Source organism: Miscanthus floridulus, chromosome 9 (genome assembly GCF_019320115.1).
Source record: "Miscanthus floridulus cultivar M001 chromosome 9, ASM1932011v1, whole genome shotgun sequence".
Lineage (NCBI taxonomy): Eukaryota > Viridiplantae > Streptophyta > Magnoliopsida > Poales > Poaceae > Miscanthus > Miscanthus floridulus.
Genome location: NC_089588.1, coordinates 68,465,574 through 68,537,662, shown reverse-complemented (window position 1 = coordinate 68,537,662; position 72,089 = coordinate 68,465,574). Strand labels below are relative to the sequence as shown.

Genomic DNA, 72,089 nt, shown 5'->3' with positions numbered 1-72,089 from the left:
GGCGTGGGAATGGGGGGAGGACACCGACAATGATGATGATGATGACAATGGTAATGATGATGAGGTAGCCGACGATGTCGAGTGGGACATCCTAGAGAATGAGGATGCGCTGATAGATATTGGTTCATCCTTGTAGGAGTCGGGACCCTTCCCATTCCACAGAAGGGAGGGTATGTCTGGGGATCTGGTGGAGGCAGGACATACTGTCGGCCTCCCTTAGGAATCAACGGTGGCTGGTGGCTCTACTGCCATGCCTGAGATGTCAGTGGAGGCGGGCAGCTCTGTTGTCGTGACCCAAGAGTCAAGGGGAGGGAGCCCCTCTGCCTAGGAGCAGGGGGTGGGTTTGAAACAACCTCGCCCCAACGAGGCGGAGTAGAGGTCAGGGGGTTTGCCCCCCAAACGCATCTGTCGCCTGACATCGCTGAGGTGAGGTATCAGTTCCTTTGTTTTTTCCTATTTTAGTCAGATTTCATCATGACTTATGCTTTTCATCCCTTGCAGTATTGGTAGGTAGGACAATCCTTTGGCATTGGCACCGAAGAAGAGCGTCGCCCTCCAATTTAGGCGGTAACTATCAGCTAGTGTTGTGCCCATTTTGGGTGGGAGCGGCACCAGTGTGATCATGTCATCGGTCTGTTGGACGCTGCCCATGGTGGCACCCATGTCCTAGGTAGGATGGGTAGACGTTGGGGCTCAAAGGGCACCTTCGGAGGTCATAGAGCACCCGGCAATGGCCATGATACCACTGTCGACGATAGGGCAAATGGGGCTACTGACCACGCTCGTGGCATCAACCGTGGTGGGCGCGACACAACCAGTCATGACTCCCCCAACATAGGTGGAGGTGGTGGTGGTCATGACAAATAGGTCATGATAGGGCGCAACCATAGTAGCGCCTGAGGCACCGGCATGACCCACGGCATCGGTGACCCAAGCGATGGCGCCTGGCGTGGGCTGAACGGAGGGGGACGCGGCCGAGTTTTCCTCGAGAGTCATGGTGGTGGCAAAGAGATAGGTAGCACTTGGGATTAGTGGGGAGTAATCCCTAGCGCTGACATCAGTAGGTAGCGACTCACCCACGCAGGGAGAGCCCCTGCTTTGGTGGACAAATCCATAGGATTAGACATCGACGCTCTTCACCCTTGATGACACCGCTGAGAGCATGGAGTGGGAGAGCCTCGACATAGGGATCACGTCCATGCTAGAAGCCTTGGACCACGCCAGGGGTGCCTTGCATGATGTTGGCATTCCCTCTGGATGGGTATTCACCTGATCCTCCTTCTTGCCCATTTCTTTCTCTATATACTTTTTGTATTGTTACCATCATTTCCCTACAGTCCCACATAGCTCATAGCCGGGGGAAGTCTTAGTTCCTTCATCAACAGAAGGAGACCTAGGACCACCTCATCGAGGAGGCGCAGCTATGCGAGAGGTGATCACGCTGGTGAGCAAAGGCGCCATAGCTGCCGAGGCATATGTATCTTGTAGTCTGACTAGTTTTACTCAATGTTCATTTCTGCAAACCTCACTTCTGGGCCTTAACATGAGAGAGGATCGAGCATAGAGAATGTCTATCGGATAGGTACACTCTTATTAGCCCCCGAGTGAGACCCAACCCTCGCCGATGCTGGGGTTGGGTGTCACTAAAGGTTGGGGAGTTAGATAGCAAAACTGATAAGAGAAAATGTGTGTTTTTTAAGGGTAAAAGCGACGTAGTTGCTCGATGTTCCAAGCATTGATGAAAACTCTACCGTCAATGGTCTTGAGCTTGTAGGCATTCGATCGGAGCACCTCTATGACGACATATGGTCCCTCCCATAGTGGAGAGAGCTTGTGGCAGTCCTTGCTACTCTGGATGAGGCAGAGGACTAGGTCTCTAACATTGAAGGCCTGACCCCACACTCGACGGCTATGGTACCGGCGCAATGCTTGCTTGTACTTGGCTGACCGGAGGAAGCCAACATCCCACACTTCATCCAGCTAGTCCATGGCGTCCTCAAGGGATGCCTCAGCTCCCTATTCGTCATATGACCTAACCCTTGGTGCTCCATAGTCGAGGTCAGCCAGGAGGATAGCCTCGGAACCATAGACCATGAAAAATGATGTGTAGCTAGTGGCCCAACTAGGGGTCATCCTCAAGCTCTAGAGCACCACGAGAAGCTCTACGACCCATCATCCGGCAAACTTGTTTAAACGGTTGAAGATCCTAGGCTTAAGGGCCTATAGGACCATGCCGTTTGCATGCTCGACCTACCCATTCGTGCTGGGGTGCGCTATGGCGGCTCAATCGATGTGGATGTGATATTGATCGTAGAATAAGAGGAACTTCTTCTTGGTGAACTGCGTGTCATTGTTCGTGATAATGGAGTTCAGTACTCCAAAGCGATGGATGATATCAAGGAAGAATAGCATGGCTTGCTTAGACTTGATCACGGAGATCGATCGGGCCTCTATCCACTTTGTAAACTTGTCTATGGTGACAAGCAAGTGGGTATAGCCCCCAGATGCTCTTTTGAGAGGTCCAACTAGATCAAGCCCTGAGACCACGAACGGCCACGTGATAGGGATCGTCTGGAGTGCTTAGTCGGGCAGGTGAGTCTGCCAAGCATAGTACTGACACCCCTCACAGGTGCGCACAATCTGTTTGGCATCGGCTACTATGGTCAGCCAGTAGAAGCCTTGATGGAATGTGTTTCCAACCAGGGTTCTAGGCATGGCATGGTGACCATAGACCCCACCATGAATATCGCTTAGCAATCGCTTCCCTTGTTTGATGGGGATTCAATGCTATAGGATCCTAGTGTGGCTTCGCTTCTAGAGTTCACCCTCAATAAGGACAAAAAGACTTGGCACAACGCGCGAGCCACCGAGCCTCCGTCTTGTCCATCAGTAGCGCCTCACAAAGAAGGTAGTTGAGGTAAGGCGTCCTCTAGTCGGCCAGAGGGTCAGGCTCTATCGCTAGATCCTCATCAAGCTCCATGACCTCAGGGTTGGATGGAGCTAATGACTGGTTAGCCCCTAAGCCTAGGGCAGCCAACCCATCACTAGCTTGTTCTGGCTCCTCATAGCTGACTGAGGGTTTGTGTTGATCGCTAGTGAAGACGCCTATCAGCACCGGCTCTCGCCCAGACGCCGCCTTCGCCAGCACATCGGTCGCCTCATTGAGACACCTTGGGATGTGATTGATCTTGAGGCTATCGAACTTGTCCTCTAGCTGGCAGACTTCTCGGTAGTATGCAGCCATCGTGGCATTGTGGCAGCTTGACTCCTTCATGACTCGAATACCCAACTCGATGGCGATGCATAGGTCATTGATGAGCACCTCATATTTGGCCACATTGTTGGAGGATGGGAAATGGATGTGAACCATGTACCTCATGCATATCCCAAGGGGTGAAACGAAGACTAGCCCTACGCTGGCGCCTTTCTTCATTAGCAATCCATCGAAGTACATCGTCCAGTACTCCTAGTTGATGACTATTGTTGGCATTTGGACCTCGGTCCACTCTACAATGAAATCAACTAGCTCTTGGGACTTGATGGCCGTCCAAGAGGCATACGATATGCCCTGTCCCATCAACTCAAGTGCCCACTTCGCGATTCTTCCCGTGGCATCCTAGTTTTGGACAACCTCACCGAGGGGGTAGAACATCACGACTATCACCAGATGTGACTCGAAGTAGTGGCGTAGCTTCCTCTTGGTGATGAGGACAGCGTACAGGAGCTTCTAGATTTATTGGTAGTGTGGACACAAAATTTTCGCCTCCATGCTGAGGACACTCGCAGCAAGCCAGAAGGGTCTGCTCGATGCAGTAGATCCGCCTAGCTTTAGCGCAAGGGTGGTCGATCTTGTGCAATCCTCCTAAGATGTGCTAGTCAATTTGACCCTGCAATTGACAAGGAGAGAAAGCTTATTAGTAATTAAGGGTGGAACATGCTGTGTTGCTAGACAGTCCCAAATGTGTGGCTCTGAGAGCCAATATGAGAGGAAATCGACTAAATAGCCGATCCCAGCATGTTCATAAGAATGAATTGATTAAAGCTCATGGGGTTGTATAAGAAGGATCGGTTATCATTCAAGATAAATGTTATTTAAGCAAATATTAAACAATGGCAATAAGATATCAATGATGATTGGTCTATACTGAGCCAATGATTACAAGTAACCGAACTCCTTTTATTTAAAGAAACAACTTAACACCTCTTAACCATTTAATAAAGGTAAATCTAATGAACATGTTAGATCTCATCTATCGCCTGACCAGTGGGGCATGAGGCAGAATCATGCAGGCCGTAGAAACAACAATAGACTCGATGACCCTAACTCATTACTAATATCAGTGGGGCATGAGGCAAAATCATACAGGCCATAATACCATAACAAGATCATGGGGCTACCGCATCTTTCAACTTATCTCTACTTCAATGATCTCGTAATGTGAACTTTTCATGAAAGCATTCGATATCGGCTAAACAGCCGATTCAGGCATAGCGCATAGTTAAGGTCATGCCTTCTCAGGAATAGGTCTACTAACTAACGATCCCCACTCCACGGTGCCAACAGTGGGGTGAGAGGCAGAATCCCATAGGCCGTGATGATGGGCCATGGAACGATTTTCATTAACTAATAGATCTACTCAAGCCTAAGATTACACTTATTGACAACCCGGGCAATATTATCAAATCCGTGGTGTACTCCCTCCCTTGTATCGAGATGAGTACATTTTTGACTATCCTTTTGGTAGTAACAGTTCTCCCTACTAAACTTATGTTAAAACCCCCTTTACTTACTTCAATTATTTCTTGATCATGTCTAGATGCAAATGCTTGACTCATAAATGAATGAGAAGCTCCTGAATCAAATAAAACAATAGCGGGATGTTTGTTGACGAGAAACATACCAGCCATGACAACTTCTTCGATGGGCACTTCCTCCATAGCGGTATAATGCACTTGTCCCTGACGTGCCCTGGCATTCGCCTGCCTCTGATTGTTCTAATTTGGGTTGCCATTCTTCTTGGGGTGGGGGCACTCCTTGGACCAATGACCTAGTTGGTTGCAGTTGAAACATGGTTGATTACTTCTGAATCCGGTGGAGCTGTCCTAATTGCCATTTCCTTTTGGTAAGGCAATAGTGAATGCCTTACGAAATGGTTTCTGTGGCCTATTATTCTGAGCTTTCGGTGGTGGAGGCCTAAACTTGGGTGCAGGTGGATGGAATTGTGGCCTAGCTGTGATAGGCACTTTTGACTAGAAAGATCCGGATGCACCGGCCTCATATGCCCTCTTACGACCCTTAGCAACTGCATGCATGTTGTTGTGGTTTTCTTGGGTCAAGGCATCACTAATAAACTCATTGTACGTGGCACATCTAGAATTGGCCATAGTCTTCATTAGTTTAGTACCCAAACCTCGCTTGAAACTCTCTATCTTTTTCTCTTCAGTATCCACAAAACTTGGAGCATATCTTGACAAGTTGTTGAATGCGTGCATATATTCTGTGAGTGATTTTGTTCCTTGAGTGAGCCTCATAAATTTGGCCGCTTTCATGCGCATCAGGCCTGGAGGAATATGGTGTCCCCTAAAAGCCAGCTTGAACTGTTCCTAGGTAACTCGCGCATTAGCAGGCAAAGACGATAGGAAATGTGTCCACCAGATCCCTACTGGTCCTTGCAATTGATGAGAAGCATATTCAGCTTTTAGATGCTCTATGACCCTCAACAGACGAAATTTCTGCTCAATGGTATTTAGCCACTCGTCAGCCTACAGTGGTTCCTCAGCCACCTTGAAGATTGGAGGCTTCGTATCTAGAAACTCCTTGAATGTACTGTGCTGATTTGGCTCGGCCCCTGGTTGATGTGGGTGGCCACGAGCAGTGTTTTGCGCGATGAGGCGCAAAGCTTCCTCCATTGTCCTTTGGCTCCCCAGGAACTGGGTAAAGAACTCTTATGCAGACGGTGGCAGTGGGGGTGGCAAGTCGTCATGGTTGCCATCCTGGCTGCCACTAGCTCTAGTACGGGTGCGCGTCATCTGCGAAGTTGCCACAATAAGCGATTATTGGTTGATGCCAAGAGATTGCAGATGAACCATAATCATGCCAAACTAAAATTACTGGGGAAAATTCTCAAAATCACAATAAAAACAGAGGCATAACAATTCATTCTCGCAACATGACATCCCCAAATTGACCACTCATCGCGCTCATAACGCATGCAAATTTAAATCGTGATTACCGACAAAGGACTGGAATTGCATTGAGGTTCATCCAAACGTGCGATTAATCAACATTACATGATAGTCAGGTTACTAATACCAAATTCGAACTACAGGTCCATTACATGAATAAAGGTGATACATTAGTCCTTCCACTAAGTGCTAAGTGATCTAATCCTCATCATGATCACTATCGAGGTCAGAGATAGGATCATCTCCTTCCTTAGGCTCCACTTCTTCTTCAGGCTCTACTTCTTCTTCTTCCTTGTCCCCTTCTAGATCCATTTCTGCGGCTCCAGGTGGGACATAAGGGTGGAGCTGGTTGTTCAGTAGATGAACCTCTTCATGTTGGTTATCGTTGTATTCTTCTGCATTGGCCAGCTGCTGCCCTAGCTCGAACTATCGAGCTCTAAGAACATCTTCCCTGGACCAGGCTGCATTCCTCTAGTGAGTTAACCGAGCCATCTCTTCATTGAGCCTCTCAATCTTGGCGTCGTGCTCCCTCTAAAGCTGACGTCGATCCTCATGGGCATGACCAAGGGCACCAGACACACGTCTGAGGCTACCTTCTACTCCATCTAACACTCTCATCATTGTGAACATGGTGCTCATGGCAGGGTTATCACTGTTCTGCCCTTCTGCTGCACCAACCTCTAAGGGTCTTCCTCTTGCCTGCTGCCATGAGTTAGTGGAGGGGTTGCCCCTCGGAAAAACTCCAACCAAAGCGGCTGCCAGCTCTTGAGGAAAATGATCCATGATATCCCTCAGGATCCCAAAGGCTGCCCTGCCAGCTGCTTCTTCAGCAGTCCTGCCAGTTGACTCATAACACCAGCCTGTCCATTCAGAATCGTCACCTTGGGGACGAACAACAGCCTCCATAGTAACTAAGAGACCTTCTCCCAACTGCTCATTCGCCCAGAAGTAGCGGGGTTCCATTCCATCAGGATAGCCTACATAGCTGAGCACTCTCCACAAGAGTGTAGGCATCCCAAACTCTCCAAGGAATGTGTGACATTGATGGGTACGTGGAGCAAGCTGACGGCTGGGAGCTCTGCCTCCGGTGGACTTGCGAGCAGTCTGCTTGGTGCGTGCCATCTGCACCATTAACATGTACCCTTTGGTGAGACAATGCCATAATGGATAAGAGTTACATAACCGAGTAAGAATTTTATAAGGGGAGGAACAATGTAGTTATGTGAATGGTAATTATCATGATGCATGCTCGTTCTGTACATCCTCGCAAACTTAGGAAAAATTTGTTTCTAATGGTAGACACGGTGGCATACATATGTTCTCTCATAATTAGCGTAACTAGCCGAGCTACACGTTTCGTTGTTAGTGTACCTGCATAAAATTTCATTTCAGTCCTAAACCCATAATGAAATATGCAGAATGTAATTGTAAATACTTCCATATATGTATACCCATACATATACTTCTGTATCAATCTACCTGACAATAATTTAAACCCACAATTAAATACGTACCATATACACATGCAAGCATGCATACATAGCCGTACCAAAGCTAACTCTTCCCGACCGCACTCTCACATCTTGCGGTCATACACTCATCATCTTACCTTGGCGTAGAGGTATTTGATCCATACATTACCACTCAACTGAATGGTATCCATACAATAGCATGCTGTATGGACGACAAAGTAAAAACCCCCATGTTAGTACTTAAATAGCCACCTAATAGTCTTTAATTTGGGCATAAGGAAAGTGATCATTGGCACACTTTAGATTTCAAATACCTATTATATAACTATTAGTTGCTAGAGAAGGGTTTTTGGAAAACAGAAACTTTTGTTTCAAATACACTTGTTACAATTAACGTTGAATCTTGCTCTGATGCTAGCTATCGCAGAACCGACCAATTTATAAGAGTACAAGTACAATGGCAGCCCGCAAGTGGTCGCACTGTCATACTTGAACCCATATAAACCCGGTAGTCCGTCAAGTACCACGACGGGTCTCGATAAACGATTTACAACAACCAAGATCATACAGGATTCAACATACATGCCACATATTACATAAAGTTCGCAGATACATTTCATCATCAGAGTACGAATAAGAGTTATTACAAATCGAGTTTGATGGATAAAGCGGAAGCAAATAAGTTCAAAAATAAAGTTTCCAACATAGTTTGATACAGTGCCAAGTCGGATCATGGTCCACAAAAGCAAGGATAGGAATTAATAAAGAAGCCTGCCCAAGGCTTACACCTCATCCAAAGTGGGATAGAAGCAACTCTTGCAATAACCATGATACACAGTGCCATCTACAACAATGGGAAAATAAACCCTGAGTACGAGAAGGTACTCAGCTAGACTTATCCGTCATGAACCAGAAATAAAATGACTCCAAGGATTATGCAAGGCTGTATAAGTGGACGTAACTCGACAACAGTTTGCGTAAAAGGCAACTGGCCCATTGTACAATTATGATTCCTTTATCAAGTTAATTATAACTATCCATTTCTATATTAGCAACTATCCTATGCCAAACATGTGGTATATCATTTAGAAGCATACAATAGTAACCATAGCAGGTATGGTAATTCCATATTCATCCGAACCATCATGTTTCATAACACAGTTACTACAATGTTGGAGCTAGTCAAGTTTCTCACTATCCGGGAGAGACGGCGATTCGAATCGATTTCAACCAGCTAGGAATTTATTCCTAACACAAACCTAGGTCTACCAGCCACGATAGCCTTAGGTCACCTTTGGTACAACTCAGGTACACATTTCATGGGTCCGTACTGCGCCACACAATCTGGAACACCAGATGCTAGGATGCTTAGGCCAAGCCTGCCCTTAGGCTCAGTCTGATCGTTCCCTGGAAGGAGCGCACAACAGAACGGGTCCTGGCCTAAGTTGAATTACTCGGCTTCGCTGTTGGAACGAGTTATCCGACCAGCTAAGTGAGAGGCATGCGTTCAATCTTGTCAGAAGTTCCAACAACGGTACGGTCCTTGATCAACACAAACGGGGATAGATCCACACCCAAGACCTCCATGTCTTGTTGCTTCTCTATCAACCTCCCGTCCAGTCTTGATTTACTTTTACCTCATGGTTCTGTTCCACGATGGCAGATATAGCCAACCGTGCTCCGGTATCCACCTATATCTCGCAGGTGATAGGACATCACCCAACTTCTACCGATCTAAGCATGGCTAAGCATATATTCGATCCTAGACCTATACCGGTTAAAGGTGTAATATCTGGACAAGGACTGTACATGCATCAAGTGGTTCCATTCAACTCTTATAACCTAATGCATCAATCATAAGTACGTAAATAGTTGTAAATTACTGGGAGACTTATAATGCTCTGGGGCTTGCCTCATAGAAAGGAAGTAGGGCAGTGGTCAGGACACTCCGGAAGCTCTTTAGGGTTTTGCTCCACGCCTTCGGGAGCTGCGGCTTGCGGATTCTCCTGCTGGTCCCCTTCCTCTGCTTCTTCGAATTCCAATAACATTATCTCTTCCTCCGATCCTAGATGCATGAATATGGCATAAGTATTACGAATGCATATATGTTAACAAGTGCATCATGTTTATTGAGTAGGTGCATATCTCTTCTCGATTATTAATTAACTATTTCTACAATGCATCGACTATGCCACAAAACAGTAGCTACTTGTTTCACTCATAACTGGAGTTCTACTAATCCAAACATAGTGATCCTAGACTTTCTGGAAAGCTTATCAAATTCTCTACAACTTTGTTATTAACCATTTTTACAGTACACATTATTTTCAATATGCAACTCATCAAACTCCAGAATCTGTCTAGAAATTATTCAATATGCAATACAAAGTAACAATACTTCTACTTCATGTAATCATTCAAAATTTGACAACATAAAATCTACCAACAGTTTAAGCATACCAAATACATTTAAGATAATATAATGGTGAAGCCCAAACTATTTATTTAAATGCCTTTATTATTTTATTTAGATATCTAGGTTAAATAATAAACATATACCAGATGTGTTTCAAAAATTCTTAAAAATTTACAGTGCCTTACTAATGCTATCAAAGGACTACTGTAAAAGTTTCATGCCATTTTACCAAGTAGAACATCCTATACAAAAATGACAAGGAAGCAAGACTTGAAATAGCATAAATGGAAAACCCTATTGAAAAGTGTCAAGCAACAGATTTCCTATTTTTGTTAGCATCCATATACTACTTGGATTACCTCCAACAATTTTCATGAATTTTGGGTTCATAATTAATTTATAAAAATTCATGCAAGGATTAACTATTCATAAAAGAAAAAATCTATAACTATAAATCTACACATGCACTAGTCCTCAAATTTTTACCAGAGCTCATATATGCTAAGACTAGCTTACCACAAAAATTTCATAATTTTTGGAGCATAGGAACTCTAGATATAAAATAAACAAATTTGAATGCATTCAAAAGCACATTTCAAATCCCTATTTAAATCTCCAAAAATTTCTACTGTAAAAGTCAAGGACATATTTTTCCTAAATACTACGCTTCCTAAGGAACACTAACAAATTTATTTCACAATTTTTTAAGCTACCAAACTGAAGATACAAAAATTACAAAACATAGGAAATCTGCATTCAAAATGAACAGGCTTTAAAACATGGAGTCGCTGACCGGTGGGACCCGCTGGTCAGCAGGGCCCGCCTGTCAGTGAAACCAAAATAGAGCTGGTGGTGCTGAGCAAAATCGTGCAGCCATGGCTCGTCGACGGCGAGTCCGCCGGCGGTGACGTCTTCACCGAGCGACCTACGTGACCTAGCGCACCGGGTGAGCTACTCGGTGGAACCTCTCATCGGGGCTATGTACAGCGGTGGCGCTCATGGCAGAGCGGCAGCGCTGGACGATGGCACTATGCCAGTGGGGGCTACGGCGGCTTGATCGAACGCTACGCCGAGCATCACTGAGCTGCGGTGGAGCTATCTAGCGCCCTATTGTGGCCTAGGGTGGATGGTGGTGACGTGGCCACGGAGACGGGGCTAGCGGTAGAGCTCCGGCGAGGCGTTGCATGGCGCGGTGGACGCTTACGAAGCTTGAACAGCGTGCACTGGTGGACGTTGTGGGTTGCTGGGGATCTTGTGGTGCTGCTGTGGTGATGAAAAGGCGGCTCGGTGCGAGCTTGCGTGGGCTATGGCGACGGCGGAGGCGGAACGAGCTCGCTGCTGCGCTGCGGTGAGGAGGGAGGAGGTGAATTGCGAAAATGGAGCGCTGCTGAGTGCGGGCGGACGTTGGAGTGTTGAAGCCACGCTCAGGCACGTCGTGGCCTGCGCGGTCAGGGCAACGGCGACACGCGGCCATCACCGCGGACACGCGGCGCGTAGGCTCTGCCGGTGGTCGGCCACTAAACGGCTTCGTTCAGTTCGTCAGTTAAGCAAGCCGAGCCTGATAGCGGGTTTTGCAATCGAGTTAACTCCCTATGCAAAGCGATTCAGTGATTTCTTTCAGAACCAAAGTCATAGTCCTAAGTACCATCTCCAAATGTTGTTCAATAATCTCGTGCTAACTCGCAACATAAACTGAGTAAAATCATGATCAAGGTCAGCTTGTCAGGCTGTCAGTGATCCAGGACTTAGCAAAATTTTGCTAAGTGTGGAAATCTTGGTTTTGCTGATTTTTGTGGGACCAATTCAAGCATGTTAGAAGCTAAATCAGTCAATGACCCAAAAATAAAAGTTGTTCCTTATGTCAAACACTACAACTTTGCTTTAGTGATCTCCTCCATGCAAGGTCTCTAACACCTAGTTCAAACTTGGTCAAACAAGCTACATTCAAATGATGATACATACTCAAACTATGACTTAATGACCAAATTAGCCTAGCCCTAAATACCAAAGTTGTTCATGATGATATTCTAAACATGTTTAAGCTATTTGCAAGGTCACACAATCATCTACACGTTTACACTCATGATCATATGCACATACACATGGAAACATGAAATAATAAGAATGTTGCATACGTTTCAATCAAATGTTTCAAGTGTCAAAGCTTATATATATGAATGCTTTATGATCATGCTCATGCTATGCAAGTCAAGTTATGTAAAGCTAACACCCGAGGTGTTACAGTTGCCAGACAGTCCCGAATGTGTGGCTCTAAGAGCCGATGTGGGAGGAAATTGACTAAATAGCTGATCCCAGCATGTTCACAAGAATGAATCGATTAAAGCTCATGGGGTTGTATAAGAAGGATCGGTTATCATTCAGGATAAATGTTATTTAAGCAAATATTAATCAATGGCAATAAGATATCAATGATGATTGGTCTATACTGAGCTAATGATTACAAGTAACCGAACTCATTTTATTTAAAGAAACAACTCAACACCTCTTAACCATTTAATAAAAGTAAATCTAATGAACATGTTAGATCTCATCTATCGCCATGACCAATGGGGCATGAGGTAGAATCATGTAGGCCGTCGAAACAACAATAGACTCGACGACCCTAACTCATTACTAATATTAGTAGGGCATGAGGCAAAATCATGCAGGCCGTAATACCATAACAAGATCATGGGGCTAACATATCTTTCAACTTATCTCTACTTCAATAATCTCATAATGTGAACTGTTCGTGAAAGCATTCGATATCGGCTAAACAGCCGATTCAGGCATAGCGCACAGTTAAGGTCATGCCTTCTTAGAAACAGGTCTACTAACTAACGATCCCCACTCCACGGTGCCAATAGTGGGGTGAGAGGTAGAATCCCATAGGCTATGATGACAGGGCATGGAACGGTTTTCATTAACTAATAGATCTACTCAAGATCAGACATGCCTTAACTGCACGCTTTGCACGATTAAGATTGACACAAAATAGCCGATAAAAAACATAACTCATTGCTTAAGATGTAGATTAAATCAGTTTTAGATTAGCAAATGATGAGTTAAACAAGATATAAGACCGATCTAGATCAATCTCAATCGAGCAGAGTGATATTGCTGTAATTAGATAAACAATGAAAGCAATAAGCAATATCGGTAACTTAATGAATCTACCTAAGACTGCCATACTAAGGTAGAGCCGATAACTTGAGCTTGATCTAATTCAAGCAATGGGGTGTGAGGCAGAATCACATAGGCCATACTTGAATTAGACAAGAATTGATAACTAGCCTATACCAAAGTCATAGTGGTGGTCGACCGAATCGATGCAGCCATACGAACAGAGGTATAAACCATGATGGTACTTACAGACAAGCAGTGGAGGTCGACCGGATCGATGCAGCCATACTCACTGAAGAACTCACCGAGATCTACTCTACTCCTACTCCTAAGGGGTGTCCGGAGCCAAAAAAAGTAATTGACTTGTATTTGATTGATTGTTGTTTTTACAATAGCCGGGGTTTGGTATTTATACCCGGAGTCTAAACATGAACCTTACTTGAGTATGACTCAACACAATCTTTGGTATAACGAAAACATTCCTAATTTAAGATAACTTGGACTGTAATCTTTCCCTTCTTGTAGAGTCTAGTATGTCTTGTCCAAGCGCCGATCATAGCCTCTGTCGTTATTTGCTGGCGCTATCTGAAGAAAGCCAATTCTAGCGCTGCATCCGAATCAGCTGGTTTCGATCTGCATGCAATTGATCCCTTGCTGACATGATCTTGGGAGCGCTCGAGCTTCTGAGATCCTTCTTCCAAATTCTGTTGTAAACAGGTAGCGGGTCCTAGAATCGAATAGGACCTCGCTAATGAAGTACACAGGGAGCTGTACTTTGAGGTTGTGTCCCTCTTCTTCTCGCTCCACCACCAGGGTGGTGCTGACCACTTGTGTGGTGGCCACAGTGTAGAGAAAAAGTAGTTCTTCGTTGGTCAGAGGAACCAGGATTAGGCCTTCATTAGGAGATGTTTGACCATGTCAAGCGCCTCCTAGGCCTTGATTGTCCATTTGAAATGGTCGGCCTTCTTCAGAAGCCAATAGGGGAGACCTCATTCACCGAGGCATGAGATGAAGTAGCTAAGCATGGCAAGGCACCCTATAACTCGTTGTACCCCTTTCATGTTCTGAATCGGGCCCATCCTTATGATGGCTAAGATCTTCTTCGGGTTGGCTTTGATGCCACGCTCGGAGACAATGAAACCAAGAAGCATACCCCTAAGGACCCCAAAAACACACTTATCAGGGTTGAGCTTAATGCCGTTTGCTCAGAGTTTTGCGAAGGTCTGCTCAAGGTCAGCTATGAGCTAGTCAGCCTGTTTGGACTTGACCACGATGTCGTCCGCGTAGGCCTCAATGGTTCACCCGATGAGGTCTTTGAAACACTTGAGCATACACCACTGGTACATAGCCCCTACGTTCTTTAGACCAAACAGCATTGTGACATAGCAGAATGATCTGAATGGGGTGATGAAAGATGTCACGAGCTGGTCAGACTCTTTCATTAAGATTTGATGGTACCTAGAGTACGCATCAAGGAAGCAAAGGGTTTCATAGCCTGAGGTAGAGTCGACTACTTTGTCTATGTGTGGTAAAGGAAATGAAACCTTTGGACATGCTTTATTGAGACCCATGTAGTCAACACACATTCTCCAATTCCCACTCTTCCTTCATACAAGGATGGGATTAGCTAACCACTCTAGGTGTTATACTTCCCTGATGAACCCTGCCGCCAATAGCTTCACGATCTCCTCACCGATGGCCCTACGTTTCCCCTCGTCGAAGCAACGTAGGCACTGTTTCACTAGCTTTGAGCCTGGCCTAATCTTTAAGGCATGCTTGGTGACTTCTCTTGAAATGCCTGGCATGTCTGAGGGTTTCCACACAAAGATGTCTCTGTTGGTGCAAAGGAAGCCAATGAGCATGCTTTCCTATGCGGAGGAAAGCATGGTGCTAATGTGCACCACTTTGCCTTTAGAGCTACTAGGGTCTATGAGGACCTCCTTGGCGCCCTCCACTGGCTTGAAAGACCTAGCCGACCACAAGCTCTTTGGAGGCGATGATTGCCACGGTGTCATCGCAACACTCGACCTTGCATTAGTAGGCATGCTGGAAGGAGGTGCCGATGGTGATGACCCTGCACGGTCTTGGCATCTTTAGCTTTAGATAGGTGTAGTTGGGGATGGCCATGAACTTTGCGTAGCATGGACGTCCTAGGTTGGCGTGGTAGGTTCCATGGAACCCGACTACCACGAAGGTGAGGGTCTCCATCCTATAACTAGATGGATCCCCAAAGATGATAGGCAGATCGATCTGCCCAAGTGGGACAACCTGCTTTCCAAGCACGATGCCATGGAAAGGAGCTCTAGTCGGTCGGACACGCAATCGGTCGATGCCCATGGCGTCAAGCATTTCGGCGTACATGATGTTGAGGTCGCTACCTCCATCCATCAGTACCTAGGTGAGCCGCTTCATGCCGATGATTAGGTCAACCATGAGCAGATATCTCCCTGGTTGCAGGACGCTCTCTGGGTGGTCGGTTCGATCAAAGGTTATGGCGGACTCCGACCATCGGAGGAAGGTAGGCATGGCTGGCTCGGCCGTATAGACCTCGCAGTGCATGAGCTTATGGCAGTGCTTGGAGTCATAGGTTGTTGACCCTCCGAAGATCATGAGGCAGCCATCTGACATCAAAAGGCCACCGTCCATCCCCTTGGTATCATTCGTGGTTGGCTTGGGGTCCTTCCCCTGCTCTCCCCTATTGAAGCCTTTGAACAAGAACTACTTCATGAGGCCATAGTCCTTGTATAGATGCTTGATAGGGAAGGAATGGTTTGGGCATGGCCCTTCAAGCAGCTTCTCGAAGTGGTCTGGGTACCCTCCATGGGGTTCTGGCCCCCCTTAAGGTCAGCGGTGGCCACGAGCGAGCCCTCGTGCCACTGCTTGTTCTTTTTCTTGATGGGACGGTTGGAGGCACCTTCGCCGGCATCCTCGTCCCACTTTGCCTTGCCTTTGAGGTGGTCGAAGATCGCTCCGATAGCCTCCTCGCCCAAGGCATGGCTAGTGGCAATGTCAAGGAGCTCCTTGGTGGTTTCTAGGACCTTACATCCTAGCTTGTGAACCAGGGACTCATAGGTGGTCCTAGATAGGAAAGCTCCTATAATGTCGATGTCGGTGACATTAGGTAGCTTGTTGCACAGCCAGGAGAAGTGTCGGATGTACCCACAGAGGGTTTCTCTGGCCTTCTATCTATAGTTTTTGAGATCCCATGGGTTCCCAGGATGCTTGTACATGCCCTAGAAGTTCCCCACGAAGATCTCTCTTAGGTCCGCCCAACTTTGAATTTTGTTGGGCGGAAGGTGTTCCAACCATGTTTGTGCCGAATCGGCGAGGAACAATGGAAGGTTATGGATAATGAAGTCATCATTATCTGCTCCACCATCTTGGCAAACAAGCCAATAATCCTTGAGCCATAGTTTAGGGTTTGTTTCCCTAGAGTATTTTGGGATGTTGGTTGGTGGTCAGTACCATGGTGGGAAGGCGGCATTGCGGATGTGTCGGCCAAAGGCCTGATGTCTCAGTAGGCCAGGGCTCGGTCTTCGGTCCTCACCACTATTGTAGTGTCCACCACGATAAGGGTGGTAGCCGTGGCTAGCCCCTCTCCTGCATCACCATGGGTATGCCTATGGGCGTCGAGGGTGTTACGCGTGTCATGGTTGGGGCCGAGACACTCATGCACTAGGACCGCGGTGCATAGCCTACCACCTTACGAAGCTTGGTGGACTGATGCATCCTTGGTGGGTCACTCTGAGGGCGTGCGCTAGCTACCATTGAGCTCGCATTGTTGGGACAATGAGCTTTCGGCTTGCTATGCCACCGCATGCTCATGATGGGCCCGATGATCCTCAGGCGTTGTGGGCCTCGGAAGCCCACGGAGCAAGGCCACCACAATAGCGATGTTCTGGCTTGCCTGGGCAAAGTGTTAGAGGGCTTCATCGTCCTCGATGATCCTCTGATTCACATCATGGGCCATGGTGCGTGCGCCCACCATGTCCATAGTGCTCGATCGAGCTCCGTAGGTTCCTACTCGAGATGGAGTCATGCTTCCTTGAGCTCTTGGTGCCAGTCCTTTAGTTGCTCCATCCACAAGCAGGGTGGAGCCCTTGTATCCCCCTCGACCTCATCGTCAAGGTTATTCATTGGGGTAGCCTCCTCCTCGTGGATGCTTTTGACATGTCCCTCAAGGGTAGCTAGAGGGCGACTCTGTTTCTTCCATGAGGAGGTCATGGAAAGACTCCGTGACATATTCGGTCATCCCTACGAACTCATCATTCATGAGGAAAGAAGGCGCGTGTTGCACCACAAGGTGGCCAACGATCTCTACGGCGTTGCGGAGACCAAATAGGAGTGCTGTCAGGGTGCTTCGGATGGGGTATTCTAGAGTGAGTGGCTCCCCTCCAGCAAGCTATGCCATGACATTAGCAAACTAGAAGGTGAGGTGGCGTAGGTCCTCCTAGGATAGTCGGGGTCATAGGAAGGCGCTGAGCTGGCGCTCTAACCTCGCATAATCGAAGTCAAGGAGCTGGTCACTTCTGGGGGTGTGGGCCTCCGATGCATGTAGTTATAGCTCCTCAAGTGCCTTGGCGATCGCATAAGGCTGGTAGAGTGGAGAGTTTGAATGGTGGCAGGAGCCATTGCCAACTCTCCCTCCGTCATGACAATGAAGTCTAGGTCCCCGAAGTGCACATGCGTGCCCGGGACCTAGCTATGGTTGTGACTAGCCATCCAAGACCTAGTGTGGATGTCGAGATGTGCAAAAGGCCCCTACCTAGTGTGCCAACTATCGATGTTTTGAGTTGCCACCAACTAGTAAATTTCTAGTATTGCGCATCTGGCTTGGATGGTGTGCTAAGAGGATACGAGGTTTATACTGATTCGGGTAGAATGTCCCTACGCCTAGTTTGTTGTTGCTGCTCATGTTACTAGCACTGAAAGTTCATAGTAGGGGTTACAAATGGTCGACAGAGGGACAGGTCCCAAGTCTCTGGTGGGGTGAGCAAACAGGTGCCGAGAGCTCAGTTGCTTCTTGACTGTGTGCTTGTGTGTTTTGATCGGTTTAGGGTTCGATGGGTTCGAGTCTGGATTGATGCAATGTGTTCCGATGCCCCTTATGGGATGCCCTACTTTCCCTTTTATAGGCCAAGGGAAAGCATGGGTTACAGTGGAGGGAAAAGAGGAGAATGAAAAGGAGAAGTCCACTAGGATCGTCGGGTCCTTCTTTTCTTTCATGCAGGTCCCGCAGACCCTATGGACATTAATAGGGACAGCTCCATGTCATGGCCCTGTCCGTCACTAGCACCATGCGTAGGCATCGTCTCTCGGTTGTGGCGCTCCACTCCATCCTGATGGATGTCATGGTGAACTAACACGCCTGTTAGTGCTCATATGAGGGTTAGGCAGAACAACATTGATACGCTCGATGCTGTTCCTAATGTGAATCCCCAGGTATGGCCTATCACGGCCATGGGTTATATCAGGGCATGCTGGCCACCTCGCTGGTGTCAGAGCTTTGACCCTGGCCCATTCGCTTGGACCTGGAGTTGTTGGTGGCAGTATGGGTCTCTGTCAGGCAAGATGGATCCCCTGGCCTCAGGGTCAGTTGAGGCAGAGTCCTCCCATAGAGGCTAGGCAAGGCGGAGCACAAACCTAAGGGGCAGGTGAGATGGAGCCCGCCCATAGGGGTCGAGCGAGGTGGAGCTCTCCCTCAGAGGCCGGGTGAGGTGGAGCCAGCCCTTAGAGGTCAGGCAAGGCAGAGCCCATGGCCTCGATGTCAGGCGAGGCAGAGCCTGCCCTTAAATGTCGAGCGAGGCGAAGCACAAACCCAAAGGTCAGGCGAGGCGGAGCCTGCCCTTAGAAGTTGGGCAAGGCTAAGCCTGTCTTCAGGGGCTAGACGAGGCAGAGCCAGCCCTCAGAGGCCGAGTGAGGCAGAGCATGTGGCCTCGGTGTCAGGCGATGCGGAGCATGTGGCCTCGGTGTTAGGTGAGGCGGAGCCCGCAGCCTCAGTGTTAGGTAAGGCGAAGCCCACCCTTAGAGCTCAAGCGAGGTGGAGTGCAAACCCAAGGGTCGGGCGAGGCGAAGCCCATCCTTAGAGGCCAGGTGAGGTGGAGCCAGCCCTTAGAGGTTGGGGGAATCGGAGCCCACGGCCTTGGTGTTGGGCGAGGTAGAGCCCGCAGCCTTGGTGTTGGGCAAGATAGAGGCCACCCTCAGAGGTTGGGCGAGGTAGATCCCATGGCCTCGATGTCGTTCAAGGTGAAGCCCGCCCCTAGAGGCCGGGCGAGGTGGAGTTTGCGCACCTAGGGGTCGATTGGAGCTATAGTCACACTCTTGACTGCTCAGATGAATGAATGTTTATGGTTATTAGCTCCTCCTCTTTGGGTACCCTAGTATTGGTCCCCGACACCGGGTAGAGTCTACGTGTAGGTTGACTCATGTGAATTCGTCTGTGCCGGTTAAGGACCATACCATTGTTGGCACTTCTGACAAGATTGAACGCATATCTCTCACTTAGCTAGTCAGATAACTCATTCTGACCGCGAAGCTGAGTAGTTCAAGTTAGGCCACACCCCATTCTATTAGAGTGCGCACTCTGGATGGTAGTAAGGATGTGCGGGGAGCCAGACGTGAGCCCAAGGGCAGGCTAGGCCTGAACATCCTAGCAGCTGGTTGTCCCTGATTGTGTGATGCTGGGCGAACCCATGAAATGTGGACCTGAGTTGTACCAGAGGTGACCTAAGGTGACTGTTGATCTGGACTGCCTGGGTTTGTGTTAGGAATAAATTCCCAGCTGGTTGAAATCGATTTTAATCGTCATCTCTCCCGGACAGTAAGAAACTTGGCTAGCCCCAACATCGTAGTAACTGTATGATGGAATGATGGTTATGATGAACATGGAATTACTACACCATCTATGGTTACTATTGTATGCTACTAAATGATATACCACATGTTTGGCACTAGTTAGTCGCTAATCTAGAGATGAATAGCTATAATTAACTTGATAACCAAATTATAAAATGTACAACTGAATTAGTCGCTTTTTATGCAAAATGTTGTCAAGCTAGCTCCACTTATAAAGCCTTGCATAATCCTTGGAATCACTTTACTTTTGGTTTATGATGGGTAAGTCTAGCTGAGTACCTTCTCGTACTTAGGGTTTTATTCCCATTGTTGCAGATGGTACAATTTATCATGGCTATTGCTAGAACTGCTTCTGTCCCACTGTGGACAAGGAGTAAACCCTGGGCAGGCAACTCTTATTAATCCCTCTCTTATGCTTCTGTGTAAGTGTGATCATGAGCTGGCACTATATTTAAACAATGTTGTAGATGTTGGTTTCAAACTTTTAATTTGCTTCCTCTACTATCTTACCTGAACGTGGTTTGTAATAACTTTAATTTGTACTCTGATGGATGAACTGTATTTGTGAACTTTATGTAACGTGTGACATGTATGTTGAATCATGTATGATCTTTGTTGTATGTTGGTTGAATCGAGACCCTACACGGTACTCGACGGACTACCGGGTTTAGATGGGCTCAAGTATGACAGTACGACCGCTTGCGGGCTACCATTGTACTTGTGCTCTTATAAATTGGTCAGTTTTGCTACAATAAAGTTAGGTAAATCATCATCACATGTGAGGAATTTTGTTTATAATTCACCTAGTTCCACTTGTGCTTGTAGAATTATTTGTATGCAGGAAAATATAGAAAAATATGCAAAAAAGTGACAAACACATGGAGCAAGTGGACAGGATAGGAGGCCGTGGGCCCACTTGGCAACACCACTCGGCCCCACATGGGCATCGCCTGGCCCCCCAAGTGGCCCTACCATGTCACCAATCCATGGGAGGTGCTCCAAAGCCAATGACAAGTCAGTTTGATCAACGGATAAGATTTGATGCCAGTGGATTCATGGGCCCATTGTCATAGACATGGAAAGCTCCACCGACTTACCAACCACCATACTAGCTGAATTTTGACATGTGTTGTCCATGTAACTAACTTTGGGAGCCAACCAGCATCATAGGATGCAAAGGCGGTGCATCCTAGGGCTAGCCGGTGCCCCTATGTCATCGCCCGGTGCCCCCTTGTGGCCACCGACCTCTTGCCTACCTACAAGTACCCCCCCATGCCTCCCTACACTATAAATAGAGGGTGCGGAGCTTGGTGGAAGGACGTCCCATTCATTTCCAAGCTTCTCTTAGCTTTCGAGCTTAGCATTAGCTATAGAGTAGTAGTCTAGTAGCGGAGCAGAGCAAGAGCAGGAGCTTCTCTCAGAGTCAGAAGAGTCTTCTGGGTGTAGTATACCTCTTTTGTAATTCTATCATTTAGCATTTACTTTATTCAGTATTTATTTTAGTACTTTATTCTAGTATTATTGCTTTGCTTCACTTAAGTACTTAGTCATTATTGTTCATCATTAGTGAGCTTAGGTGCTTATTGTTTGGCATTAGTAGCATAGGTTATCTCTTAATTAGTAGCTATTCGTTAGAATTGGTTCCACCGTCTAGTTAGGGTGCTTTGATCTCATTTCATCGGAGCTCAGATCGAAGTAGTAAGTTTATAGATTAAGCGTGGTGCTTAGGCTATAGATTACTTGTGATTACAGATAGGCCTCTAGATAGATTGTGGTAGGTGGCAAGTGGTGACAGCCTTGTACATCCTCTGTATTCCACGATGATAGGCTTAGTTATTAAATCGTAGGGCTTGTGGCAGACTTTGTCTATTTAACTATCCTAGTTGGTAGGGGGGGCTGTGCCCCGAAGTACTAGCGCATTTCTCCTAGTTACCTCTTTATCCTTAGTTACCTGAAAGATAAATCGCTCGCACTCCCACCAAGCTATCTCTAGTGTAGCCTATTTAGTAGTTTAGTTTAGGTAGTGCACATTCAACTTCCACTATCGTTCACCTACCTAGGATACACTTAGGCTTCCCTTAGCAACCTATTAGTAAATATAAATTCTAGGCTTCCACATTCCTGTGGGAAAAATATAAATTCGACACTCAATACTCACAGAGCGAAGTGCTACTCTATAGTTCTGTGCGCTAGCGGAATTCCTCCAATAGTTGTTAAGAAGTATCAACAGGCGTTTCTGGCGCCATTGCCGGGGAAGGCAAATGGCCTCGAATTTATATTGCTAGTCTTGCTAACTAGTCTTTTTGTTATCCTAAGTAGTTTATCCATTTTTCCTCTTATCCTATCACTACCCTACATGATCATGGGTGATAAGTCCATTCATGATTTTTCTACACCCTCGGCTGCTAATGTAGCCACCGAACCCAATGTTATCAATGGGGACGCTAACTTTGAGCTTAAGCCATTGTTAATTACGATGGTTCAACCTAGTCCATTTTATGGGAAAGCCCACGAGGATGCAAATGCTCACCTCCAACATTTCTTGGTGATTTGTAGCACATTCACCATTAAGGGAGTGAGCCAAGAGGCTATACGTCTTCGCCTTTTCCCCTTCTCTTTGTTAGGAAAGGCTAAGCAATGGTTTTACTCTAACCGTAATGCTGTAGACACATCAGACAAGTGTTGCAACGCTTTCCTAGTCAAGTTTTCCCTATGGGGAAAACTAATGCTCTTCGCAATAAGATCTCTAGTTTTCAACAACTAGTAGATGAGTTGATTCCCGAAGCTTGGGAACGAATGCAAGAGTATGTCTCTGCATGCCTGCACCAGGGTATGGAAAACTAGCTTTTGATCGAGAACTTCTTCCATGGATTAGTGTTGTTAGATACAAGCCATTTAGATGCTGCTGCTGGTGGAGCATTCTTTTCGCTAAGTTTTGTAGCTTCCAAGACATTGATCGAGAAGATGGTCTCCAACCAAGGATGGAGTGACGATCGACTCCATCCTCGTAAACGAGGTATGGATTCAGTAAAAGAAATTAACATGCTTGCGGCTAAGATGGATCTACTCATGAAATGAGTAGAACGTCTTGAGAAGGTGAGTGCCCAAGAGACACTCAAAGCCATGGAGTCCCACATGACTTGTGAAGTCTATGGAGATGTTGGACATTCGAGAAATTCCTATCCCAAGACCCAGGAGGACCTCAACTTCATCAACACCGACAACGGGTTCCGTCCACAACAACATCAAGGTTGGAATCAGTGCTCCAACAATCAAGGAGGTAACAATTATTACTCTTCTCAATGTATGAATAATCAAGGTAATAATAGTTATGCTTTCCTTAAAAATCTTTGTTATAGCAATGGTAGAATTTCTGATAGCATTAATAAAAAGTTGCATGCTCATGACAAGATGTTAGAAAATATAAATGCTAAATTGGATGAGTTTTCTTCTACTTTAAAGAATCAACTTAGTTTCAACAAGATGATAGAAACCCAATTAGCCCAAATTACTGCTGCTATCCCATCCTATGAAAAAGATAAAATTCCTAGCAAACCAAAAGGAACCATGGAGACAGCCAACCTTGTTACGGCAAGGTATGACTTTTCTAAAAATGGTTGAGGATTTCCTATTAAGGTGATCCTAGGAACCCCATCATTGCTTGCTCCATAGGACCCCACACTTTTCATAATGCCATTTGTGATATAGGGTCTAGTATTAACATCATGTCTAAGAAAACTTATGATAAATTGTTCTACACTACCTTAGCTCCAACCTCAGTTTACCTATAATTAACCGATCAATCCACCTATTATCTCGAGGGAGTAGCCACTAATCTATTAGTGAAAGTTAGGAGTGCTTATGTTCCTATAGATTTTATGATCTTAGACATGGGCAACGCCGAGGATACACCTTTAATCCTTGGTCGTCCTTTCTTTAATCCTACAAATGCTTGCACAAATGTGGCTTCTAGGAAAATCCAATTCCACTTTGCTGGAAGAAAAGAAATATTTGCTTTTGCCTCTGGATGACCCCTCTTTGATGAGAAGCAAGAAAAGAAGAAGCATCCGAAGAGAATAAAGATGAAGAAACCAAAGTCGATTGAAGAGCCAGAGAAGCCTATCAAGAACATGAAGAATAGAAAGAGATGGCGTAAAAAGAAAGATTCGTCCTCAAACTCATCATCCCCTGATCCTGACAGGGCCTCTGAGGTGGAACAAGAGAAAACACCTCCGCCCAAGGACGAATGACCTTGAGCCCTTCAAAAAGGTAAGTTCTCCATCTATTGCATTTATTTACCGCATTTCATTAGTTGCATCTCATATTTAAATTTCAACTAAATTTGCTTTGCATTGCATGATAGGTTAGTTGCATTTAGCTACTCTATGTTAATAAATAAAGTTCTGTAGTAGCTATGCATGATAGGATAGATTTGCATTTAAAAACACATATAAAAAATTTCTTAATAATAATGAATAAAAATAAATAATATTCAGCATTATCCATACTGAATAAGTTATCTAGTAGTAATAGGTTTGGTTATTTAGTTATTTATGCATCCTAGTAGTATTAGTCTGTTAATAAAGAAAAGAATCAAAATAGCTGCCAGACGACATTCCAACTTATGCAAAAGGCAAGCTTGGGGAGACATCTCTCCTCGCTCAGGTATGAAAATCTTAAACTCTCTCTTTACATTCATATTTGTCTTACATTTCAATATTCATGATCATAGAATGTGGAGAGGAGTGCCTTAAAATTTATCTTAAAAGAAACTTTGCTCTAATAAAATGATGATAATTTATTTGAAGATGATGAATAGTTGCTATGTGATACTTTGCAAAAGCTTGTCATACAACCTTATACTTCTTAAGTTTTGAGCATGGTAACTTAGAGTTCATCTTAAGTTGAATGCTTTCATGGGTTGCAAATGCTAGAACCAAGAATAGGCTTATGTGAGATATGTTGTAGACATTATTAGAGTAAATCTTTGAACCTATCTGAGGAATGGTAAAAACAACCTGGAGTTTTGTTTTGCAAAATGCTAAAACTCTCTTGCTAGAAGCTCCTCAATGGTGATAAATTCCTACCAAAGCCAAATACATAGTCATTCATACATGATAAAGCCACCATAAAAGTTTCTTGTTTGTTTTGAGCTTTTTCAAGCCTTGTTGATCTGAGTAGAGAAACTTGTCATGCTTTTTTATCAAGATCACGAACACCCACATATTTATGCTATTCTTACACTGGGAATACGCACCCACATATGTTTTCCATACATTATTGCTCTATGAGAACCAAAGTTACCTCTCTAGCTATCTTACATAAAAAAGAGAGGCATGGGCTACAAAAAAGTGAGAGAGAATAAAAGAGCAAAAATCTCTAGTGTTCAAAAAAAGACAAAGAGAGTGTGAGAAGAAGAAAAGTAGCCATGCCCTCTCAAAAAGAAGCTAGAGAAGGGAAACTTTTCAAAGGAGTACCACTTCCGCCAAAGATACCACACACAAGCACATCTTGATCAATTAGTATGATTTGTTGCTCCTTGCGATCCAAGTGTTTAACTTAGCAATAACTCAATTCAAGTAGGCTATGCTTTTATCCCCTACCTTGAGCACCACATAAGCTTTAGGATAGAAATTAAGGCTAAGAACCATGGCCTTGGTGAGATTTCAAACACCATTGAGTGACTTGAGTGTACCATCTGAGGAACTTAGGCAAGTTTTTCTTCTCAAAATCTATTGAAAACCTCCAGGAAGTTTGAGCTAAACGAAAGTAGGCAAAAAGTATCTATCTAGCTACACATTCTTGCAATTGCTTGTGTCATGGTGAAAGCTATAAGTCCCACATTGCTAAGACTGATGGTGAATTTCTAAGTGCTAACATGTTCAACTCAAGAGATAGTATTTGTTTGTATATAAGTTTCTATAGGGTGTTACATAGTAGTAACTCCTGATCCAGGACCTATTCCATGGTAAAACTGCATCTTTGCTGAGGACAGCAAAGGGGTAGCTTGGGAGAGCTTGTTGATGTCACTAACACCTATTTTGACCATCAACATTCCACCCAAAAGCATGACAAAGTGACGTAAATCATCATCTCATGTGAGGAATTTTGTTTATAATTCACCTAGTTCAACTTGTGCTTGTAGAATTATTTGTATGCGGGAAAATATAGAAAAAATATGCAAAAAGGTGACAAATATGGACACATGGAGCAAGTGGACAGGATAGGAGCTCGTGGGCCCACTTGGCAGCACTGCCTAGCCCCACATGTCACCGATCCGTGCGAGCTGCTCCAGAGCCAATGACAAGCATACATTCAAGTCGGTTTGATCAACGGACAAGATTTGATGCCGGTGGATTCATGGGCCCATTGTCATAGACTTGGAAAGCTCCATTGACTTACCAACCACCATACAAGCTGAATTTTGACATGTGTTGTCCAAGTAACTAACTTAGGGAGCCAACTAGCACCGTAGGATGCAAAGGCGGTGCATCCTAGGGCCTGTCGACGCCCCTATGCCACCGCTCGGTGCCCCCTATGGCCACTGACCTCCTGGCTACCTACAAGTACCCCCCATGCCTCTCTACACTATAAATAGAGGGTGTGGAGCTCGGTGGAAGGATGTCCCATTCATTTCCAAGCTTCTCTTACCTTTCTAGCTTAGCATTAGCTATAGAGTAGTAGTCTAGTAGTGTAGTAGAGCAAGAGCAAGAGCAAGAGCTTCTCTCGGAGTCAAAAGAGTTTTCTAGGTCTGGTATAGCTCTTTTGTAATTCTTTCATTTAGCATTTACTTTATTCAGTATTTATTTTAGTACTTTATTCTAGTATTATTGCTTTGCTTCACTTAAGTACTTAGTCATTATTGTTCATCATTAGTGAGCTTAGGTGCTTATTGTTTGGCATTAGTAGCATAGGTTCTCTCTTAATTAGTAGCTATTCGTTAGAATTGGTTCCACCGTCTAGTTAGGGTGCTTTGATCTCATTTCATCGAAGCTCGGATCAAAGTAGTAAGTTTATAGATTAAGTGTGGTGCTTAGGCTATCGATTACCTATGGATACGGCTAGGGCTCCGGATAGATTGTGATAGGTGGCAAGTGGTGACAGCCTTGTCCATCCTCTGTATTCCACCACGATAGATCTAGTTATTAAATCGTAGGGATCATGACAGACCTTGTCTATTTAAGTCTCCTAGTTGGTAGGTGGGTTGTGCCCTAAAGTACAAGCGTATTTCTCCTAGTTACCTGTTTACCCTTTGTTACTTGAAAGATAAATCACTCGCTCTCCCACCTAGCTATCTCTAGTGTAGCTTATTTAGTGTTTAGTATAGGTAGTGCACATTCAACCTCCACTATTGTTTACCTACCTAGCATATACTTAGGCTTCCCTTAGCAACCTACCAGTAAATATAAATTCTAGCCTTCCACCTTCCTGTGGGAAAAATATAAATTCGACACTCGTATGCACTGAGTGAAGTGCTACGCGATAGTTCTGTGCACTTGTGGAATTCCTCCAATAGTTGTTAAGAAGTATCAAGAACCGCTTGTTTGGGGATGGTATGGAGTGGCAATGTTGTGCTTGACTCCATATTCTGCCAAGAACTGACGGAAGGTCTTGTCGATGAAATGTGGCCCTCCATCACTAATGACCAATCAGGGTGTTCCAAATCGTGGGAATATCACTTCTTGGAACATCTTTTTAGAGTGCTTGGAGTCAGCGGCTCGACATGGTAATGCTTCTACCCATTTGGACACATAGTCTACAGCCACCAAGATGTATTCGGTGTCTCTAGACTTTGGGAATGGTCCCCAGAAGTCGATCCCCCAAACATCAAACAACTCCACTTGGAGGTTATTCATGAGTGGCATTGCTTCCCAAGCATTGATGTTTCCATGTTTCTCGCATCTAGCGCATCTTCTAACAAATTCCTTTGTATCTTGATACATTGTTGGCCAAAAAAATCCCCTTTGCCAAATTTTAGCATGTGTATAGAATGCTCCATAATGTCCTCCATCAGGTGATGCATGGCATCTCTCTATGATTTTTGTGGCTTCAACCATGGGGACACATCTCCATAGCAATCCATCAGCACAAACCCGATAAAGATATGGATCATCCCACAAGTGGAAACATCTTTGATGCTTGAGCTTCCTCTTGTCCTCCCATGGTGCAACATCACCTGCAACCTTGTAGTTCACAATATTTGCATACCATGGGTCAGAGTCTGTTACCTTCAGTAGTGTGTCATCCCTTAGATAGTCATTAATAGGTGACTCATGTGTTTCCTTATATTGAAGCCTAGACAAGTGATTGGCTATCGAGATCTCTTCCCCCTTCTTATCTCTTATTTCTATGTCCAATTCTTGGAGTAGGAAAATCCATCGGATCAACCGAGGCTTCGCATCTTTCTTAGTGAGGAGGTATTTAAGAGCAGCATGGTCTGTATAAATAATTAACTTTGCCCCCACTAAGTAAGATCTAAACTTATCTTGCAAAGAGAATAGCCAACAACTCTTTTTCAGTGGTAGCATAATTGAGTTGTGGCCCAGACAAGGTTTTGCTAGCATAGGATATAGCATAGTGTTTTTTATCCTTGGTTTGGCCAAGAACGGCCCCAACAGCAAAGTTGCTAGCATCACACATGATCTCAAAGGGTAGCTTCCCATCAACTGGTTGGGTGATTGGAGCTGAAATGAGTGCCTTCTTGAGGATTTGAAAAGCATCATGGCACTCATTGTTAAAAATGAAAGGTGCATCTTTGGCTAGGAGGCTAGTTAGGGATCTAGCGATTTGAGAAAAGTTTTTGATGAAACGTTTGTAGAACCCTGCATGTCCTGGAAAGCTATGAATTCCTTTCACATTTGTGGGAGGTGGAAGTTGTTCAATGACTTCAATCTTTACTTTGTCCACTTCTATCCCACGAGCATACACCTTGTGTCCTAGCACTATTCCTTCCTAGACCAAAAATGGCATTTCTCCCAGTTCAGGACTAAGTGCTTTTCTTCACACCGTTGTAAGACTTTATCTAAATTTTCCAAACAATCAATGAAGGTTTTGCCATAGAAAGTAAAATCATCCATGAACACCTCCATGATTTTCTCAATCGTGTTAGAGAAATTGGACATCATGCACCGTTGGAAGGAAGCTAGAGCATTGCACAATCCGAACGACATTCATTGGTATGCATAAGTTCCATATGGGCATGTAAAAGTGGTCTTACTTTGGTCGTCGGGGTGGATCAGGATTTGGTGATATCCAAAATACCCATCAAGGAAACAAAAGAAGAAATGGTTTGCTAGTTGTTCTAACATTTCATCAATGAATGACAACGGGAAGTGATCCTTCTTAGTGGCCTTGTTAAGTTTTCGATAGTCAATGCACATCCGCCACCCGGTGATAGTTCATTGAGGAATGAGTTCATTCTTTTCATTCCTTACGACTATCATCCCTCCTTTCTTTGGCACAACTTGGATAGGACTAACCCACTCGCTATATGGCATAGGATAAATAATCCTAGAGTGCAAAAGCTTAAGGACCTCTTTCTTAACAACTTCTCGCATGGCATTGTTAAGCCTCCATTGTGGTTCTCTTGATGGCGAAGAATCAGGATCGATAGGGGATACGATGAGTACAAAGAGTGGGACTAATCCCTATGAGGTCTTGGAGTGAGTAGACTATGGTTGATTTATGTCTTTCTAGAACAGCGACAAGTTTACGGGTTTCTTCTTGGGAAAGCTTGTTGCTTATGATGACATGAGTTTCTCGGTTGTTATTGAGAAAGACATATTTCAAGCCAGAAGGAAGGTGTTTTAGCTCAATTGAGGATTGTGGTGGTATCTTCGTTTGATCTAGTTCGATAGGCTCTGCCAGCTCTTCCTCTTCTTGAATAAAATATTCATCATCAAGAGCTGGTTGGACCATGTCTTCTAGAGATGCCATTAAAACATGCTCAACAGGGTCTTGTTTGGGCTTGGGTTCTATCACGTTGTTTGAGCGTGCAAGCGAGACGACAATAGTAGACTTTCCTAGCTTTAAATTCAAGAGGCCCTATTTCAGTCTCTCAAAAGAGTGTCCCTAAAGGTACACCAATCAAGAGGGATATGTCTAAGATGTATAGATATGAAAATCTAAGTAATACTCAGAGCCTCTTATGCGCAAAGGTATAGTTCTCATGACCCCTTAACTTTTAAGAGTAACTCTTAAAGGAATTCTCAAAAGCTTATGAGATGGGATCAAGGACTCATTGGGGCAAAGTTTTTTGGCCAAAGTCTTTGAAATGATATTCATCCTAACGGTAGGACTATAATGAGCCTCTATGGTTGTTTTCTTTTGGATGCAAGATAAGACATCTGAGGGGGCAGTGATTCAGGCTACATTAGTGGATAACTCTATTTCTGCCAACCACTCATGGCTCATGATGGCCGAAAGTCCTTTGACATGTTCCATTAGGAAAGACTCATTGTGTGGACCATCGTCATCCTCTAATGATACAAAATGTGCCAAAGACTTCACTTGAACTGGTAATTTCAAGGCATTCCCAAAATCTTCAAAAAGATCTTCCTCGATTTCAGAGGGAACATAGAAGGATGAGGTTCATGATCCTCTAAGGTGTGGTGTGTTCCCTCAATGGGAGGTTCTTTGGCAACCAAATCACTAGAAGAATTTGAAGGAATTTTGGATTCAGTTGTATGTGCCTCCTCTTGTTGATCGGGGCTTGGCTCAACTTCTTCTTTGGGAAACTTGTCAAAAATGCCAGTGTAAGGGGTGTTTTCAAGGATTTTCTATTGAATGGCCCTCCCCTCACTAATGGTTTTGTGTGAATGATCCTCCAGAAGATACGTCAAGGTGGAGAGCAGCTTCCTTGCTAAGACAAAGATGGAAGTGATGTAAAAGGACGTGGTCAGGCAAGGAAAGGTTTGGACCAGAGTTAATAAGGCTTATGAACCTATCCTAGGCTGCTCCTAATGTTTCATTCTCTTTTTGTTGAAAAGTAAGAACTTCTATTCGTAGAGCGGCAATTCGAGATAAAGGGAAGAAAGCAAGTCAAAAATTGTCTTGAAGTTCATCCCAATTTCCATTTACTCCTACGATATGAGCGTAGCATTATTTTTCTCTATCCAAAAGGGAGAACGGAAACAATTTCCATTTAATGGTCTCTTGTGTCATGCTAGCAATAGTCAAGCAAGAACACAATTGCTCAAATTCATGAAGGTGGGTGTAAGGATTTTCATCTTCTATGCTAGAGAAGGATTGCTCCCGAACCATGGCTATGAAAGTAGGATGATGCTCATTGCCATCAGTAAGAATGGGGTGCATTGATGGTGGAGGCTCCAATAATTCACCCTTCAAAGCCAAAAGTTGAATGATAGGTGAGGAATCCATGTGGCACGAGTGGTTGTAAAAGGTAAAGGAATATACGGACGAACTTGGTTCCAAACTAACACAGCTACCGTTCCCTAGCAACGGCGCCAGAAAGCTTGTTGGTATTTTTTTAACACACACACAGAAAAACCCGCAAGCGCACGGATAACACTATAGCTTTCACCAAGGAGTATTCTAGAGTATCGTATTTATCCATAGGGAACACAAAGTGTTCTAGTAAGGATCAAGGATGTCTAAGGATAAAAATAGAAAAGTGTTTTTATGGGTAGAGAAGTATTTTCTAAGGCTTAAACTAGATAACTAAGGATCGGGATTACTTCACTTACTTACTTTGGAGCAATAGTACCTTTCTGACTCTCAAAGGAGGTGAGAACAAGTAGTCAGGGGAAGGTTGTCTAAGCTCTACAAAACACCAATCCGAACATGATGGATTACAAAGGCCTGATAGAGCTGTCACCTCTAGGACTACCACAACTAACCATCGGATTAGGCGCACACTCAGGTAAACACTAGCTGAGACACCACGTCTATGCTAATGGTTACTACTCTAATCCAAATCTTAAGACTAGAGCACTTGATGCAAGCGGAGTTCCCGTAAGTAAAATAAAGTAAAGACTGAATTTAATTAACTAGAGAACTTGAAAATTCCAATAGAAGAACCTGGATGTCACCCAATGATGAGCTAGATCCATCGAGGTACAAAGTTGAGGAGAATCCAACAGGCCAGTTCCTCATATCTCTCTCCTCACCTCTCTCCCTATTTTCTATAATACAACTAGGTGAGAGGCACCTAGAGGGACACTACATACAATGTGTATGAAATAATGAAGCTTTGATGTGTAGGGTGCCCTTCTGGAGGAGGTATGGGGTCCTATTATAGGGGCACCAGGAGTCCTATGGGCCCATGAATCCCTGGCAACATAAAATCTGAGCCCTAGTTACAAACTGACCATGAGCAACGATGGAGATGGACTCTCAAAGGTGGTGGGGAACCGACCTAGAAAGCAGGGGCTGACTTGTGGGACCCATAGGCCGTCTGGCCTACAGGTGGAGCCAGCCGGCCTCCCCCTGTGATAGGTGGGCCTCCCCCTATGGTGATGTGGCCTAGACTCCATCTTGAGTTGACTTTCGCAGGTTGCGTGGGTTAAATCACTTGCTAATGTCGGTTTGTCTATTTGGAGTGTATGACAGTGGTCCCGGGACCTATTTTGTAGATAAATTCTCCTGCATTCACATATTCACCAAAACTTGTGGATTAGTTTGAACCCCTATACCTATGTTTGGTGATGAAATTAAGTATATAAGTAAGATATGTTGATGGTTTATGATTGATATTAACAACCATCAACACTTGTTCGGGTTATGCTAATGCCATGGACGTAACAGTACTCAACACAAAAAGAAATGGGAGCTCTCGATTTGCATGTGGGCAAAAACGTGCATGCTCCTATTAACGATTGGAGTACGTACAAACACAAACAAATTGCGCTCCAGGAAATGGTGAGCGATAAATACAGCTAACGCAATGTTTGCCTAACACACGGCCATAATGTACCTCACGCCGCCCCCTTCTCCTTCTTCCTCCTTGTAGGCAACCCTCGCCCCCGCCGCTGCCCGCTCCTGCCGCTGTGGTATGCTAGGGCTTGGCTGGAGCTCGTCTGCTGTGGGCACCTATGGTGGCCACCTTCCCCCCTCGCCAGAGCTCGCTCGACTGCCTCCACCACCACTAGGGCCCCTAACCTCCTGGCCAGCCATCCTCCCCCAGACCTTTCCTTCTAAGCCCAATAGAGTTGGGGAAGATGATAGGGATTGCTCACCAGAACTCTAGCTCAGAGATCTAGGAGGAGGAGCCCTACCTCACTAGATTTTCCATGGCCCCCTAGATCCGACGGATCCACCATGGGTGGCATGGTGTGGGAGGAGGAGCTCGGTGCAGGTGAGGGGAGGAGGTCGGCGTGGGCACAAGGAGGCGGTAGGGCACAGCGCACGGGGAGGATCTCGCCGGGGAGGGAGAGAGGGAGGGAGAGGCAAGGAGGGGAGGTGGAAGACATGACATGGGGAGGGAGTGGTCGTGCGGGGTGACAAAAAATAGATGGACATAACTAACTCATTAATCTAAAATAAAACCTTGTAAATGCTTCCTTCTGATGGCATATGCATGGCTTAAACATCTAGCATGCATGGTCTCACGCTGACCTTGTTTGCTAGGCTTGTCGAATTAGTACCAAACAGCCATGGTAACAAAACTTGCTTGAGTGAAGAAGCTGAGAGGAGCCAAATGAGACTTCTTAATCAACCCGTGAATGTTAGGAACAGTAGCAACATAGGAATTTTCTACTTCAGCCATGTGTTCTTCTCCTCCCTCCTCACCCTTCATCTTCCACCTGCCCCGCCGCCACCAAACTCCACTGGCACCCAGACCATTAGCACTCTTACTAGTGTCCTCACCACTCGTCTACAATTGTTGCCGTTGTATTCCCACACCTTCCCCTTCATCGAGGTGTTGAGCGGGACTTGGATGTATTGGGATGCCATCCCATCCCATAGCACCAGGCAACGGCTGCCGACCACCTTGGGCGACTCCGATCTGAAGAAGGGTTTGAGGTAGAAGAAGTGGAGGAACAGATTGAAATGGGGATCGATGCCATGGAAGGCTTCGCATACGTTTATGAAGGTGGAAATGTGGCAGATGCTATTGGGATTCAGATGGCAGAGGCTAATGCCATAGTATAGCAATAGTTTGTGAAGGAAAGGATGAACAGGAACCCCAAATCCTTGAACATAGAAGCCCTCGAATACAACCATCTCATGGGTGTGAGGAGTCAGGAATAACTCATCAGTTGCAAGATGCCATTCACACCTCTCCCAGTTGGGGATGATACCTTCAATCAACATGCCATTGATATCCTCTTCAATGAGCATTGATTTCACCCACTCCACATCACGGGAAGTCTTGATGCAGGTGTGCTTCTTTGGGGCCATGGCTCAGATCTAGTTGCACTATGGGGATGTGAACACGATTTGGTGGGAAAGAGCTCTAATGGTGGAGCAGATGCGCGGCATGCGAGGAAGATGAAGCGGTTGCGGGATGTGAAGGAAGGAGTGTGGGGAAGAAGAAGAAGCGGCGGAAAATGGAAGCGATTGCGCAGAAGATGAAGCAACTGCTACGGCGGAGAGAGGGGGGCGTGCGTTGTGGGCGGCAATGTTTATATCAGCCTGCCCCTGCCTCTTTGCATTCTAGGGTTTTTGGGAAACCATGCCACGCCGCGCCCACAACTCTGAAACATCCGCAGGCGGGATAATGGGCCGTTAAATGGGCTTTCGGTTATTCCATTTCACAGGCATTTGTGGCGGTTTGGTGCTAAGCACAATTATTTTCTTCGGTCTAGCAAAGTTTTTTCACTTAATTTCTTTGAACCTGCTACAAGATGTTTTTTCTATCTTCTAGCAGGCTTGGGGATAAAGTGTGCACACTTCACCTAGCGATGAGTGTATTGTTTTTTCCTGTTATTGGTTTTCAGCTAAGCTGGGGTCTTGTTACTGGAGATTTTTCTTTTTTGACCCTGGCACTAGGTGTATCATTCACCTACCGTTAGGCTCAGGGACTTAGTGTGTAAACTGCACCTTATGATGCGTGTACTGATTTTGTTAGGTGCTGAGCACTCATTTCTGACTAAGTCATGGATGCTTCTTATCTGCCTCTGCTTTTTCTTAGATGGCTAAGTCATAGATGATAATCATCTGGCACCACAAATGGCACCTAAGTGTGTACACTTCATCTAAGATGAAGAATTTTCAAATTTTAATTTTGATCTCCTTGTGTCCTTATGGCAAGCCTTACTTGACTAAGTCCGAGGCTAGTTGACCAGTTAAACTGGTCGGCGATTAAGCGGGTCGAATTCCTAGTTAAACTAGTTGAACGACAATTAAACTGATCGGATTACAAGTTAAACTGGTTCACCACCAGTTAAGCTGGTCGGATTACCAGTTGAACTGGTCCCTTTCAAGTTAAACTGCTCTGTCATGATCAAGATGGTGTTGCTCAGGGGATACAAGGCGTTTGGGGACTAGCTGTGGGGGTATAACCCCAGGTACCCATGGCGTAGGACTTGGGCCGCCCCATCAAGGGACAATCCAGCCCACAAGATCAAGATGTGTGGGGCAAGGCACTGCTCAGCATGCACCGCAAGACTTTAGAAAGGAATCTTGAAGATTAAGAAAGATCTTATCGAATATGCTAGATATTTATTCCATGTAATCTCTATCGTATAGCCAACTAGTTTTAGATCTAACCGACCTGTAACCCTACCTCCTAGCTATATAAGGCCGGTAGGGGACCCCCTCAAAATATCTCTCATTGCCTCATTATTCCATCGCATACAGTAAAACCCAACAGAATAGAAGACTAGGGTATTACGTCGAGTTGACGGCCTGAACCTGTCTAAATCTTGTGTCTCTGTTGCCATCTAGTTCCTGTTCACGCATGCGTCACAATATAATCTACCATCGTGGATATACCCCTCGATGAACTATTGACGATATCTCATCGACAATTATCCTGGATTTAGCCCCACACCTGATAGATGGGAGTTTAACACATGCAGATAATACAATAATTCTCCTAAGCTTTTCTACCAAAAATCTTTAGAATATTAGACTTATCCTATCATGCTATGAGACAATGTCATGCATGAAAATCAATTTTGATAAAAGTGAGGTTATACCGTGGGATTAGAGGAAGGTATGCAACAGCAAGTAGTGGAGACTTTGAGTTGTAAACTAGGCTCTTTCCCTATGAAATACTTGGGTATGTCAGTTAGTGATATTGCAAAATCTCAAAAGCACAACTGAGATATGTAACTGATGACAAGACTTAGAAGAGATTGAGTACTTGGCAATGTGACTATATATCATCCGGAGGGAAATCTACTATGATTGACTCATGTTTTTCTCGTGTGCCTTTGTATACAATGAGAGTTTACCATCTTTATGAAGGAAACTTTCAACTGTTAGATATATTCACTATTCTAAAAAAACTGTTAGATTCTATCAGATCAAGGTTTTTCTGGCAAGGAACAGGGAAGAAAAGGAAATAACATATGATCAAGTGGGAAGCACTCAACAGACCCAAAGAGTTTGGTGGTTTGGGGTTTATAGATGTTAGAGCTATGAATGTGTGTTTGCTAGTCAAATGGATTGATAAACTAGAGAAAGGTGATGATGGTTTACGCTGCTCCCTGCTGAGAAAGAAGTATCTTGGGTAGAAAAGTATTTTTTAGATAAAAAATAAACAAGGTTCTCAGTTTTGGAGATCACTTTTAGAGTTAAGAATGTGGTATCAAAGAGAGTGGTGGAAATTAAGAGTGGTCAACAGACCAGATTTTGGCATGATTGTTGGCAAGGTGAATGCCCTCTGAAAATACAGTTTCATTGACTCTTTCAGATAACTTCTAAACCTGACATAGAGGTAGCTCAAGCATTTGTGGAGGGACAATGGGAAATTCAGTTTAGAAGGCAACTTAAATGAGGTACTCAATGAAGATTGGAACCAACTTCAGGAAATGCTAAATGAGATCACTTTATCAGATGGAAGAGAGATGGTTTTCTGGGCACTTGAAAATTCTAGGACTAGGAAATACTCAACTAGTTCTCTGTACAAGATAATGACATCAGGGGGTGTTAGAGATAGCCAGATGATGACTGTGTGGAAATGCAATATTCATTTAAAGGTTAAAATTTCATTGGTATGGCAGTTCATGATAGAATTCAATTTGGGGTGCAGTGGAAGAAAAAGCAATGGTCTAGTCCAGAGGAATGTGCCACTATTGACAAACTTGAAACTACTAGACCATATACTTTTCCGATGCCCCACTGCTATCTTCTTGTGGGCCTTTCTTAGGAACACTTTAGGATGGTGAAGCTCGCGAACTAATTGTGCTCAGTTTCTTGTAGAGTTTGTTGACAATTGTCGAGGAAAAAACAACAGGTATTAAACTTCATATGCACAGGTGCACTCGGACGATTTGGAAGACTCAAAACGACATGGCGTTCAACAAGAAGGTGTTGTCGTCTCCGATGGTGATCATCTACAAGACCTTGATGCTCATCAAGACATGGCGCCCTCTTCTGAAGACAAAGCTGCGACCCATTGCGGATGAGATGATCAACTTGATCGCATCGAATGCTCAATGAGAAGCTGTTTTGTCGATGTTGGTTGCTATTGAACTCCTTTTGTTCTTCTGATCGAGATGTAACCTGGTTGTGTTCTTATGTGTGGGAGTTGAGTTTTTCTTTTGGTAAGAGGGAAAGTCAATGGATGTTAAGCTTCTCTTTTCTGTGGTGCTTAATCTGTAAAACTGGTAATCCCAGTGCAGGATTTTTGGCATTCGATACGCTTTCTAATAAAGCTCGACGAATATATGTCCTTGATCTAAAAAAACTCAAGGAAATAGGGGCATGAGTGCCTGCAGTTTTCAGATTAACTGAGACCATAGATGTTCATTTTCACTTGGCCAGTGCATTTGTGGAGATATTCAGTGTTGTTACATAGTGTAAATTCAGTGGAGCTGATTGTTACAACAGTAACTTATCAGCCCTAAGCAAGGTTATCATATATTTAGAAGCAACAACTTACGTTTTACTGAAGATGAACTAGTTCATTGTGTAGACCTAACATTGACTGAGGTGAGTTACAATACAGAAGTACAGAAAAATGTATTGCTGATCTCTTCGAGTACTACTACTTTTGTTGAGGACATTTCTCAATGTCATTAGGAAAACTTAAAAAAAATCAATATTAAATTAAAAACATACAACATGTTTTTAGGCCTTAAATGATTTCAAATGAAAAAATTTGTTAACTACAAAGTTGAGATCTCTTTGCGTGCTACAGTTTTGATATAAAGTTTTTCTTCATTCAACTCGACTTTAAAAAATCTATGAATTTTACTGTGTTGCACCTATTTTTAGAGGCAAACCAAATTGCCAGCCACCTCCAGAAACCTATTTTTAGTGTGCTGCACCTATTTATGAAATCTCTTTTGCATTATTGGTAGTAGCATTGATGACATAAGTATTTGTATTAACTATGATCAGTATTTGTTTTGATTATTTTTTGTTACCTTCCAAATGTACAATATCCGGCGAATTTTTTTTTCTAATTTCCACTCTTCTCTACCTCGTTTTACTGACAAAATGAATGAATTTACAAGGGCATCTATGTTTCATATCCCCCCAAAAAAATGGGAATGAAATTGGACCCTGTATCAATCTACAACCCCATGGCTTGTACTAACTCACCAACTTGGATTGCAGCCATTTGCCACCTCCAAGTATCAAAACTCTGTAGAAGCACAAACTTCATTGCCTTGCTTAAAAGATGCTCTCCGTCCCTTTTCACCTTTGCAATCTTAGGGCACTTGAGCAACCCTATATAGGCGTCTAGGTCATGCACACAAGCAGGATCTCTCGCTTTGAAGAAATCCAGGGCAAGCTCGACACCGACATGCGTGTAACACGCACAGCTCCATGGAAGCTCCAACTTGGCCCACAAAAAGTTCTCGTTCAAGAAGATGCCGGGCAACTTGGTGATAGGGTCATTGACATTTACAACCCTTAGCACCTTCACCCCGAGCTTGTCGCAACGATTCTTGAACCCAGCGTTGCCAACCCTTGGACCAGCAAAAGAGTAGACGGTGATCGGCAAGGTATTGCCGAAACCATCGCGGTTGAGACCGAGCTCGGCAAGGTCGTACCCCAAGAGGAGGGCGAGGGAGCTGCCCATGCTGTGGCCGGCCAGCGTGATGCTGGTGTCCTCGTGTTTGTACTTGTTGATGAGGCGAGTCACCTCAGAAAGGAGCTGGTTTCGGCAGCTGCCGCAGGTGAACCGGCAGGTGGCGTCGTCGGAGGTGTAGACGGAGAGAAAGCCCGACTCGACCTTCACGTCCGGGCGTGGGTCCGCCGGATCGAACCTCGCCTGCTCGAGGGAGCTCATCATGTTGGCCACCCACTCCGAGCCGGTGACCGTGCCACGGAAGGACACGACGATGTCGCGGCGCCCGAGGCGGCGCGCCGTCTCGTCGGACCCGACCGCCACGTACCCGATCCACCGGCTCGGGCACGGCCCCGTCGCTCCAGGAAGCGCGATGTCCGGTGCAGCATAGATGTACCTCGTCACGTCGTACCCGGCGCTGGCCATGCCGACAGCGTCAAGCATCCGTGCCTTGCCGTACTTGCAGTTGAGGTAACGCTTGGAGCATGTGTCGAGGTCGAACGCCTTGTACGTGGCCGCCACGAGCTCGCCGTACCGGACGATCTCGGCGCGGAGGAGCGGGTGCAGCGGCTCCACCAGGCCGGCCCAGTCGCGGGCGCCCTGAATCTCCCGCCACATGCTCGCCAGCGTCTCGTCATTCTTCTTCATCACTCTTTCGGTCATGACGACCGGTGCTGCCGGCGTTGTGTGTCTGATGTTCACCGCGATGGACGGAGCAGAGGGCCGTGTCGTCTGCGGAGCGAACGTGGAGGGCGGCGCGGCCACCGCCGCCATTGCGGCGGTGGTGGAGCCATGGCCCCGCTGCTGGTGGGGTTTCACACATAGGCCAGAAAAAGGCTGAGATACCGGGAGGTGTACCGCCATTGTTGCTGATTGATGCGGTGCAGCTCCTCGTTCAGCAGTTGCACACGGTTTATTTGTTGTGAGCTTAGGGAGAGATCCAGATGGGGAGAGACGACAGAGAGAGCGAGCTCGGAGGTTGGCAGTTAGAGCTGGAGGTGAGGCTCACGAGCCTTTATATGGGAGAGGAGGACCGACGCGGGGTGTGTCCGTGTGTGTGTGTCCGTTTCCTTGCGAGACGTGTTGGCTAGTTGGAAAGCGAGAGAACAGAGCACATCTTGCACGTTGCGCGCGGGGATTTGACTGGAGCGGGAGCAGCGTGGAACTGATGGCTCCTTTCCTTTTCACTCAACCTTTTCCTTCAAATTTGCATTTAGGTCCATGAACTCTGACCATTCCAAACAATTTACATGACCTAGTACATTTTTTCGTAAGGAATGAAATTTTAGTCAATGAAATGCACATTTTCCGTATTTGCTAACGGGTACAAAAGTATTCTACATAACTAGAGCTTCATTTTATTCAAGTCACACGTGCTCCTACTTACTCCCTCAATTCCAAATTATAAGACATTTTATCTTTTCTAGATACGAAGATTTAGCTATACTCTAGATATATAGTGAAAACTGTGTACGTAGAAAAGACAAAAACGTCTTATACTTTAGAATGGAGGAAGTATATGTTATGTGTTGGCCCATACAATAAAAACTCCAATCTTTCTTTTTACCATGTGTTTACTTCTGGTATAAATGTAAATGTAAATCGTTGTCTTCGACAACATTGACAAAATTAAATAATTAAATTTTGTACATTTTGTTTGAATTATATCCTCTAGAAATGTTAACAATTGTATATGAGCAGACGTTTGGAACATATTAAATATGAAAAAGAGATACATGTTTCATATTTGCTTTCTATAGGCGAAAGGAATTTAATTTACAACACACATATAAGAATAAAGTGGATGCCGTACCCTCTCACTCTCTCACAATACAATATCATCTCCATAGAATCAAGTGCTTAGTGTCATTCTCCTCTGCGGCTCTGCCACCACTTTTGGCTGCTTTTGAATGCTGATCCAATCTACATGAAACCGTGTGCCAATGGTATTTCTTATTTTCTTAAGAACCATGGATGGCGAGCTCCAACAGCTTACGCCTATCCATTCAGCAAAATCACTTTCCGAAAGAACAAAAAATGTGATCAGAATGTTCTGTAAACTGCTCCAACCAAACCACTTCGAATCGAAGACATAAAAGCAATATTTCCTAAATGGTAAACGGTCTTTACACGATCACTCTTCATTTAGCGTTTAAGCTGTTTACACGGTGTTTAAACGAAGTTAAACGGTCTAAACGGTTTTGTACTTTAAAAAAATACATATAATTATATGTGTGCATGTAAAAAATCAAGTATTCTAACATTTATACATATTTATCCGAGTAAAAATTAATTATTTTGGTATGTATAAATATTTATGCATGTGAAAAGAACCAAATATAGATATTTATGCATGTAACATATCAAGTGTACACATTTATAAATATAATAAACTTAAGTATACAAATTTATCCATACAAAACTGAACTAAATTTACCTCGTGTTCGCCTACATAGCCGTTTAAACAGCTATTTAGCCCGTTTAATACTGTTTATCTCCGTTCCGTTTAGGCCGTTTAGACCGTTTTTTCTGTTTTTTTTTTACCGTTTAAACGGTCAGCCGTTTAATTTCCATTTACCCCTAAACAAAACAGTTTAACACTGTTTACCGTTTAGTTGACGTTTAAACGGTTGTTTAACCCGTTTAGGCAAACACCAAATAAAAGTGAAAGCGTACAAGATGCTGGCCCAGGTTCAAACACTATTAAAATTGCAGATACGCCAGGGATCCATGTGATAATTGCGGGTGGTCGGTAGGGGCCTTTCCGTGGCTCCACGTTGCGGTTGTGCCGGCCGGCGCCATGCGGTAGCCCGACGATGGCGTGAGGCGTGGGACCCACGCGACGACGAAAGCAAGCGACGTCGCCTCAGCACTAATTATACCCCCGCTCGTGCTGCAGGCCGCGCAGCTGCTACTCGTTACGCTGCACGACACGGAGCGTGCGAGGACGGCGCGAGGCCGTGCCGTACGCGACCGCCGAAATTGTGGCCGCCGAAGTGCACTGGCGCGGGCGTGTTCCTACTTTCGAGACCCTTTCTTGCTGTCATGATGGGTGTGTTTGACCGGACGGGACCAATAACTACATCCTCGCTCTGGGATATGGGATTATTAGACGATCAAGATATATACCAATATAAGTTGTTATTATATAATGTACTTCCTCCATTTTTTAATAGATGTGGTATTAGTTTTTTTTAAAATATCGGTATAAGACTCATGTGTGTTTATAGTAGTAACCCTTCTATTTTGATCGGATCCCATGACTATGGACCTTTGAAGAATAAGCTATTGGTAAAGTGAGAAGTGTAATATATAACCCTCTCTGAGATAAAATGCTATGCTCTCAAAGCTGTAAGGCAGATTGGTGAGTACCTTAGTGTGTTTCATTGGTCCAACAAGCAAAGATGTTGTCCAAAGAGAGCATTCTTCAAAGAACATATCTTTACGAACATGGTTGTAAAATGTGTTGCAGTCTATGAGACTTGGAGATCTCTAGTAAGCCCCCAAAGAGATCCACGGGGAAGGCTACCTGCAACCATGTACTAGTTTGACTTTGAGTGAAATTTGTCTGCATAAAATTTGCAATTCAAGCTGTAGTGCATTGTTCAAGTTTTGGACGGGTCTAGCTTGAAGTTCTTGGTAGAAGTTTAACTTAACAGGGTCCGTTGAACACACTAGTATATTAAATAGTAGCGGGAACAAGCAAATCTCGAAATGAACATTTGAGATCTCGTGGGTGATTGTTGAAATATATAGGCTTGGCCTAATAAGAATTTCTAAAATTTTCAAAAAAAAAATATCAAAGGCTCTTTCATGTGTGCAAAGAGGAGAGTGGCAAACCATTTAGTCTCACCTTGCTTGTAGAAGTAGATGTAACCATACTTAAATATGGAAGTCCACTCCGCTTCCTCTAGTCTAGTGTGAGGAGGAGAATGGAGGCCCACATGTGCATGCTCGCTCGCCTTGCCTCGTCGGGCTGGGGCTGACGAATGGCGTCGACATGTGGCACCTGTGTGAATGTTTACCGAAGTAGATTTAATTGTTTGTTACTTTGCATTTAAATTTATGCATACAAGTCCTAATGATTTAAATCGTGATCACAACACAAGAACATGTTGGAGAGGCCTATATAAATAGCCTCTCGACCAATGCCAAAACGCATCTAATCGAGTTAGGGTTTTTACATCTTTCCACTATCACGTCGACGGCGTAGCTCGTGATCCTACATAGGGAAAGGACCAATAAGATTTTTAGAAAGTGCTCATCGCGTGACTATTCACAACCTCTACAGTGGGTCGTCTTCCATCCATGTCAGGTGACGCTACATTCTGTTATTTTCGTCGTGAGCTGCTCCGAGCTCCTCCTCCACAACTCATCGACGACTTCATACCATCAATGACAACGATATCTCCTTCTACAAACGAAAGGTACATGTGCCATGATTCAATCTATTATTATGCCTGCTGTTTTGATCACGATGTTGTTCATCATGTCACTACTAATGTTGTCCCATTTAACTACTATGTTAGGGATTCACGTCCATATGAGATCGTCATGATTTATGTTCTTATTTTAATCTCGAAATTACCTACTTTCTCAATATTTTTAAGGTATAGGTGTTGAAAACTGGAACATAAAACGCCCACTAAAACTAGCCTAAGGGCAGTCCCAATAGGCGGTTTCCATAGCATTAATTAATGTGTCAAGTAGATAAATCGCTGATGTGGCACTAGAGTTAAGAGGGGAGATAAGAAAATGATTTTTTTATATAAGAAACCATGTCTCTACGGGAATTAACATAGTAATAGTTCTGATAGGTAGATAATATTTGGGATAATATAGATAATCGAATGAAAATTCTTTCATAGAGACTATCTCTTGGAAGTATAGTTTCGATGCATAGTTTTATGGTTGGGACCACTCTAAGTACGTGACGCGTGGGTGTAATTAAGACGCAGTTAAAAGTGAAGAGAAGACTAAAGATATATATATGGATTAAAATTATTCAGTGTCATTGTCTGTGACCGACATACTACCGCAAAATTTTGGCTTCGTCACTAGTTTGAGCGGAAGCAAAAGTGACGCGACTCCGGCTAGCTCGAGACGTCACCATCGACTTCTAGGGTCGAGTGTGGTAAAAGTAATATTTTCCCTGAAAATTTGGTCTAAGAAGTTTTAGAGGATCTCCCACATTAGTACACACTTTCGTGTTGACTTGCGAGCTGAATTATAATTTAAATTAATTTCATGAACAATAGCCGCAACTCCGACCAGATTAATCAACGAATTTTTGGGTTTCTTCCTCTGTTGGGGCACAGCTGCAAAATTCAACGCGGGACCGAAGAAACCAGCTCCATATGCGGCTGCAGCTGAGGCACGAGGCGCTGGCTCTAAAGTGATGTGAGATGCGTACTTGTATTATACAATGATTGACCGAGGCTGAAACGGCCAATATATGCGTATTGTGCATATAGAGGCTGTTGTATGTGCTAGATGTCCCCAAAATAGCGACGCTAAATCCAAAGGATTAGTGGTGCAACCGTTACCACATAAAGCATCTTCAACAGTCTTTCTTAAATTCACTCTCCAAATCATTTGAATAAAAGCCGTTCTCTATATTTTTTCACCCTCCAAAAAACTTTTGTATACCTTGTGCGCATTCTAGAGAGCTAATTTCACTCTCTATCTTCGGCTAGCAAAAATTCATAACAGAAGATAGCTATATTCCAAGAACAAATTAAAAAAAAAAAGCTCTTGTAAGGCATTTTATATCAAAATCTCTATTCCTATCGGTAAGCAAGGATGTACACTACGCCAAAACACGCAATAAACATTGAAGCATCACTGCAGGGTGTGCTGGGGCCGTCAGTGACTACTAGTCACTACCGGGACGTAAGGCGAGGATCTAGAAAATTGTTAGGAAGCTAATCACCTAGCAGTGATAACACCTATCACTGTAGGTTAAACCCATCACTCAACAGTGATATGTACCATATCGTTGCCGGCTTGTGCTACGACCGGTAGTGATATATCCATGTCGGGTCAAGCCACAACCCGATAGTGACATTTTGCATATCACTGCCAGTTTTCATTCTAGCCCATTACACTACTACACAAACTTTACTGGAGGCGGGCGTTTTCGGTTTCCCGCGGCGGGCAAAGCCGTCCGCCGCGGCCTAGATGCCACGGTAAATCGTGGCTTAACCGCGGCGGGCGGTGTAACGTGCCCGCCGCGGTAAATTATTTAAAAAAACAAAAAAAAACCCAGGAGCCCGTCGGTGAGCCCATTCTCGAGCCCATCGACGAGCCCGTTCCCAGCCCAATACCAGCGCCACCGCACCTCGCTGGATCCGCCGCCGGGGTCTCCTCCTCGCCGTATCCGCCGCCGAAGAGGTCATCCTCGCCGGATCCGCGGCCAGGGAGGACGACCTCGCCGGATCTATGGCGAGGGAGCGCAGATCGGCTGGATCCGCGGCCTTGGACGAAGAGGAGGCCAGACCCGCATCGTGGACGACGAGGGCATGACACGAAGAAAAGATCGTCGAGATTATTGAACTGATAGGATGCAACAACGATTATTGAACTGCAAATGCCTCAGATTTAAGTTTATTTCACAGCGAAAATGCTACAAAGTATATTTAACACCATCATAGGCAATTTGCTCGAGATAACTTATCAGACCAAAGGAAAACAGAACCAGAAAGAGAAAAAACAAACAAATTAATCAAATTCAAAAGAAAACAGATTGCAAATCTAAAATTCTGCCTCAGTGGTAGTGACAATTTGTAGATCGTCATGGAACAATCCGATAATACGTGCATTTGTTATGCATCATCGGCAGCCAATTACCAGGAAGAAGAAACAGATCTCGGAAGAAATACAGAGAAACGAGATTTGGTTTTGGGGAAGCCAAAAGCATCAGAGAGATTCCCATTGAAGACTTAGTCTATCACGCCCAGAAAAGGGTTCTGATGTCCCTGTCTTGTTCTCATCACCTGCTCCCATCTAATCCCAATCCAAATCGCCAAGAAAAACGATCAAAACAGTAACCAAAGATCCGGAGAAAAATCGGAAGAACATGCTGAAGCAACACGGCACAGCACGGATCAGAGCCGCTACCCGCAGGCCGAATCGAATCGAACGAGGCATAGGGAGGTGGCTGCGGGGGATGGGGTGGAGGAGCAGTGAGATAGTGGAGGGGATGGGGAGGGGGAGTGAGAGAAGAGGGAGGGGCGCTGCCCTGCTTGCCGGCTATGGAGAGGGAGAGGGAGAGGAGGGGCAGCGCCGCACGGGGAAGGACTGAGAGAGAGGGGAGGGCGACGACTGATTGAGTGAACGGGGATGAGTAAAACCCTAACTTTCGGTATATATACAATGAGCGGATATTGGGCCCATATGGGCTGCCTGCTAGGCCACTATTTACCGTGGCGGACCTTATAATATGCCCGTCACGGTAAATAGATTTACCGTGGCGGGCGTCTTAAGACATCTGCCGCGGAAAATAGGGTATTTTCCGTGGCGGACATCTTAAGACGCCCGCCACGGTAAATCTATTTACCGTGGTGGACAAAAACGTCCGCCTTGGTAAATAAAAAAGGCCCACCTCGGTAAATCATGGCCATTAATCGCAGCGGGCAAAAATTGTGCCCGCCACGGAGGCTATTTTGGTGACGCTGCGCAAATTCGTTTTTGTAGTAGTGTTAGTATTAATTTCGGACATTGGATCCACCTAACTATCACAACATTGGTTAGAAAAGCGATGTCCTGACACCTAACCAAGGATGAGGTCTGTCGTGCTGGCCTATTTAGTATGCCACTTATAGTATCTACATATATGGGTTGTTTTGTGGGAGAGAGACCTACACATACACATTTTGTTATGCATAGTCAGGATAGTGCACACGAGAGGTACTAGAAGAATGTTTGTGAAGATGGATAGCCACACCAAAGGTTGGGTGCTATTAGCAATATATTGCTTTTCGGGTCGCCAGTTGGTTGTCAGAGTGCGCTCAACCAGCGGCGTGGAGTTGCTCATCATGCCTCCAATAGTTGTTGGTCTACGCTCAGATAGCGGCGACCACTTTCTCATCATAGGGTCCAAACCCTTATGCACCTTGGTTGGCTCTCTCCACCCTCACCAGCATTCTCTTGCACCAATAAGACCCCACTCAGGTACTAGAAGAATGTTTGTGAGGTGATTATATTGTAATGTGTTTGTAGACTTCGATTGTAACATTGACATAGTTGGTAAAATGTTGTATGTTTGTAGTCTTTGTACTGTGTTTATAGACTCCATATGTTTCGCTATTTTCTATATCTTAATAAATTAATTTTTGTGTGACTAGCATCATTGCCTATTTACAAATTGTGCTGGAGTGTTTCATAATTTTTTGAATAATTCAAACTACAAACTTGGACGGATAAACAATATGTAAAAAGAACATTTAGACCCTCTGAAAGGTCCTTGTTTGGTTTTGATAATTGAGTGATGACTTAGGTGGACTAATATATATTTATATAAGATACACAGGTGATTAGTCTACAGGGACACTAGTGTGAACAACTTCAGCCATGGAGGTGGAAATGGCTTGGGTATGTTGCAATGCTCACACATATGATGAAGGAGTTCATTGCATATGAGACATGACATAGAGTCATGTGACTAGGTGGAGAAGATCAAGACAAGGCTTAGCGTCGATGGACCGGTTGCAAGTGTGAAGGGCAAGTCGGAGGCTTTGGAGCGATAAGCGCACATGGCGGGGAAGCTTGAGCAATGACTTGGCACCGATGGACAAGGGCAACGGTGAAGACAAAGTGAGGTCAAAATCGATAAACCAATAAGGTCACATGATTATATGTAGTGAATCGTATCATTTGGTAATGTTGAGTGGTGCTTGTGTAGCATCAACATTGGAGGAGATGGAATGGAATGCGCAAGGCAAAGGTATAATTATAGGGCATTTCATTTCACCAGTCAAAGTTTGTGTAGAGGAGTGCATGACCGGATTTAGGATAGATGGTCATATTATCAAGAGGGGCAAACTTGTTTGCATACCAGTCATCTAGTGCCACTCGAGTGATCTAACTTTGCGTGTGTGCTAGGATCGAGTGGCATGGTGAAAAGAGTGAAAATCCTTTGGAAAAAATATTTGAAAAATGCTAATATATTTGCACATGGTGGTGTACACTTGGTGGTGTTGTCACTTTTTGCAAAGGAGAAGAAGTTAAAAGAAAGGAGGTGCTTCTAGGGTAGTCGAACCCTAGCAAAAGGGGGCGTTGGACAATGGAAGTGGGGTCCGACAGTTCCTGAAGCTCTCGGTGTAGTTTTCTTTGGTGTAGAACTGTTGAAAGCTCTAGTTTGGTTTTGGTGAATTGATGAAACCCTAAGTGCTAACCTAGTTTATCAAGTAATCATGAGATAGGTAGCACACTCTAAGTCATGAAGCAAATGAAGATCATAGCATGATGAAGATGTTGCCATGGTAATGATCAAGTGCTTTGACTTGGAAAGAAGAAAGAGAAAAACAAAAAGCTCAAGGCAAAGGTATAAACCATAGGAGCTATTTTGTTTTGGTGATCAAGACACTTAGAGAGTGTGATCACATTTAGGTTTGATAGCCATACTATTAAGAGGGGTGAATCTTGTATCAGAATGCGGTTATCAAAGTGCCACTAGATGCTCTAACTCATGGCATATGCATTTAGGATCTAGTGGAGTGCTAACACCCTTGAAAATGTTTGTGAAAATATGCTAACATATGTGCACAAGGTGATACACTTGGTGGTTGGCACATTTGAGCAAGGGTGAAGAAGATAGAGTTGAAAAGGAGTTAATCGCGTTGGTTACAGAGTGACCAGACGCGTCCGGTATGATGACCGGACACGTCCGGTATTTGGCGATGAACTCAGAGACCGGACGCGTCCGGTCGCCACATCGAACACGTTCGGTGTGAATCAGCAAATGCAATTTTTAGCAGAACAGTTGATCGGACGCTGGCAGCGTCCAGTCCGGTGTGACCAGACGCGTCCGGTCGAGCGTGGATGCTTACTGTACTCAACCGGACGCTAAGGCTCAGCGTCCAATCAGTTTCTAACAGACGCATCCGGTCGGCCCTAGGGGCTTACTAGACTCGATCGGACACAGCGGCTCAGCGTCCAGTCATTTGTGTGTGTGCATCCGGTATGAGCGTCCGGCCATCAGCAGAATGGGTAGCAATGGCTATGTTGGTTTGAACTAGACACGTGGCAGTCTGAAAGCTACCGGACACGTCTGGTAGGCTGACCGGACGTGTCCGGTATTCACGGTCAGAGCATTCGATGCTGCGTCTGAAGCATTCTGACCGGAGCGTCCGGCCGATGCGCAGTCAGCCAAATATTTGAGCCAACGGCTCTATTTCGTGGGGGCTTCTATTTAAGCCCCACGGCCGGCTCAAGCTCACTCTCTTGGCCATTTACATTGACATAGCAACCTTATGAGCTTAGCCAAAGCCCTCCCACTTATCTCCATCATTGATTCATCATCTTTGTGAGATTGGGAGAGAATCCAAGTGCATTGCTTGAGTGTTTGCATCTAGAGGCACTTGGTGTTCGTGTTTTGTTGTAGGATTCACTTGTTACTCATGGTGGTTGCCGCCACCTAGATGGCTTGGAGCAGCAAGGATCGTCAAGCAGAGGGTGGTGATTGTCTCCGGCTCCGATCGTGGTGATTGTGAGGGGTTCTTGACCTATCCCCGGTAGAGCGCCAAAAGGTACTCTAGTGGATTGCTCATGGCTTGTGTGATCCTCATCTTGTGTTGGTTGTGCGGCACCCTATTGAGGGTTTGGCGTGTGATGCCAATTAGCACGTGAACCTCTAAGTGAGTGAATCGCTACAACGAGGAGTAGCTTGTCGGCAAGCAAGTGAACCTCGGTAAAAAATCATTATGTTCATCCTTTGATTCCGAGGTGATTGGTCTTCATTGTTATTCACCCTTGTGATTGATTGGTTCCTTCATCTACACGGCGGTATAACTTTCTTGATCACTCTCTTTACATTACCGCAAACTAGTTGTCAAGCTCTTTAGTGTAGCTAGTTGTGAGAGCTTGTTTGCTTGGTTAGTGTGGCTCTTTAGTTAGCCTTTGAGAGCACACTAACATAGGGTAGTATCATAGCTATTGCATGAATAGATACTATCTAAACTAGAATTGTAGTAGGTGGCTTGCATTTTGAGTAGGCTAGCGTAACTCTTGCTTTGCCTCATAATTGTCTAACCATTTAGTTAAGTGTTGTTGTAGAAATTTTATTAGGCTATTCACCCCCCCTCTAGCCATTAGGACCTTTCAAGTGGTATCAGAGCCGAGGTCACCGTTATTTGAGGCTTAACAACCTTCGGTGTTAAAATGGCTCAAATCAACAACACCAAGAAGCCACCCTAATTTGATGGCTCAAATTATTCTTATTGAAAGTCAAAGATGACCACACATATCAAGTCAATCAATAGAAAGGTGTGGAAGGTGGTAGAAACCAAAATTGAGATTGAGGATCCAGAAAATCCCACCACGGTCGAAGAAGTGCTTCTCCAAAATAATGGCATTGCTCTAAGTGCCATTCATGATGCAATTGATGTGAGAACATTTGAGCAAATCAAGAATATTGAGATGGCTCATGAAGCTTGGAAGAAATTGGAAGAATCATTTGAGGGCACTCAAGCCATGAAGGGTGCAAAGGCATATATTCTCAAAGAGAAGTTTGCAAGCTTCAAAATGAAGGAAGATGAGAGTGTGCCAGACATGTTCCATCGGATGGAAGTGATTGTCAATGATCTCAAAGCACTTGGTGAGAAGATAGAGGACAAGGACTTCTCCAATAAGTTATTGAGATGTTTGCCCGCAAGATTTGGCATGTTGGTCACCTTACTAGTGAGGACCGGTTTGAACACAATGACACCAAACCAAATCTTGGGAGATATCATGGCCGATGATGCTTATAGAGATGATGATGAGAAGGAAGAAAAGAGGGAGAAGAAAGATGAGAAGAAGGATGACAAGAAGAAGAGTGTGGCATTCAAGGCCACATCATCCAAGGGTAAAGCTAAACAAGAGACATCAAGTGAAGAGGATGATTCATGGGATGATGATGATGATGAGAAGATGGCTCTCTTTGTCAAAAGATTTGGCAAGTTCATGGTGAAGAAGGGCTACCATGCAAAAAGAAAGAAATCTTCATCTAAGAACAAAGAAGAGTCAAGAAGGTGCTTCAAGTGTGGAAGCAAAGATCATCTTGTCGCCCAATACCCATACAATAGCAACAATGATGATGACAACAAGAAGAACAAGAAGAAGGACAAAAAGGAAAAGAAAGAGAAGAAGGATAAGATGGCCTTCAAGAAGAAGGGTGGTTCTTATGTAGTCACTTGGGATAGTGATGCTTCATCAAGTGATGATGATGATGATGATAGTGATGACAACAAGATCACCAAGAAGAAGGTTCTTGCAAGCATTGCTATAAATGAGAAGCCTTCTCTCTTTGAATCTTCATCATGCTTTATGGCTAAGGCCACTAAGGTACAATCTTGTGATGATGAAAGTGATGAAGAATATGATGATGATAATGAACATAAAAATGAAAATGATAGTGATAGTGATAATGATGAACCTACTAAGGATGAATTATTTGACATGCTAGAAGATGCTAATGAACACTTTGACATTAAGAGAAGGGAATGCAAGAGCTTGAATAAGGAGGTAACAGCCCTTAAGAAAGCCCTTGATGAGCTCAAAGCAACTCATGAGAAGCTAGAGAAAGCCCATGAGAAGCTTGGCAAGGCTCACAAAAAGCTTGAAAAGGCTCATTCGTCTTTGCTTGATGAACAAAATAAAAAGAAGCATGTTGAAACTTGCAATGTAGGTTTAACTTGTGATATAATTAATGAATCACTATCTATGCCTATCATTGTTGCACCTACTAACCCTTCTTGTAGCACTTCCACTTCTACCTCATCTAGTAGTGATGGTCTCATTTGTGATGCCTCACTAGTGGTTGAGAATGAGAACCTCAAGAAGGAGGTCAGTAAGCTCACTCACACCTTAGCTAAGGCTTATGGTGGTGAGGACCGCTTGCTTATGTGCTTGGGTAGCCAAAGAGCTTCTCTCTACAAAGAGGGATTGGGCTATACCCCTAAGAAAGGCAAGGCAGCCTTTGCTCCTCACAAGACTAGTTTTGTGAAGAACAATGGTCGGTTTTGCACTAGTTGCAAGCAAGTAGGTCATATAGAGCATGAATGCAAAAACAAGAGCAAAAATGCTAATGTATCCTTCATAAAGATTGATTCATGCTATATGCTTATTAAGGGCACAAATGGTGTGAAGGCCAAGTTCATTGGTAAACCATGGATGGGCTCAAAGAAGAAAGCCATTTGGGTACCAAAGAGCATAGTGACTAACCTTCAAGGACCCAAGCAAGTTTGGGTACCTAAAAAGAATTGATCTTCTTTTATGGGTCAATTACAAAGCCAGAGGAAGGCATTGGGTTCTTAATAGTGGGTGCACTCAACACATGACCGGTGATGCAAGAATGTTCAACTCAATCAACACCAATGGCAATGATGGTTATGATAGTATCACATTTGGTGACAATGGCAAGGGCAAGGTTAAGAGGCTTGGTAAGATTACAATATCCAATGACATGAGCATATCCAATGTGTTGCTAGTAGAGAGCTTGAACTTCAATTTGCTATCCGTGGCTCAATTGTGTGATCTTGGATTCAAATGCATATTTGGGGTAGATGATGTAGAGATCATAAGTGTAGATGGCTCTAACTTGATCTTCAAAGGCTTTAGATATGAGAATCTATACTTGGTTGATTTCAATGCTAGTGAAGCTAGATTATCTACATGCTTGTTCACTAAGTCTAGCATGGGTTGGTTGTGGCATAGAAGGCTTGGTCATGTTGGAATGAAACAATTGAATAGATTAGTTAAGCATGACTTGGTTAGAGGCTTGAAAGATGTTGTGTTTGAAAAGGATAAGCTTTGTAGCTCTTGTCAAGCTGGCAAACAAGTTGGAAACACCCATCCTAAGAAAAGCATGATGAGCACTAGTAAATCATTTGAGTTATTGCACATGGATTTATTTGGACCAACATAATACACTAGCATTGGTGGAAATAAATATGGCTTTGTGATAGTGGATGACTACACTAGATACACATGGGTATTCTTTCTAGTGGACAAAAGTGATGTATTTGCAACATTCAAATCATTTGTCAAGGACATTCACAATGAGTTTTAAACAACCATCAAGAGAGTTAGAAGTGACAATGGTAGTGAGTTCAAGAACACTAGAATTGATGAGTTATGTGATGAATTTGGAATTAGACATCAATTCTCGGCCAAGTACACTCCACAATCAAATGGCCTTGTTGAGAGGAAGAATAGAACACTCATAGATATGGCAAGTTCTATGCTTAGTGAGTACAATGTGAGTCAATCTTTTTGGGCCGAAGCTATCAACACGGCTTGCTATTGCAGCAACCACCTCTATTATCATCCATTGAAAGAGAAGACACCATATGAGCTCTTGAATGATAGAAAGCCCAACATTGCATATTTTTGGGTCTTTGGTTGCAAATGCTATATCTTGAAGAAAGGCACAAGATTGGGCAAGTTTGACAAGAAATGTGTGAAGGATTCCTACTTGGTTATTCCACTACAAGCAAAGCATATAGAGTTTGGAATTTGGATAGTGGTACTCTTGAGGAAGTTCATGATGTTGAATTTGATGAAACCAAGGGTTCACAAGTAGAGAATGAGAACTTGGAAGATGTTAGAGGCATTCAACTTTCAAATGCCATGAAGAACATGGATATTGGTGAATTGAGGCCTAGGCAAGTGAATGATGATGAAGATGATCAAGTGCAAGTGCTCTCTAACTCAAATGTGCAAAATGATACAAATCAAGTTAGTTCAAGTGGCTCTCATAATAATGAACAAGATCAAGTGGCTAGTACATCATCTCAACCCAATGATCAAGCAAGTGCAAGCAATCAAGTTCCTATCCTCCAACCAACCAATATTGCAAGGGATCCTCCATTGGACACTATCATTGGTGATATTTCTAGAGGTGTACAAACAAGATCAAGATTTGCATCATTTTGTGAACACTTCTTATTTGTGTTATCCATTGAACCAAAGAAGATAGATGAAGCATTGAAGGATGTTGATTGGGTAAATGCTATGCACGAAGAATTGAATAACTTCACAAGAAATCAAGTATGGGAATTAGTAGAGAGACCAAAGGGACACAATGTGATTGGAACCAAATGGGTCTTTAGAAACAAGCAAGATCAAGATGGGATAGTAGTAAGGAACAAAGCAAGATTAGTAGTACAAGGCTATACACAAGTTGAATGTCTTGACTTTGAAGAAACATATGCCCTGGTTGCTAGATTGGAAGCAATAAGAATCTTGCTAGCCTATGCTTGTTCCCACAACATCAAGCTCTATCAAATGGATGTTAAGAGTGCATTTCTCAATGACTACATCAATGAAGATGTATATGTTGTGCAACCTCCCGGTTTTGAAGATGATAAGAAGCCCAACCATGTGTACAAGTTGAAAAAGGCTTTGTATGGCTTGAAATAAGTACCTAGAGCATGGTATGAGAGATTGAGGGATTTCCTACTCTCTAAAGGGTTCATAATAGGCAAGGTTGACACCACTCTTTTCATCAAGAAGATTGGAAAAGACTTGTTTGTGTTGCAAATATATGTTGATGACATCATATTTGGATCAACCAATCAAGACTTTTGTGATGAATTTGGAAAGATGATGGCTAATGAGTTTGAGATGTCCATGATTGAAGAGTTGAGTTACTTCCTTGGTCTTCAAATCAAGCAATTGAAGAATGGTACATTTGTAAATCAAGGCAAGTACATCAAGGACATGATCAAGAAGTTTGACATGAATGATAGCAAAGTCATTAGCACACTAATGGGAACCAATGGCAACTTGGATAGTGATGCAAGTGGAAATATGGTGGATCAAAAGTTGTATTGGTCTATGATTGGAAGCCTACTCTATGTGACCACATCAAGGCCGGATGTCATGTTTAGTGTATGCTTGTGTGCAAGATTTCAATCCTCACCAAGAGAAAGTCATTTGAAGGCTACAAAGAGAATATTGAGGTGCTTGAAGCATACACCAAATATTGGTTTGTGGTATCCCAAAGGAGCAAAGTTTGAGCTAGTTGGTTACTCCGACTCGGATTATGTGAGATGCAAGGTTGAAAGGAAGAGCACCTCGGGCACATGTCAATTGTTGGGAAGATCACTTGTTTCATGGTCATCAAAGAAACAAAATAATGTTGCATTATCAACCGCCAAAGCCGAATACATATCCGCCGGTAGTTGTTGTGTACAAGTACTTTGGATGAAGGCCACTTTGAGTGACTTTGGAATCAAGTTCAAGAAAGTGCCATTGCTATGTGACAATGAGAGTGCAATCAAGTTGACCAACAATCTGGTTCAACATGCAAGAACAAAGCACATTGATGTCCGCCATCATTTCATAAGAGATCACCAACAAAAAGGGGACATTTGCATTGAGAGTGTAGGCACCGAAGATCAACTTGCCGACATATTCTCCAAGCCATTGGATGAGAAAAGGTTTTGCAAGCTAAGGAAAGAGTTGAACATATTAGATTTCTCAAATATGAATCCAAGGTAAAAGTTGATTGGCATGGCATACATCCTTGCTAAGGACATGTTTAGTGCATCTAGTCATCTCTCCATTTTATTAGGCTCATTCATGAAAATCAAATGAATTTGATGATTGTATGGTACCACTATTTTGATTTCTCAAATTTGCTAAGGACATGTTTCTATGCTTATTTTGATCTAGTGATAGCATATGACATATTTGTGGGCTTGTAAACCTAGTGTTTAATCTAGAAACTAAGCTATAAGGGTTTAACTCAACATGGTACAAGATAACCCTTATTCGGAGGTGTGAAGAAGCTTGTCCTTGGATCAAACTGAGTTAAATATCTTTGGCATATATTCTAGTTTGAACCAAATTTGGAACTTTGATCCTTATCCCATTGATTGACATTGATAATCTCTACCTATCTATATTTTGAACCTTTGTGGTCATTGATGATAAAGGGGGAGAGAAACAAAGATATAAGTAATAGGGGGAGAGTTTGACATAGAGGGAGAGATATGTAATAGGGGGAGAGTTTGACATAGGGGGAGAGATATGACAAAGGAAAGAGATCAATTAAAATTTTGAGCACACAAGTAGGGGGAGCAAGCTCATGAACTTGTATGGTGCATTTGAATGTGCATTTCATATGTTTGCTTGCATGGCACAAGTTTTAAAATTCAATATCTATGCTTGTATGGTGTATGCTAGTTGTCGGTTTGAATGATGAAATGAAAACTAGCATGCATAGGATATCTAGTGATTTCATTTCCAAATATTTCCAAGTGGTATTGAGCTAACCATGGTACTAAGGATGGTATATTGGTGCACTCTGATTGGTATCACGCTTCAAAGGTCCATCTTTTATATCTTAGCATCATTTGGTAGAAATTGTCTCCTATATTTCCTATCTAAGCATATGTGCAAGCTACAATCCAAACTCTTAGCACATATGTAGGGGGAGCAATTGCTACCATTTGGAGTTCATGAAACTTGTCCATATCCTTTTACACATGGTAAATATGCTTGGGCAAGCAACATGGATTCAATTGAATTTCAATTCATATCTTTGTGTAAGGGTTGTCATCAATTACCAAAAAGGGGGAGATTGAAAGCTCTAGTTTGGTTTTGGTGAAGTGATGAAACCCTAAGTGCTAACCTAGTTTATCAAGTGATCATGAGATAGGTAGCACACTCCAAGTCGTGAAGCAAATGAAGATCATAGCATGATGAAGATGTTGCCATGGTAATGATCAAGTGCTTTGACTTGGAAAGAAGAAAGAGTCAAACAAAAGCTCAAGGCAAAGGTATAAACCATAGGAGCTATTTTGTTTTGGTGATCAAGACACTTAGAGAGTGTGATCACATTTAGGTTTGATAGTCGTACTATTAAGAGGGGTGAATCTTATATCGGAATGCGGTTATCAAAGTGCCACTAGATGCTCTAACTCATGGCATATGCATTTAGGATCTAGTGGAGTGCTAACACCCTTGAAAATGTTTGTGAAAATATGCTAACACATGTGCGCAAGGTGATACACTTGGTGGTTGGCACATTTGAGCAAGGGTGAAGAAGATAGAGTTGAAAAGGAGTTAATCGCGCTAGTTACAGAGTGACCGGACGCGTCCGGTATGATGACCGGACATGTCCGGTATTTGGCGACGAACTCAGCGACCGGACGTGTTCTGTCGCCACACCGGACACGTCTGGTGTGAATCAGCAAACGCAGTGTTCAGTAGAACAGTTGATCGGACGCTGGCAGCGTCTGGTCCGGTGTGACCGGACACATCCGGTCGAGCGTGGATGCTTACTATACTCGACCGGACACTGAGGCTCAGTGTCCGATCAGTTTCTAACAGACGCGTCCGGTCGGCCCTAGGGGCTTAATGGACTCGGCCGGACATAGTGGCTCAGCATCCGGTCATTTGTGTGTGTGCGTCCGGTATGAGCATCCGGTCGTTGGCAGAATGGGTAGCAACGACTATGTTGGTTTGAACTGGACACATGGCAGTTTGGGAGCTACCGGACACATCCGATAGGCTGACCGGACATGTCCAGTATTCATGGTCGGAGCGTCTAGTCGATGCACAGTCAGCCAAATATTTGAGCCAACGGCCCTATTTCGTGGGGGCTTCTATTTAAACCCCATGGCCATCTCAAGCTCACTCTCTTGGCCATTTACATTGACATAGCAACCTTGTGAGCTTAGCCAAAGCCCTCCCACTCATCTCCATCATTGATTCATCATCTTTGTGAGATTGGGAGAGAATCCAAGTGCATTGCTTGAGTGTTTGCATCTAGAGGCACTTGGTGTTCATGTTTTGTTGTGGGATTCTCTTGTTACTCTTGGTGGTTGCCGCCACCTAGATGGCTTGCAGCAGTGAGGATCGTCAAGCGGAGGGTGGTGATTGTCTCCGGCTCCGATCGTGGTGATTGTGAGGGGTTCTTGACCTTTCCCCGGTGGAGCACCAAAAGGTACTCTAGTGGATTGCTCGTGGCTTGTGTGATCCTCATCTTATGTTGGTTGTGCGGCACCCTATTGAGGGTTTAGCGTGTGATGCCAATTAGCGCGTGAACCTCCAAGTGAGTGAATCGCCACAACGAGGAGTAGCTTGCCGGCAAGCAAGTGAACCTCGGTAAAAAATCATTGTATTCATCCTTTGATTCCAAGGTGATTGGTCTTCATTGTTATTCACTCTTATGATTGATTGATTGGTTCCTTCATCTATACAGCGGTATAACTTTCTTGATCACTCTCTTTACATTACCGCAGACAAGTTGTCAAGCTCTTTAGTGTAGCTAGTTGTGAGAGCTTGTTTGATTGGTTAGTGTGGCTCTTTAGTTAGCCTTTGAGAGCACACTAACATAGGGTAGTGTCATAGCTATTGCGTGAATAGATACTATCTAAACTAGAATTGTGGTAGGTGGCTTGCATTTTGAGTAGGCTAGCGCAACTCTTGCTTTGCCTCATAATTGTCTAACCATTTAGTTAAGTGTTGTTGTAGAAATTTTATTAGGCTATTCACCCCCCCTCTAGCCATTAGGACCTTTCAACTATCACTATAGCAGTCCGATGCCTTGCATAGGACCAGGTCCAACGGTCCTTAGCACTCTTGGGAGCTAGGTGTAGTTTTTTTGAGGCATAGGACCATCATTGTAGAAGTTTGACACCTTGGCATAGGACTCGGTCTGACGGTCCCCAAAACTCTCGTGAGCACTATGTTCATGTTTTTGCAAGTGTAGGACGGAGCATCAGACCTGTCCGATGGTATGGTCTGACAGTGTCCTGAGTGTGCACGTGAGATAGCCATTGGGCTCCAATGGTTGAGGACATGAGGCAAAATCTAGGGTAGTGCCATCAGTGTAGCAGTACGATGGTACTATAGTAGTCCGGTCTGATGCCCCCTAGATAGCTTTTGAGCAACGGGTCTTTAGCCACTTGTGCCTATAAATAGAGAGGTGTCTCGGCCTTGGCTTAGGTTGAGCACCTTGAGGGACTTAGTGTCCATGCTTGAGAGTGCTTGAGAGCCCACCATTTCACTTAAGCTTGCAAGAGTGTGATCCGATTGCGAAGTGAGCGATTCCTAGTGCGTTGCATTGAGTGGTTGCATCGGGTGGCACTAGGTGATCAAGTTGCAAGCCGGTGGTGCTTGTTACTCTTGGAGATTGCCACCACCTAGATGATTTTGTGGTGAGTTCTCTATCTTAAAGCTCACAAGAAGCTTGTGTGGTGCTCCGGAGAAGTGCTTTGTGAGGGGTATTGTGCTCGCCCCGTGGGAGCCACGAAGAGAAACTCTAGTAGAGTGAGACATGAAGGGCATCAAGTGGTCTAGTCATGTCAAGTGCTAGAGCTTGTGTTGTGGGTCACCACTAGCAAGAGGACCGGCGACAACCTTGAGCTTGTCTCAATGGGGATTAAGTGGTTGGCAAACCACCAAACCTCAGGATAAAATCATCGTGTCATCATCTTTCTGTTGGTTTGCAATCTCCATTCACAAGCTTGTATTTACTTATTCATACATTGTGCTTGTAATGTTGCTCTTGTGTAGCTAGTTTACTTTAGTAGTAAAATAGTTGCTCTCTTACGTAACTAGTTGGCTTGAGTAGCCTTGCTAGTTACATTGCTTAGTTTGTGTAGCTAAGTAATTTGTGCTCTCTAGTTTGGCTTGTGTAGCCTTGCTATTGAGAACTACTAGTTGGCTTAGACTTTGTGCGCTTTGCTCACTAATTTGTGTAGGAGCTCCCCGGTTGCTTCAAGTACTAGTTGCATATGTTTGTGTGACCTTGCTTATAGAATTGTTTAGGTGAGCTCTACCTTGCCTAGCACCTTAGTTGCTCATATTATGATCTTTGTAAGGTGCTAGAAAACTTAGTTAGAGGAGTGTAGTCTTGGCTAGACTAATAGTCTTAATTTCACATTTGTTTTGGTTAGCCGATACATTTAATTTTTAGAAAGGACTATTCATCCCCCTCTAGTCTGTCATCTCAACCCTACAGCCTCCATACAATGTAGACAATCCCAAATAGTACTAAACAAACTAGACCAATACTGCACTTCAATAGAACAAGGATTTTGCCTCCAATTCCAACTAAAAGATACAAATTATTTGCTAGTTCTTCATCAATGGGCTTCTTCTAATTCACCTCTTCATGCACATCAGGTGCACTCTCATCAGCCTCCTCATCCAACTTTTTTAGCAACTTAACATATTCTTCCTCCTAGTACTAGCCATCACATCCACCACCATCCCACTAAAATTAGAACATCAAACCAAGAACTTTGAATCAAAATGATCACAAAAAGGCTAGAAATCATAAAAAAAAACATGGCCAACAAGACCTAACCTTGCAATCTGGACACCTATAGAAGATGCAGCCATAGTTGAGAACTTCCTTCTTCACCCTGAACTCCAACACAATGTGGTACTTACACTCATTGCACATAGTGAGAGGTGCTTGGCCTCAGTCACAAACAAACTCTATATGATGCTGAGGACCTAGACGTGGACACCATCTATATGCGTGAGGGGCAGCACCCTTTTCGACCAAACTGGTTGTGACAAGGGGGACAAGGACAAGAGATTTGGGATCAATGGGCCTGCATAGGACAAACCAAGTACACATGTATAGAGAAAGTAAAGGTTTGGACCATATATCAATACTGGGTCAAAACATAAATCAACAGTGATCTTCGCGCATCTCTGCTGGTTACAAACTAACCAGCAGTGGTCTTAGCGCATCACTATTGGTTAGAAACTAACTAGGCATCTAGGTGCATCATTGTCGGTTGTATAACTAACCCGATAGTGATACTAAAACAACATTGCCAGGCTCAGATGAGAATCGGCGGTGATGTCCTTTCCATGTATACTAAAAACTTCTATTCCCCACCATCTCGTCTATCTCCATAGCACCCACATTTCATCTCCCTTGTGCAACCGTCTGCATCTATGCTGACCACAGGAGCCCTAAGAGCGTCGCTAGCAGTTTCAACCTTGACCCTGACACCGATTGTCGAGCATCATCCCATTCTCCATAGTCCGCCATTGCTGTCCTCATATGCCATGCTCGGTCCCTACCCACAGTGCGCCATCCTAGTTGATTTGGTCTACGGTCACCCACAACCTCTCCTTTGACTTTCACTGAGCCATCGAGCCTACATTCAATAATTGTTTTTTATATTCTTAGTGAGCAACATGTTTATTGTTTTAGATCAATTCTCTATGAGAAATATTTTCATAATATATAGTTCACATGTGAAACTATATTGATTTTTTTGAAATTGATGGTTAAAGTTAGAGATGTTTGATTATACTACAATGTGAAGATAATGTGATTATGCTACAATTATATTTAAATGTGATGTTAAACAGAAATGTGATCACTACTACAGATTGAGCTACCACTGTCGCCACTTTCACTACCGTAGAAGACATAAGCGATGGTGTGATGCTTCCACCATCGGTTGGATTGATAGCGAGGCCTAGAAAACAATCAAACCAGGAGATGAAACTTGTAGCATGGATGGTTGAACCATTGATGCAGTTGTGCTAGTGGGGTTGAATTGCACAGTCGTATGAAAAGCCGAGCCGACTGGGACACACATTGTCGATACCATACCCTCGGGTATCCTAACTTCCGTATTAACCGACTACCGACTCTAGAATAGAGAAGACCCGAAGGCCTATGACTACCCAATTTGAGGAAGGATATCACCAGATTGTGCCAAAGACTCTGACTAGGGCATGACTTCTTAGCATGTAGGGCAAGTTGATCCTATATATAAATAGCTAGCAACACCCCCTATTGTAATCATTGACTCTTTCATAGGCATAGCTACATTGTAATTGCAATCTCGTAGAATACAAGCAATAAAAGAGTAGCAACTGGACGTACAGCTTTTACTCGCTTCCCGAGGGCCCGAACTAGTATAAATCTCATGTCTCAACTATTATTGTTCTTCACACCAAGCAGGGTTCCCCAAGGACCAAATATGTCATGCCCCGAGATCGAAGCCGATGGGAGTTGTCGCATTTCCACCACGAGGCCCCTAGGAGCGCACCTTGGCAACTCCTCTTCAGGATCAGGTTGAGTGGCATATAACAGTCCAGATAGCAAACCGACACATACTAAAGGATAATACTTGAATAGTACATAAATACTTGAAGATAGGAAAATCTTTACAAAGGTTCCACAATTCGGTCCAACCAATGGACAACATTAAACCTCACTTCTAAAGTTGACAACTCTTGATCACTCAGTTGATACTTTGGGGTTAACTTGTAGCATAATCGGAACGCCCCTTCTGAGTGCAACTATGCAGCAGTGGTTAGAGCCATGGCTCCACCCATTCTAACACGTACCTACAAAATAACTTGATGGCAACACCATGAGTACACTCCGTACTCATAGAACGTAATTCCAACACATAGATATTTGGTGGATGGAAAGGGTATTACTATGCAAAAGGTACATGGTGTTTCTTGGATGACATGCTCATGATTTCTTTATTAGAAGATAGCATTGGTTCATAATAACAAAAGAAGTAATTAACTTATGTAAACCATATCATTGCCAAATCCAGAATATAGGGTACATCCATGAGTAACCGAGTCTAAGCACCATGCTTACAATATGAATACTACTTTAACCTAGGAGCTACAAGGATTAAAGTACTCAAAAGAGTGTCACAAACCTAAAGAACAATATGAACATGGTTACTTGGATTAGAAGTCGATTATCAGAGAAACCTCAGAAGCAAGCTCAAGAAGAACTTGATTCTGCCAAGGTACAAGCCATAGAGAGAGCATCGATAGGCCAGGACTCCTCCAAACTCTTGCTTCTCCCTCTGTCTCACTATATCTAATATAAGACTAGATCCTATTAAGGACTAATCTTCTCTTGATTGCTAGCTCTGATCCTGATGGATATATGAATTAGGGTTTTTGGCTTCTTAGCTCTTAGGATCAAATGAGGCATCTACCCTGGAGGGGGGTGCAGGCAGGTATATATAGGCCAGAGCATCAATCCTGAGCTCTTAGATCAAACCGACATGAATAAACAGTGGAGATACAATCCTTAAGGCGGTGGAGAATTGACTTAATAATGGAGAGGCTGACAGGGGGCCCATAGGCTGGCCGGCATGGCCTCTGCTTCGGTGATTCACCTTCTGGAGTCTTCTACAGTCTTCCCACGTTGATTACGTGGCGGAATTTTGTGATTTCTTTTGATGAATAGGTCCTCCTTGGTGGTTTTCTGATTAAATCCTGCTGGAAACACAGATTCACCAAAACTCATGAAATTTATCAGTTTAAACCCCTATGTCTACATTGGTGATCCATTTTAGCCATTTATACAAGTTATATTGATGGTTTATGATGAATGTTAACTACCATCAACAAGGTGCTTCAAGTTTGCGAGGTGCTCGTCCAGTCATTCTTCAAGATTTGGTGCTTATATTCTATCTTGCAGCTCTCATGGTCAAGAAGCAAATCATACCCCTTGACCGTGAGGTACATCTTGCAACTCTCATGGTCAAGAAGCATATCACATCTCTTGACCGTGAGGGTTGCAAGATGGAAGGTAGAGCACCTCACTAAGGTTGAAGTTTTATGATGTGGTGCATCGTTCTTTAGATTCCATGATCTTAGTACCTTAGAGGATCGAGATGCAGATCTGTTGGTTTGTATGTGCAAACCGCCATATGATACGTATCTATTGTCGCGTAAACCTCAATGGAAGATATGTAAAGAAGTACTATACCCAAGTATTTGGGTCCATGCTTGATAGTCAGGTCTCATCGGGTCAAAATATAGCTGGCACCTAGAGTATCGCCTTTAGAACACAAAATACCATTAAAAGACATACGATCAAAAGTGACTTGCAAAATAGTAGATTCTTTACTTATATGGCCCTAGATATAATCTATGGTCTAGAGAAAACATTATTTACAACATCTTCTGCATGGATGGTCACCACGATAGCCTCGGCAACATCAGTGAAGTATCTAATCAGGTCCTCTTGATCTTCCAGCCGATCAGTATCTAGAAAACCAAGTTCTAGGTGATGGAGGTCATGCCCTGAGTGCAGTTGCACTGTAGCTAGAGAGGCACCGGTACCAAAATGGACCCCGTGAGTTGCCACCTCTCTGGCACGAAATGGGATATCCTATAGCTGATCTCAAGAGAAACTCCCCTAGTGTTGACTGTTGTAACTGTGCCTTGTACTGCCTATTGGAGGATCTCGTGGTGACTATCTAGGTCAATCTCCTAGTGATGAGCCTCGTCGATCTTGCGACAGGAAGCAACCAGTTATTCCTCAAGATCTAATGAAAATGAAGGGTTATTGGATAAAGTCGCGAATATAAAAGGAAAGACTCTTCAAAGAAATTTTACCTTTTGCCCTAGCATGACCTTCATCAACCCTCATCTAAGCAACATTGGTCTTAGATGCAGAGAGGGTTGTTTTAACGACATCAAGACATAGCTCGAGCCAACCTACCTCACACGTCACTTCAGAATACATGTTTTCGGCCTCCCTCCTTTCACGGATAAGATTCTAGATATCCTAACCATCATATGACTCAGAGTCGGAGGATGAAGATGAAGATGAAGATACCATGGACCTAGCAAGATGTGCTTCAATAGCACGCACAATTGATTCTTTTCCAACCTCCGCCGGAGTTGGCTGATGTATCATAGCACGAAAGGTATCCCTGCATATTCAAAGGATGAATGTAAGGTAGACATAGGGATAAGAAATCATTTCCTCTAACCCTTGGCAACAAAGAGGGACATGAAGGCACAGAGGCGGATCCGCAGCTTCTGGAGTTTCCTCCCTTGAATGCTTGTCGTGAGCCATTGCTCAGAAGAAGACTAGAAGGAGAAAACAAAGAAGAAAAGATATGTGTCACAACACAACATATGAAGAAAAGTAGTATTCCTTCTACTCTGCCTTGCCTCCAAATTTATAACCCTAGGGGACCTCTATAGTGGGTTCATTGAGTTACGCACAAGATTGGGGGCATGTGTTCGCACTAAAATTTATTAAGATGCATAGGAAGCCCAAAACTAAGGGAAGTGTGCGTGAGTGTTGAATGTCGTCCCAACTTCGAACACCGTCCCCACCACTTATTGTGCCAGGAACCATCATAGAGCAAGGCTAATAATATAGCTAGCTTGTTGGCTGTATGGTTCCTTATAGCCTTCTCTCAGCCCACCCATATACCTCTGACCCTTAGGTGTTTCACGTTTGACCAAGTTTTAAGTAAATAATATTTGGGAACCATTTGGGATGCCCTTAGGGCATCCTCCGACTTCCAACACTGTCCCCACCACCGAGAACCATTGTATACCTTGTCATGCTCCCTAGATCATACATCTTAATTGCATTGAGTCTAGGTGCATCTTCAAGGTGAGTGTTGAATGTCCCAACTTCCAACATCGTCCCCACCACTTGTTATGCCGGGAACCGTCGTATACCTCATCTTCCCTGATGCATGCTCCCTAGATCACACATCTTAACTGCATTGAGTCTAGGTGCATCTCAAGGTTGGCCTATTTAAGCTAGGTCTGGGTGTACTAAGTCTCTCATCCCTCCCCTCCCTCCAAATCCCTTAGCATTAGACTGAGTAAGAGAGTGGCAACTCCTTTTGTCCACCATGGTTCATGGCGTACTTTGGTGCCTCCACCGTTGCTGAGAGAAGGCTTTCAAGATCCGGTGCTATAGTGGTCTGCTGGTGGCCATTTGTCTTGGGTGTTAGAGGAAGTTCTGTGAAGTGATGGGGAAGAACAATACCATCTTCGGTGGCCTGGGTCACTGGTGACATGGCGGCTAGGCTCGTTGATGATCGGTGTGCGGGAAACTTCTAGGTCAAAATATCTATGGGAAATCCTAGAGGGTGGAGGGTGCCTTGCTATTGCCAAGAAACCTTTTGGCCAATAGATCTCGACTTGGGATCTCTTGCCAATGTGCCATGCTTTCCTTCCTAATGATGAAGAAGACGGTACAGGCAAGGCTCCTCGCGTGGCTCCTCATCCTGTCAGATGTTAGAGGGAGTTCCACGAGGTAGTTCTTCCCTAGGCTTCTTCTAGGCATCGTCCCTGCTCATGTAGAAGATTTGAAGGCACAATGAAGGTTTAGTTACGCCTTCGTCTAGCTTCTACCCTTCATGAGATGTCCATCACTGAGTGCAGGGATAAACCTGCGCTCATCACTAAAATTTGGCTTATGTTGATGCTTATGCTGATTTGTTGTGTGAGAAAACACTGTTCATTTGCTAAAAAGTACTCCTGAAGTAGTGCTGAAGAATAGGACCAAGGTTTTTGCCATTATAATTGTACTTGGTGATAGATGCTTGTTATTGTACGCCTAGTGAATCAAAAGTGTAACAGAGTTAATCAAAAAAGAATATCTTTTATTGATTTTGAACATTGTTACCTCACTAAGATGCTAGTGGATTGTTGCTTTGTATGTGCAAACCGTCATATGCTATGGCTTTGTTATCATGTCCACTATTAATGTAGAGATCAGTACCTTTATTATGCAACATCAACTAACAAACTTTGTCATGTTAGCGTCCATTGTTATTGTAAAATGTATGATGTGTGTTCAGTAAGCTATTGAGGCCCAACTAAATTAGTATCAACATTGTACAATTCTGTCACCATCGGATATAAAGTATCACCGCTGCTAGGTGCTATGGTCCCATCTTCTTTAAGGCCAAATCACCACCGCCGGTAGCCTTCACCGCCAATATCGTCAAAATTTGCAAGCCAGCGTGAGACTCCCACACGTTTTTAGAAATTTTGGTGGACATTTCTGTTCCCGTAAGTCCTACTTTGTAGTTAGCTTACAAAGACTGCTACCCACCTAGCCACCCTAACTGTCTCCCCCTCAATTGGTACTATTCCTCACCTACTCATCGGCGTGCAAGCCACCACTCACCACCGACAAGCTAGTGCTCCACACCAGTATGCCTCACTGACACGCCTGCACAGATCCACCGGTGACCAGGCTAGTACTCATCACCACCATGGTCACACGAGCTCACTACCACAAGATCCAAAGGCAAGGGTAATGCTTTCTCGCACTTCCCTTATCCATGTTTCTTGGCTTTTTATTCCCCTCTTATCTCATCTGAGTATGAATCAAGCTTCCATGTGATCATTAAGGAGCTCACAAGCACATCCCCGTAGGTGCTCATACTCTGATTCATGCGACAGTGCCGCCACTTCCATCACCGGCCCTGCTCCACCACATACTAGTCAAGATGGAGGAGGAGGCCACCAACAAGAGGAATGAAGTAGACATCCTCACAGATGAAGTCTTGGTCCTTATCCTCCGCCACCTCACCACCCTCTCCTTATGCATATGCAAGTGTGTGTGTCACTCCTAGTACTACCTCATCTCTAGATCTAAGTACCATAAGGAGCTGCCCCAGTTTGTCACCAGATTCATGTATGGCAACTGGAAAGGCAAATGCCGATTCACCAGCTTCACCGATGAATACACCTCCTTTTCATTCTTGCCCTTCCCCATTCAGGATTTAGTCATCTCAGATTGCTGTAGAGGTCTCTTCCTCTGCTAGTGCATTGGACTTTGCTATGTTGTCTACAATCCAGTGACTAGCAAATTAGTGGTACTACAGCATAGCAACCTTTGTTATGGTTTAGCTCGCTTGGGATTTGATCCCACAATGTCCTCACAATTCCATGTGGTAGAACTGTGTGAGTAAGGTCACCTAGGGTGTTAGTTGTCAGCATCTACTCATCCAAAACTAGAGCATGGATGTGTAAAGAATCTAAATGAGAGGATATTCTAGTATGCAAATTTTTAGGAACTGTGTTTCTTAATGGTTTCATGCACATGCTAGAGGTGTCCCAAATAGTTGGTATTGATATCGAGGATCCTGTAATGTCCATCCATCGAGATCAGGGTCAGTTGTGTCTATGTATTGCTAATATTTTCAATAGGTTTGACCTTTCAATCTGGATCCTTAAAGACTATGGTACTAGTAAATGGACATTAAAGCATATGGTGAACACGCTGTAGCTATTTGGACTGAAAAATATTTGACTCGTTTTCGAGGAAGCCAATGTAGACTACAGAGTGATTGCAGTTCACCTAGAATGGAATTTGATTTTCCTTGTTGGGGAGGATAGAACACTGATGGCATATGACATGAGCCGTAGAAAAGTTCATGTCCTCCCTGCCCGGGTCATTTGCTATCCTAGAAGTACCTAGAGTATTTATTTGAATGGACCTCACTATCTGCCTTATGTTCCCTTATTCATGGAGTCATTAGCAGAGTTGTAACAGTGCATATGTTGTATTTTGTTGTTAGGACATGTCTTTGTTCAGATAGGGAGTTGTTTTGAGTCTATATATATAGTCCAATTTTGTTCAGAGCAATAAAGCTTTGCATTGTGCAGGTTTTGGAGTGTCAGTGCTTTTGAACGATTTTCCTGCAATGGCTATTTGAGGAAGAAGAAGGGTTCCATGGTGCATTGGCTGCCAAGCTAATCAAGAAGTGCCAATCTGAACGAATGGAGCACATCCACCTCATTTTAGTTATGAAAGTCTGTAGGGAGCAAAACCTTTATTATGCTATGTACCGCTTGTGTTAAATCATTAGTTGACACAATTGTTATGTTAGTGTCGAGCATTGTTATTATAACAAGTACTCTTCATTGTGCACATGATGAATGATGTGTAATGAATATATCTCTATGGTGTGTGTTCAGTAAGTTATTAAGGCCCAGCTGAATTAGTAAATACATTGTGAAAACTGGATGCAATTCTGTCACTATCGGATGTAAGGGTTGTTGGTTGTTTCGTCATCACTGTCGTACCACTCGCCATTGGTTAAGTAGATGGCCATCACTACCTCTATTCGTCTGATGTGGTAGGGGTCAATAGTGTATCACCGCCGCATCATTTAGTAACCCGACACCGACTAAAGGATCATCACGGGCGGATCGTACTACTACACGATGGTGACCATACCCTATGACCAAATGGTTCATATGCTAAAGCGACAGTGATGTTTGCCTTGACACAGGAGGGTTGTGCTACAATGCAATAGAATAAGGATCTAATCATGGATAGATCATAAGCCATGCGGTAGGGTTAGTGCATACCCACACAGGCAGGTCGTGCTCCAATGCAACAGAAGTAAGGACCTTATCACGGACGGATAATAAGCCAATATGATAGTATAGTGTACACCCCAGTCGGTCTCAGATACCGATGGTGATGGCTATGACTATCACTGCCAATAGCTTACTGTTGAGCCTAAAATTGTACTACGATGGGGGTTACGACGTGGTTGTAAAAGGTCCAAGTGTAGTAGTGGTTCATACGTAACTACATATTTTGTGGTCTTAGATGCCGGTCATAGTCCACAGGCGCTCGTTATCTTGGGTCGACCTTTTATACATACCGCAAAGGCCACCATCTACACTGTGACCTCCAACATTCATTTCAACATCAACAGAAAGAAGGAGAGATTGTCTTTCAATCATCACAAAACTAATAAGCCATGAAGACAACCCCCTTGGGTAAGTTTTGCCGCCCAACAAGCACATCACAAGGTCTTAGGTGATGAAATAGCAGGCTATGGGGATTCTTAGGGCAACGTAACATGGATAGCTTAGGGTGCTAGTGAATCCGAGCTATCGGTAGATCTCACATCCTAGTGTTGTACCACTATGATTGATGAGGTCAATACTATTGAAATAGTCAAGTCAAGATTCTCTAGAGAATGAGCCATCAGTGGGTGGTATGACCCCTCTTGGCCAGTCATGAAGGGTGACCCTAGTCATCCCATTATCTTGATCTCGATCGGTCCACATACACTTGAAGCTGTTAGCGATCTCAGTGCTAGCATGAACATTATCCCTATGGCAGTCTACGATAGTGTGTTCCGACTTGCACTTTTGCAAATAACAAATATGCGTGTCAGGTTTGTGGATCGATCAACTCGCCGTGTTGAAGGATTCACCGACGACGTCTGTGTTCTAGTTAGGGACTCCAATGTGGTGTCACATTTTGTGGTATTGGACACCGGGCGTGAGCAGACATCACCCATAATTTTGGGTCGACCATTCTTATGCACCGCCAAAGCCACCATCTATGCTGAGACCTCTGATATCTGCTTCAACATCAATGGGAGAATCGAAGAGTTTTCTTTCAAGACTCACGGGCCCTCAGATATATCATGAAAATGGCACCCGAACAAAGGCCCCGGTAAGATTACTACAACACCAGGGGGTTCAAGGTCCACGTGGCCCGGCAAACATTATTAATCACCTCAACTACCCCTGTCTTGTTGCTGTCCAGGACAAGGCCTGGGTTCGCATCCCTACCAACACTCCTCGATCAAAGGAGGCAGCAGCAAGGGCCTTTGGGCAAGCCTGGCGACGTGTCCCAATCTAGGGAAGATCATAACCGAGCACCCAACAACTAGACTACCCCTTCTAGGCCATGATGATTCAACAAAATCGACATCGTTGGGATGAATCTAGGGGATAGTCGCGCACAAACTAGGTCTACCAATTGGTGTCCGACCAGTCAGATAGAAGCAAAGACGCTACACACTCGAGAAGCGAGCCGTCATACAAGATGAAATCAACCGACTGTTGTAGGTCGGTTTCATATGAGAGGTCCCTTTCTAGAGTGGCTAGCCAACCTCGTCATGGTCAAGAAGCCTAATGGCACATGGCGGATGTGTGTGGACTACACTGACTTGAATAAAGCATGCCCACAGGATGAATATCCCCTTTCGAGGATAAATCAAATTGTAGATTCAACCTCCGATGAGAATTGCTATGTTTTCTAGATGCCTATTCAGGGTATCACCAAATTAGTATGTGCATAAACGATGAGGGAAAAACTGCATTTGTAACTCCTTTCGGTGTGTACTATTATACTAAGATGCCTTTTGGCCTTAAGAATGTTGGTTCTACGTATCAAAAGTGTGTTCATATTGTCCTTGAAGGCCATATTGGCCGTAATATGGAAGCACATATTGATGATATCATTGTTAAAAGAAAATTCAAAGGTGATTTAATCGCCAATCTAGAAGAAACTTTTAATAACTTATGTAAGAACTATATGATGCTAAACCATGACCAATGCACATTTGGCATTTCCTTGAGTTAGCTACTCGATACTTGGTGTCCCATCGGGGCATCGAAGCTAACCCGAAGAAGGTCAAGTCAATCGATGACATGTAGTCTCCGTGCAACAAGAAAGAAGTCTAGAAGCCAGCTAGCATGATGGCAACCTTAAGTCAATTCTTATCCAAGTCAGGGAACGAGGTATAAATTGTTAAAAAACATGATGGTTTTCTTTGGAGTGAGTAGGCCGAAGAAGCATTTCAAGCATTCAAGCAATACTTGAAGCAGCTACCTATACTGGTTCCACCCAAAGATGGTGAAGTCATGCTCCTTTATGTATCAGCAACTCCTATAGTTGTTACCGTAGTACTAGTGGTCGAGCAACAAGCCGAGAAGTCTACAAAACAACACCCAGTGTATTTTGTCAATGAGGTCCTACATGGCTGTTGGTATTTATTAATGAAACTTGTAAACATTGCTAGAAATGCTTGTTGGCATTTCTTACTTAGAAGAATATATATGGAAGGGGTCTGCAAGCGCACAGATAATATACCATTGTAGCACTTCACCCAGGAGTATTTTAGGT

The 72,089-nt window shown here is 44.1% G+C and overlaps 1 protein-coding gene and 4 non-coding genes across 5 annotated transcripts; all 5 read right to left on the bottom strand.

Moving 5' to 3' along the window:
* Positions 1-22,779: 22,779 nt before the first annotated feature.
* Positions 22,780-22,886, bottom strand: LOC136484484 (small nucleolar RNA R71). Its single transcript, XR_010766002.1, has one exon. It is a non-coding gene; the product is annotated as a small nucleolar RNA R71 (small nucleolar RNA).
* Positions 22,887-38,697: 15,811 nt separating this feature from the next.
* Positions 38,698-40,155, bottom strand: LOC136482099 (phospholipase A1 EG1, chloroplastic/mitochondrial-like). The gene has a single exon (XM_066479347.1). The coding sequence runs from the start codon at positions 40,064-40,066 to the stop codon at positions 38,702-38,704; it is 1,365 nt and encodes a 454-aa protein (XP_066335444.1). The 5' UTR covers positions 40,067-40,155; the 3' UTR covers positions 38,698-38,701.
* A 5,633-nt stretch (positions 40,156-45,788) lies between these two features.
* Positions 45,789-45,862, bottom strand: LOC136484613 (small nucleolar RNA Z267). The gene has a single exon (XR_010766119.1). It is a non-coding gene; the product is annotated as a small nucleolar RNA Z267 (small nucleolar RNA).
* A 102-nt stretch (positions 45,863-45,964) lies between these two features.
* Positions 45,965-46,042, bottom strand: LOC136484644 (small nucleolar RNA snoR122). The gene has a single exon (XR_010766146.1). It is a non-coding gene; the product is annotated as a small nucleolar RNA snoR122 (small nucleolar RNA).
* A 72-nt stretch (positions 46,043-46,114) lies between these two features.
* On the bottom strand, positions 46,115-46,204 carry LOC136484620 (small nucleolar RNA R44/J54/Z268 family). Its single transcript, XR_010766125.1, has one exon. It is a non-coding gene; the product is annotated as a small nucleolar RNA R44/J54/Z268 family (small nucleolar RNA).
* Positions 46,205-72,089: the final 25,885 nt, after the last annotated feature.

What these genes read in the sequence shown, in the direction of transcription:
- LOC136482099 (XM_066479347.1), bottom strand. Translation starts at nt 40,066, where the DNA reads ATGGCGGTACACCTCCCGGTATCTCAGCCTTTTTCTGGCCTATGTGTG.